The following is a 72,089-nucleotide window of genomic DNA, read 5'->3' as shown; positions in this document are numbered from 1 at the left end:
AGACAAAATATTTAAACCCCCTAGGGTCGATGTCCGCGTCCCCGCTGAAATCAATTTAGCATGATAAAAAGGTCCCCATAAAAATCTGTCAATTTAAGCTTTAGATACACTACCGTTCAAAAGTTTGGGGTCACTTAGAAATGTCCTTGTTTTTTAAAGAAAAGCCCATTTTTATCCATTAAAATAACATCAAATTGATCAGAAATACAGTGTAGACATTGTTAATGTTGTAAATGACTATTGTAGCTGGAAACGTCAGTTTTTTTATGGAATATCTACATAGGTGTACAGAGGCCCATTATCAGCAACCATCACTCCTGTGTCCCAACGGCATGTTGTGTTAGCTAATCCAAGTGTATCATTTTAAAGGGCAATTTTATAATTAGAAAACCCTTTTGCAATTATGTTAGCACAGCTGAAAACCATTGTTCTAATTAAATAATCAATATAACTGGCCTTTTTTTTTGACTAGTTGAGTGTCTGGAGCATCAGCATTTGTGGGTTTGATTACAGGCTCAAAATAGCCAGAAACAAAGACTTTCTTCTGAAACTCGTCAGTCTATTCTTGTTCTGAGAAATGAAGGCTATTCCATGCGAGAAATTGCCAAGAAACTGAAGATCTCGTACAACGCTGTGTACTACTCCCTTCACAGAACAGCGCAAACTGGCTCTAACCAGAATAGAAAGAGGAGTGGGAGGCCCCGGTGCACAACTGAGCAAGAGGACAAGTACATTAGAGTCTCTAGTTTGAGAAACAGATGCCTCACAAGTCCTCAACTGGCAGCTTCATTAAATAGTACCCGCAAAACACCAGTCTCAACATCAACAGTGAAGAGGCGACTCCGGCCTTCTAGGCAGAGTTCCTCTGTCCAGTGTCTGTGTTCTTTAACAAATATTGTGGTTCAACTCAAATATACTAATTGAAGAATATTATTTTTTTCACAAAAAAAGTATAAATTAGGTATAATCTTTGTAAATTATATCATAAATGGGACTGGTAGAGTTATGTCACACATGCAGCTAACACAGATTTATGGAAATGTCTGCTCTACCCAAAATTACAGCCAACTAATTGCAGCATTACCACAAAAATAGAAGAAGCAAGTGGAAAGGGGAAAAAGTAAGGAACTTGTCTGTCGGCCCTGCATTAAAGACCAAAATTGGTTAAAGAAAATTGGGATAATTAAAAATATATACCAGTTTCATTTTAAGAACCAAATAAATGACAGCTGTACCATTTAAATTGCAAAATAGTTGGGAAGAGATTTTCGATGTACCAATTCCATGGCACATGGTTTATAAATTGACACACAAAATGGACCCGGATTCCAAAACTTAGAATTTTTCAGCTTAAATGACTATACAAAATTCTTGCAACCTATAGAATGTTATTTATATGCGGGATACAACCTTCCCAGCTCTGCAGATTTTGCTGTGAGGAGGCAGAGTCATTAGATAATTTATTTTGGTACTGTCCATATGAACTGTAGCTCGTTTTTGATCACAGGTCCAGGAATGGATGAAGAATTGTAATATTTACCTAGATCTAATGCTGCAGTGTCACGTCCTGACCATAATAAGATGTTATTTTCTGTGGTAGAGTAGGTCAGGGTGTAACAGGGGGTGTTTTGTGTTTTTGTTGTCTATGTTTTCTATATCTATGTTTAGTTCTAGTTTTCTATTTCTATGTTGTTGTTTTTTGGGTTGATCTCCAATTGGAGGCAGCTGGTCCTCGTTGTCTCTAATTGGAGATCATATTTAAGTAGGGGTTTTTCTTCCTGGGTTTTGTGGGTTATTATTATTTTGAGCAGTGTTTGTTTCTCGCTGCATCACGGTTTGTTGTTTTGTCATATTCAGTTATTTATGTATTGCAAAGTTTCATGGATTAAATAAAATGTGGAACTACAACCACGCTGCACTTTGGTCCGCTCCTTTCGACAGCCGTGACATGCAGATAGCAATACTGGGTGATTTAAAAAGTCATAGTCAATCAATAACATAAAAATTATTTTAGCAAAAAAATTTATCTTTAATTTACAATCTGTAGAAACAATGAGAATAGAAAGGTTCAGAACTTTTATGAAGCATCACAACACAGTTGAAAAATATATGGCAAATAGAAATCCAATATGGATGGTGTTAAGGGATAGATGGGAGGGGTTGAATGGAGCTGAAGGGTGGGACTAATAAGAACAAGAGAACCAATGTAAAACATACAGGGTCTGTAAAATGTATATAGGTTCAGAGCTTTTTTGTAATAGCACAGTTACAAATATATGGCAAATAGAAATCAAACTGGATGTACATCAGACAAAGAGGGAGGCCAGGACTAAAAACAAACAAAATATAACTGTTGTAAAATAGATTGTGTCCGTAAAATATATATATAGTGTGTACAGTTGAAGTTGGAAATTTACATACACCTTAGCCAAATACATTCAAACTCAGTATTTCACAATTCCTGACATTTAATCCTAGTAAAAAAATCACTGTCTTAAGTCAGTTAGGATGACCACGTTATTGTAAGAATATGAAATGTCAGAATAATAGAGAGAATGATTTAGTTCAGCTTTTATTTATTTCATCACATTCCCAGTGGCAACAGAAGTTTACATACACTCAATTAGTATTTGGTAGCATTGCCTTTAAATTGTTTAACTTGGGTCAAACGTTTCGGGTAGCCTTCCACAAGCTTCCCACAATCAGTTGGGTGAATTTTGGCCCAATCCTCCTGACAGAGCTGGTGTAACTGAGTCAGGTTTGTAGGCCTCCTTGCTCGCACACGCTTTTCAGTTCTGCCCACATATTTTCTATAGGATTGAGGTCAGGGCTTTGTGATGGCCACTGCAACACCTTAACTTTGTTGTCCTTAAGCCATTTTGCCACAACTTTGAAGTATGCTTGGGGTCATTGTCCATTTGGAAGACCCATTTGCGACCAAGCTTTAACTTCCTGACTGATGTCTTGAGATGTTGCTTCAATATATCCAAATCATTTTCCTCCTTCATGATGCCATCTATTTTGTGAAGTGCACCAGTCCCTCCTGCAGCAAAGCACCCCCACAACATGATGCTGCCACCCCCGTGCTTCACGGTTGGGATGGTGTTCTTCGGCTTGCAAGCCCCCCTTTTTCCTCCAAACACAATGATGGTCATTATGGCCAAACAGTTCAATTTTTGTTTCATCAGACCAGAGGACATTTCTCCAAAAAGTACGGTCTTTGTACCCATGTGCAGTTGCAAACTTTTTCATGGTGGCTTTGGAGCAGTGGCTTCTTCCTTGCTGAGCGGCCTTTCAGGTTATGTCGATATAGGACTCGTTTTACTGTGGATATAGATACTTTAGTACCGGTTTCCTCCAGCATCTTCACAAGGTCCTTTGCTGATGTTCTGGGATTAATTTGCACTTTTTGCACCAAATTACGTTCATCTCTAGGAGACAGAACGCGTCTCCTTCCTGAACGGTATGACGGCTGCGATGTCCCATGGTGTTTATACTTGCGTACTATTGTTTGCACAGATGAACGTGGTACCTTCAGGCGTTTGGAAATTGCTCCCAAGGATGATCCAGACTTGTGGAGGTATACAATTGTTTTTCTGAGGTCTTGGCTAATTTCTTTTGATTTTCCCATGATGTCAAGCAAAGAGGCACTGAGTTTGAAGGTCGGCCTTGAAATACATCCACAGGTACACCTCCAATTGACACAAAGTATGTCAATTAGCCTATCAGAAGCTTCTAAAGCCATGACATCATTTTCTGGAATTTTCCAAGCTGTTTAAAGGCACAATCAACTTGATGTATGTAAACTTCTGACCCACTTGAATTGTGATACAGTGAGTTATAAGTGAAATAATCTGTCTGTAAACAATTGTTGGAAAAATGACTTGTGTAACGCACAAAGTAGATGTCCTAACCGACTTGCCAAAATCATAGTTTGTTAACAAGAAATTTGTGGAGTGGTTGAAAAACGAGTTTTAATAACTCCAACCTAAGTGTATGTAAACTTCTGACTTCAACTGTATATAGTTTAATATGATAAGATGGTGCCGAAAAGGATGGCTGATGTTTTACATGCTCCTAACAAACTGTAATATTTTGTTCTTTTTTTACGTTGTTTGTAACATTTTTTTTATTACTTATTTTGTACATAATGTTGCCGCTACCGTCTCTTATGACCAAAAATAACTTCTGGCCATCTGAACAGCGATTACTCACCTCAAACTGGAATAATCTTTTTCCTTTAACGAGTCTGACGAGAAGGATATACTGCTTTCCTGGGAACAGGCCCAAATCCCTGTCATTTGCGTAAAGAAAAGACGGCGAAAAAGGGAACGGAGGTTGGGATGCCTTCTGAGAATTCATAGGCGAGCGAGTAAACTCCCACTGCCATCCGTTCTATTGGCTACGTGCAATCATTGGAAAATAAAATTGATGACCTACGATTAAGATTATCCTACCAACGGGCCATTAAAAACTGTAATATCTTATGTTTCACCGAGTCGTTATGGAACGACGACATGGATAATATAGAGCTGGCGTGATTTTCCATGCACCGGCAGAACAGAGAAGCTACGTCTGGTAGGACGAGGGGTGGGGGTGTGTGTCTATTTATCAATAACAGCTGGTGCGCGATGTCTAATATTAAAGAAGTTTCGAGGTATTACTCGCCTGAGGTAGAGTACCTTATGATAAGCTGTAGACCACACTATCTACCAAGAGAGTTCTCATCTATATTATTCGTAGCCGTCTATTTACCACCACAGACCAATGCTGGCACTAAGACCGCACCCAACCAACTCTATAAGGCCATAAACAAACAAGAAAATGCTCACCCAGAAGCAGATCTCCTAGTGGCCGGGGACTTTAATGCAGGTTTAAATCAGTTTTACCAAATTTTTATGTGCAACCAGAGGAAAAAAAAACTCTAGACCACCTTTACTCCACACACAGAGATGCATACAAAGCTCTCCCCCGCCCTCCATTTGGCAAATCTGACCATAATTCTATCCTCCTGATTCCTGCTTACAAGCAAAAACTTAAGCAGGAAGTACCAGTGACTCGCTCAATACGGAAGTGGTCATATGATGCGAATGCTACGCTACAGGACTGTTTTGCTAGCACAGACTGGAATATGTTCCGGGATTCATCCAATGAGATTGAGGAGTATACCACCTCAGTCATCGGCTTCATCAATAAGTGCATCGACGATGTCGTCCCCACAGTGACCATACGTACATATCCCAACCAGAAGCCATGGATTACAGGCAACATCCGCATCGAGCTAAAGGCAAGAGCTCCTGCTTTCAAGGAGCGGGACAGTAATCCAGACACTTATAAGTAATCCCGCTATGCCCTCAGACGAACCATCAAACAGGCAAAGCGTCAATACAGGATTAAGATTGAATCCTACTACACCGGCTCTGACGCTCGTCGGATGTGGCAGGGCTTGAAAACTATTACAGACAACAAAGGGAAACCCAGACGCAAGCTACCCTGTGACGCGAGCCTGCCAGACAAGCTAAATGCTTTTTATGCTCGCTTCGAGGTAAGCAACACTGAAGCATGCACGAGAGCACTAGCTGTTCTGGATGACTGTGTGATAACGCTCTCGGTAGCCGATGTGAGCAAGACTATTAAACAGGTCAACATTCACAAAGCCGCGGGGCTAGACGGATTACCAGGATGTGTACTCAAAGCATGCGTGGACCAACTGGCAAGTGTCTTCACTGACATTTTCAACCTCTCCCTGACCGACTCTGTAATACCTACATGTTTCAAGCAGACCACTATAGTCCCTGTGCCCAAGGAAGCGAAGGTAACCTGCCTAAATGATTACCGCCCCGTAGCACTCACGTCGGTAGCCAAGAAGTGCTTGAAAGGGTGATCATGGCTAACATCAACAGCATCCTCCCGGATACCCTAGACCCACTCCAATTCGCATACCGTCCCAACAGATCCACAGATGACGCAATCTCAATCGCACTCCACATGGCCCTTTCCCACCTGGACAAAAGGAACACGTATGTGAGAATGCTGTTCATTGACTACAGCTCAGTGTTCAACACCATAGTGCCCACGATGCTCATCACTAAGCTAAGGACCCTGGGACTAAGTAACTCCCTCTGCAACTGGATCCTGGACTTCCTGACGGGCCGCCCCCAGGTGGTAAGGGTAGGCATCAAGGGTAGTAAGGGTAGGCAACAAGGGTAGTAAGGTTAGTCTGCCACGCTGATCCTCAACACTGGGGCCCTTCAGGGAGGTGTACTTAGTACCCTCCTGTACTCCCTGTTCACCCACGACTGCGTGGCCAAACACGACTCTGACACCGTCATTAAGTTTGCTGACGACACACCAGTGGTAGGCCTGATCACCGACAACGATGAGACAGCCTATAGGTAGGAGGTCAGAGTGTGGTGCCAGGACAACAACCTCTCCCTCAATGTGAGCAAGACAAAGGAGCTGATCGTGGACTACAGGAAATATCAGGTCGAACAGGCCCCCATTAACATCGACGGGGCTGTAGTGGAGCAGGTCGAGAATTTCAAGTTCCTTGGTGTCCACATCACCAACAAACTATCATGGTCCAAACTAGAGGTCGACCAAGGTAAGTTGCTAGCTAGCATTAAACTTAACTTATTAAAAACAATCAATCTTCACATAATCACTAGTTAACTACACATGGTTGATGATATTACTATGTTAACTAGCTTGTCCTCCAATGCATATAATCAATGCGGTGCCTGTTAATTTATCATCGAATCACAGCCTACTTCAACTTCGCCAAACCGGTGATGATTTAACAAAAGCGCATTCGCAAAAAAAGCACATTCGTTGCAGAAATGTACCTAACCATAAACATCAATGCCTTTCTTAAAATCAACACACAGAAGTATATATTTTAAACCTGCATATTTAGTTCAAATAAATGCATGTTAGCAGGCAGTATTAACTAGGGAAATTGTGTCCCTTCTCTTGCGTTCAGTGCATGCAGAGTCAGGGTATAGTCAACAGTTTGTTTTTTCCTATCAAAGACAAAGGCCGTAATTATTTTGCCACAATTTTACATAATTATGACATAACATTGAAGGTTGAGCAATGTAACAGCAATATTTAGACTTAGGGTTGCCACCCATTTGACAAAATATGGAATGGTTCCGTATTTCACTGAAAGAATAAACATTTTGTTTTCGAAATGATAGTTCCCGGATTTTACCATATTAATGACCAATATGATATTTGATAGAGCAGTCTGACTGAGCGGTGGTAGGCAGCAGCAGGCTCGTAAGCATTCATTCAAACAGCACTTTACTGCGTTTGTGAGCAGCTCTTAGCAATGCTTGAAGCACAGCGCTGTTTATGAATTCAAGCTTATCAACTCCCGAGAATAGTCTGGAAATACTAAAGTGCCTATAAGAACATCCAATAGTCAAAGATATATGAAATACAAATGGTATAGAAATAAATAGTTGACGCATCATAATTACTATAATAACTACAACCTAAAACTTCTTAACTGGGAATATTGAAGAACTGGGAATATTGAACCACCAGCTTTCATATGTTCTGAGCAAGGAACTTAAACGTTAGCTTTTTTACATGGTACATATTGCTCTTTTACTTTCTTCTCCAACACTGTTTTTGCTTTATTTAAACCAAATTGAACATGTTTCATTAATTATTTGAGACTAAATAGATTTTATTTATGTATTATATTAAGTTAAAATAAAAGGGTTCATTGTTCATTCAGTATTGTTGTAATTGTCATTATTACAAATATACACTGCTCAAAAAAATAAAGGGAACACTTAAACAACACAGTGTAACTCCAAGTCAATCACACTTCTGTGAAATCAAACTGTCCACTTAGGAAGCAACACTGATTGACAATAAATTTCACATGCTGTTGTGCAAATGGAATAGACAACAGGTGTAAATTATAGGCAATTAGCAAGACCCCCCCAATAAAGGAGTGGTTCTGCAGGTGGGGACCACAGACCACTTCTCAGTTCCTATGCTTCCTGGCTGATGTTTTGGTCACTTTTGAATGCTGGCGGTGCTTTCACTCTAGTGGTAGCATGAGACGGAGTCTACAACCCACACAAGTGGCTCAGGTAGTGCAGCTCATCCAGGATGGCACATCAATGCGAGCTATGGCAAGAAGGTTTGCTGTGTCTGTCAGCGTAGTGTCCAGAGCATGGAGGCGCTGCCAGGAGACAGGCCAGTACATCAGGAGACGTGGAGGAGGCCGTAGGAGGGCAACAACCCAGCAGCAGGACCACTACCTCCGCCTTTGTGCAAGGAGGAGCAGGAGAAGCACTGCCAGAGCCCTGCAAAATGACCTCCAGCAGGTCACAAATGTGCATGTGTCTGCTCAAACGGTCAGAAACAGACTCCATGAGGGTGGTATGAGGGCCCGACGTCCACAGGTGGGGGTTGTGCTTACAGCCCAACACCATGCAGGACGTTTGGCATTTGTCAGAGAACACCAAGATTGGCAAATTCGCCACTGGCGCCCTGTGCTCTTCACAGATGAAAGCAGGTTCACACTGAGCACGTGACAGACGTGACAGAGTCTGGAGACGCAGTGGAGAACGTTCTGCTGCCTGCAACATCCTCCAGCATGACCGGTTTGGCGGTGGGTCAGTCATGGTGTGGGGTGGCATTTCTTTGGGGGGCCGCACAGCCCTCCATGTGCTTGCCAGAGGTAGCCTGACTGCCATTAGGTACCGAGATGAGATCCTCAGACCCCTTGTGAGACCATATGCTGGTGCGGTTGGCCCTGGGTTCCTCCTAATGCAAGACAATGCTAGACCTCATGTGGCTGGAGTGTGTCAGCAGTTCCTGCAAGAGGAAGGCATTGATGCTATGGACTGGCCCGCCCGTTCCCCAGACCTGAATCCAATTGAGCACATCTGGGACATCATGTCTCGCTCCATCCACCAACGCCTCGTTGCACCACAGACTGTCCAGGAGTTGGCGGATGCTTTAGTCCAGGTCTGGGAGGAGATCCCTCAGGAGACCATCCGCCACCACATCAGGAGCATGCCCAGGCGTTGTAGGGAGGTCATACAGGCACGTGGAGGCCACACACACTACTGAGCCTCATTTTGACTTGTTTTAAGGACATTACATCAAAGTTGGATCAGCCAGTAGTGTGGTTTTCCACTTTAATTTTGAGTGTGACTCCAAATCCAGACCTCCATGGGTTGATAAATTGGATTTCCATTGATTCTTTTTGTGTGATTTTTTTGTCAGCACATTCAACTATGTAAAGAAAAAAGTATTTAATAAGATTATTTCTTTCATTCAGATCTAGGATGTGTTGTTTAAGTGTTCCCTTTATTTTTTTGAGCAGTATATATAAAATCCACCGATTAATCGGTATCAGCTTTTTTTGGTCCTCCAATAATCGGTATCAGCGTTGAAAAATCATAATCGGTCAACCTCTAGTCCAAACACACCAAAACAGTCGTGAAGAGAGCACGACAAAACCTTACCTCCTCAGGAGACTGAATAGATTTGGCATGGGTCCCCAGATCCTCAAAAAGTTCTATAGGTCCCACGCTTGGTGACGCGCTTGGAGTGGACTATGGTGTTAAACACAGAGCTGTAGTCAATGAACAGCATTCTCACATATGTACTCTTCTTTAGGTGAGTAAGGGCAGTGTGGAGTGTAATTGAGATTGCATCGTCTATGGATCTGTTGGGTGTGAGTGCTACAGGGTGATAGTCATTGTGGCAGGTAGCCATAGAGTTCTTGGGAACAGGAATGATGGTGTTCAGCTTGCGACATGTGGGGGATTACAGACTGGGACAAGGAGTGGTTGAAAATGATCATGAATATAACTGCCAGCTGTTCTACACATGCTCTGAGAAAGTGCCCTGGAATACTGTCCCGCCCCACGCCCTTTTGACCTGATTAACCTGTTGAGGACAGACAATCCGCTAGCGGAACCCCTTTCTGCCTGCGGAACCCCTAGCCAACAGCCAATGGCATCGCACGGCGCGAAGTACAAAAGCAACTAAAATACCACAATTCAATTTTCTCAAACAATCCACTTACAAACTCTGCTGTTGTACTTTGCCCAGAGACAGCAGACACCCCATTCCACTTTCTGGCGGCTTTAGAGAGCCAATGTAAGCCTTAGAAAGTGTCACGTTACAGCACAGATGCTGTAATGTTGATAGAGATGCAACAGAAGGACAACAAATTGTCAGACAGGGCGCTTCCTGTATGGAATCTTCTCAGGTTTAGGCCTGCCATATGAGTTCTGTTATACTCACAGACACCATTCAAACAGTTTTAGAAACTTTAGAGTGTTTTCTATCCAAATCTACTAATTATATGCATATTCTAGTTTCTGGGCAGGAGTAGTAACCAGATTAAATCGGGTACGGTTTTTATCCGGCCGTGAAAATACTGCCCACTATCCCAAAGAAGTTAAAAACCTTATTCACATCGGCCTCGGAGAGCGTGATCACCCAGTCCCCTGGGTCAGCGGGGGCCATTGTGTACTGCTCAGTGTTGTTTTTGTCGAAGCGTGTGTTTGTCTGGTAGAGAGGCATTGTTGGGTAGATCACAGCTCGGTCTTCCTTTGTAATCCAGAATGGACTGTAGCCCTTGCCATGTGTCGGGCGTCAGAGCTTGTGTAATAGGATTCCACCTTGTTCCTATATAGCTCTGCGGAGGTTGTAGTGGGAATTCTTGTACTTGTTCGTGTCCTCAGCCATAGCCTCGGGGTTGGCTGCGATAGCCATGCACAGTAGCCCTATCCTTTAATTTAGCACCAACCTCTGTGTTAATCCAGGGTTTTTGATTGGGGAAGCAGCGAACCTTCACTGTGGGGACAACGTCAGTGATGCATTTCCTAACAAAGCTGGTGACAGAGGTGCTTAGCTCGTCGAGGCTATGGCAGAGTCCCTGCACATCCAGTATTCCAGTCAGGGCTTGTAGCATAGCCTTCGATTTGGATGACCATTTCTCAACAGAGTGCGTCATGGGTACTTTCAATTGGAGCTACTGCTTGTAAACAGGAAGCAGGAGTACAGTGTCATCTGATTTGCCGAAGAGGGGACGAGGGAGGGCCTTGTATGCTTGCTTGTGGGTAGAGTAGCAATGGTCTAGGACTTTAACGCCCCTAGTGGCAAAGGAGACGTGTTGATGGAAGTTGGGCATTATGTGTCTTAATGACGTGGAATTAAAATCACTGGCAACAAGGAAAGCAGCCTCTGGGTGCATGGTTTCCTGCATGTTTATAGTCTTGTTCAGTTCATTAAGTGGCAGCTAGTTGTTTTTCTTGTCCTGAGGCTGAATATATACAGCAGTCACGATAACAGATAAACTCTCTGGAGCTAGAAGGATCGGCATTTGACCATCAGGTATTCCAAGATGGGTGAACAATGGGTTAAGGCTTCCACTGCGCTACAGTCAGCACACCATTTGCTGTTGATGAAGAGGCATACCCATCCCACTCTCGATTTCCCTGAATCCAATGTCCTGTCTACTCAGTGAATAGAGAATCCATCGAGTTGGATAGCAATAGGGGGTATCTTGTCCGAAAGCCATGTTTCAGAAAATCAGAGAATATTGCAGTTACGAGAGTCCGTTTGATAGCTTCCCCCTTTCGCCGCCGTTTACTCTTGGATAGCCTGAAAATTATGTCAGAATTACACAAAGATGCCAGGGAAGATGAGTCAAAGTCAAAGTTGAAGCCGGAAAAGACGTTAGTAACTGCCGATCTGATGTTCAAAAGTTCTTGCCGATCATGAAAAATGATAGCAGATACATTTAGTGCAAAAAAGGTCAAGATAAACACCAAAAGAATCATAAAATAGAAAAGTTGAGTCGGAGCTCACAAAACGACAGCCATACAGTATGGCGCTATCTTCCCAAGTGTCAATAACAATCCGGACATACCACAACCAAAAACATTGGATGAACGGAGACATCATTCAATGCCAGCAGAACAAACCCTCATGACTTGGTAGTGCGTGACGTGTACAAGGCAAGCAGGTAAGAGCACTGCAAATCCATTAGGGGCGCAAAAAGACAATACGGACTCAAACTTGAATTGATGTTCGACAACTCAGACTCGAGACACGTGGCAAAGAATACAGACTATCACAGATTACAAAGGCATATCCAGCTGTGTGGTGCCCACCGAAGCCTCCCAGATGAACTTAACACATTCTTTGCTCGCTTCGAGGCAAACAATACCGAGCCAATCAGGAAGACTCTCGCTGCTCCGGATGACCAGGTACTTTCCCGCTCTGAGGCTGGAGGAGAGAATGTACTTTCACGCTCCTATAGAGAGGAGGTAAGTGAACTGGCATTGTGGTACCAGGACAACAACCTCTCCCTCAACATCAGCAAAACAAAGGAGTTGATTGTTGACTTCAGGAAGCAGAGGGAAAAAGCCCTGATCCACGTCAATGGGACTGCAGTAGAAAGATGCAGTTTTAAGTTCCTCGGCGTCTACATGACTGAGTACTTGACATGGACCATGAACACTACCACTCTTGTCAAGAGGGCGCAACATTGTCTCTACTTCCTATGGCGGCTGAAGAAATTCTTCACGCCACCCCGGGTCCACTCCAAATACTATCGCTGCACCATCGAGAATGTCTGACCACGACTGCAAGGTCCTCCAGCGGGTACATCACTGAGGCTATGCTCCCAGTCATCCAGGACATACTGTATTTTCTGGATGTTGAGGAAGTCCAAAAGTATCATCAAGGACCCCACACACCCCAGCTACGAGATGTTTACTCCCTTACCATCGGGAAGATGTACCGGAACATGAGGTCTGATACCAAAAGGCTTAGAGACCGTTTCTATCTACAAGCCATCAAACTGCTTAACACTTGAACTGGACTGAACACCTGCACTGACTCTCCATACCTTAGCGCACCATATCTGTATTCCCAGTCATGTGAAATCCATAGATTAAGGCCTAATGAATTTGTTTCAATTGACTGATTTCCTTATATGAACTGTTACTCAGTAAAATCTTAGAAATTGTTGCATGTTGCGTTTATATTTTTGTTCAGTATAGTTAACTAAATAGCTACCCGGAATATCTGCATTGACCACTTTTGCACTAACTCGTTCTGACTATGCATACATACTGGACTCACATACTCACACATACTTACATTGACACTCCAACACACACACACACACACACACACACACACACACACACACACACACACGTACATTTTTGGGGGTATTTGTGGCCAACAGATCCATATCTGTATTCCCAGTCATGTGAAATCCATAGATTAAGGTCTAATGAATTTTTTTCAATTGACAGATTTCCTTATGTGAACTGTAACTCATTAAAATCTTAGAAACACACACACACACACACACATATTCACACATTTGCCACACGCACGCACACTGGGAACTCGGGGGGGGGACGGGACGACGACGACGACGTCAAATCATGAACGCGGCATTACTCTCGTTGACTTTGTGCCGGATGTCGTCATCTTGTCAGGGACATACAGGAAATGAAAAAGGCCCCAATTCGATACAAGCAGAAATGTACAGCTCTGATAACAACACCAGTGATATTGTTCACTTTCAAATGGAGGACTAATGTTGACCCTCGGAATCCATGGAGGCCCATGAAGAAAAGCCAATAATCTACACCATGGAAAACAAGCCGATTGTGACATGTTAGTTAACCTGAGTTGTCTCGTTAACGTTAGCAATGTTAGTTTGCTTGGCTAGCTAGCTATAGTATACCTCTGGTTGCTGTGCTGTGTCAATCTGATTGACACCTCAACCAATGCAGTGGCCGCTGCAGATAATCTATTTTGTCTAACCGGCATGCTAGCCAGCTACTGTTTATCGTTGTTAAAGATTGTTTCAGAAGTCCTACATTGGCAATTTTTAAAAGGACATCGCTTGCTAGGCTAGTTAGTAGCTAACTAGCCAACAAAATAGCCTATTCCTCATGCAGCATTTCGACATCCCCTCGCTGTCTTCTTTTACATAGTCGGCTCGTGCTGTTTTAGCTAGCTAGTTAACAAGCTACTAATCAAACGAGGCCTGGATGATAATACCTACAAGTAGTACACTGCGCAAACTGTTCAAGTTTGAGGACTGTCAATGTATCAACGACAAGAGCTAGACAAGACCCTGACAGGGCGTTATTTCAAGAACATATTCTCTAGCTAGCTAGTGTAGTTCGCTATGATCTCAAAACACAAATAGTGCTGTTATGTTGCCTCTGTTGCAAACTCAACTGTTGCTCTGGGTGACGTAGCCTAAGGTGTGCAGTGAGACATAGCTAGATGGCTTGCTAATAAAATGGAACGAAACAAATGACCCCTAAAAATGGAATAAGATGCTGGTTGGAAGCACAGTGGTTGAACTATTTTGCCTGTCTGCTCTCTCTCCCTTGCGCTCTTCTTCACTACTCTGTCTCAACCCCGACACACAGGTGCTGGCGACCAGAGCCTGTTCACTTCTCTCTACACCTCTCTGGCACAGCAGTTACCCAGGGAGCCCATGGAGTGGAGGAGGTGAGCTATTGGGATGTTTGCACTTCGCTATCAGATGTGTGTGTGTGCACGCTTGCGCAACTGTGTGGTTTGTGCAAAGTTGTGGATGTGTGTACGTGTTTGAGCGTGTGTGCCCGACTGTGTTTTAAGTTGCTTTGTTTTCAATGCCATCGTCTCCTCGTCTGAAGGTCCTACGGACGCGCACCAAAGATGATTCACCTCGAGGCCAACTTTGTTCAGTTCAAAGAGGAGCTGCTTCCTAAGGATGGAAACAGAGCCCTGCTCACCTTCCCCTTCCTGCACATATACTGGACAGACTGTTGTGTGAGTAGTCACTATTTGATGTAGTAGGAACATATTGGACAGACCGGCATTGTTGTTGGTATCATAACATTCAACACTGTATTATGATTCACAAGAAAAACTTCAATAACCGTGTGTGTGTTTGTCTCATATGGGTGTGTTAATGCTATTTTTATTTCTAAATCTCAACATGTAAAGCGCGCCTCCTATTCGCCATTCTGCTGCATAGGCTATAGCCTGCCTACCATTGGCTATCAGCGCATCACCCATCACTATGCAATGGGAGCTTCAGGCAGTATAATTGTTTTAAACCTGAACGTTTTACTTTACTTCAAATAATGAGGCATGTCTTACCTTGCTTCAAAGTGGTCTTGCGAACTTCCTTCCATAGAAACGTGGAGGCAATTAAGTACAAGTAAGTACAATATAGCAAGTAAAACACTGGAATGGTAGATTTGCAGTGGAAGATAGTGCAAAGGAGCTAAATAAATACAGTAGGGGAAGAGGTAGTTGTTTGGGCTAAATTATAGATGGGCTATGTACAGGTGCAGTAATCTGTGAGCTGCTCTGACAGCTGGTGCTTAAAGCTAGTGAGGGAGATAAGTGTTTCCAGTTTCAGAGATTTTTGTAGTTCGTTCCAGTCATTGGCAGCAGAGAACTGGAAGGAGAGGCGGCCGAAGGAGGAATTGGCTTTGGGGGTGACCAGAGAGATATACCTGCTGGAGCGCGTGCTACAGGTGGGTGCTGCTATGGTGACCAGCGAGCTGAGATAAGGGGGAACTTTACCTAGCAGGGTCTTGTAGATGACCTGGAGCCAGTGGGTTTGGCGACGAGTATGAAGCGAAGGCCAGCCAACGAGAGCGTACAGGTCGCAAGTGGTGGGTAGTATATGGGACTTTGGTGACAAAACCGATGGCACTGTGATAGACTGCATCCAATTTATTGAGTAGGGTATTGGAGGCTATTTTGTAAATGACATCGCCGAAGTCAAGGATCGGTAGGATGGTCAGTTTTACGAGGGTATGTTTGGCAGCATGAGTGAAGGATGCTTTGTTGCGAAATAGGAAGCCAATTCTAGATTTAACTTTGGATTGGAGATGTTTGATGTGAGTCTGGAAGGAGAGTTTACAGTCTAACCAGACACCAAGGTATTTGTAGTTGTCCATATATTCTAAGTCAGAACCGTCCAGAGTAGTGATGCTGGACGGGCGGGCAGGTGCAGGCAGCGATCGGTTGAAGAGCATGCATTTAGTTTTACTTGTATTTAGGAGCAGTTGGAGGCCACGGAAGGAGAGTTGTATGGCATTGAAGCTCGTCTGGAGGGTAGTTAACAGTGTCCAAGGAAGGGCCAGTGTGGTCCCGTGTGGCTCAGTTGGTAGTGCATGGTGTTTGCAATGCCAGGGTTGTGGGTTCAATTCCCACGGGGGACCAGTACAGAGAAAAAAATGTATGAAATGTATGCATTCACTACTGTAAGTCGCTCTGGATAAGAGCGTCTGCTAAATGACTAAAATGTAAATGTAAAATGTATACAGAATGGTGTCGTCTGCGTAGAGGTGGATCAGAGACTCACCAGCAGCAAGAGCGACATCCATTGATGTATACAGAGAAAAGAGTCGGCCCAAGAATTGAACCCTGTGGCACCCCCATAGAGACTGCCAGAGGTCCGGACAACAGGCCCTCCGATTTGACACACTGAACTCTATCAGAGAAGTAGTTGGTGAACCAGGCGAGGCAATCATTTGAGAAACCGAAGCTGTTGAGTCAGCCGATGAGGATGTGGTGACAGTCGAAACCCTTGGCCAGGTCAATGAATACAACTGCACAGTATTGTTTCTTATCGATGGCGATTAAGATATCGTTTAGGACCTTGAGCGTGGCTGAGGTGCACCCGTGACCAGATCTGAAACCAGATTGCATAGCGGAGAAGGTGCGGTGGGATTCGAAATGGTCGGTAATCTGTTTGTTGACTTGGCTTTCGAAGACTTTAGAGAGGCAGGGTAGGATAGATATAGGTCTATAGCAGTTTGGGTCTAGAGTGTCCCCCCCTTTAAAGAGGGGGATGACCGCAGCTGCTTTCCAATCTTTGGGAATCTCAGATGACACGAGAGGTTGAACAGGCTAGTAATAGGGGTTGCAACAATTTCGGCAGATCATTTTTGAAAGAGAGGGTCCAGATTGTCTAGCCCGGCTGATTTGTAGGGGTCCAGATTTTGCAGCTCTTTCAGAACATCAGCTGACTGGATTTGGGAGAAGCAGAAATGGGGAAGGCTTGGGCGAGTTGCTGTGGGGGGGTGCAGTGCTGTTGACCGGGGTAGGGGTAGCCAGGTGGAAAGCATGGCCAGCTGTAGAAAAATGCTTATTGAAATTCTCAATTATAGTGGATTTATCGGTGGCGACAGAGTTTCCTATCCTCAGTGCAGTGGGCAGCTGGGAGGAGGTGCTTTTATGTCCCAGAACTTTTTTGAGTTTGTGTTGCAGGAAGCAAATTTCTGCTTGAAAAAGCTAGCCTTGGCTTTTCTAACTGCCTGTGTATATTGGTTTCTAACTTCCCTGAAAAGTTGCATATCACGGGGGCTGTTCGACGCTAATGCAGAACGCCACAGGATGTTTTTGTGTTGGTTAAGGGCAGTCAGGTCTGGAGAGAACCAAGGGCTATATCTGTTCCTGGTTCTAAATTTATTGAATGGGGCATGCTTATTTAAGATGGTGAGGAAAGCATTTAAAAAAAATAACCAGGCATCCTCTACTGAAGGGATGAGGTCAATATCCTTCCAGGATACCCGGGCAGGTCGATAAGAAAGGCCTGCTCGCTGAAGTGTTTCAGGGAGCGTTTGACAGTGATGAGTGGAGGTCGTTTGACCGCTGACCCATTACGGATGCAGGCAATGAGGCAATGATCGCTGAGATCTTGGTTGAAAACAGCAGAGGTGTATTTAGAGGGCAAGTTGGTTAGGATGATATCTATGAGGGTGCCCATGTTTACGGCTTTGGGGTGGTACCTGGTAGGTTCATTGATCATTTGTGTGAGATTGAGGGCATCAAGCTTATATTGTAGGATGGCTGGGGTGTTAAGTATGTCCCAGTTTTTAGGTCACCTAGCAGCACGAGCTCTGAAGATAGATGGGGGGAAATCAGTTCACATATGGTGTCCAGAGCACAGCTGGGGGCAGAGGGTGGTCTATAAAACAAACTTAGGGAGGAGGCTTCTAATGTTAACATGCATGAAACCAAGGCTATTACACTTTTGAGTGTAAGACGAAGGACTTGCTTTTGTTGCATGTTTCCATTAAGCTCTTAATGAAAAATGGCCAGTCCTTGTATGCATTAGAGGTTGACTGATTAATCGGACACCGATTTGGCAGAATTTTTTTTTTTTACACCTTTATTTAACTTCAAGTCAGTTAAGAACACATTCTTATTTTCAATGACGGCCTAGGAATGGTGGGTTAACTGCCTTGTTCAGGGGCAGAACGACAGATTTGTACCTTGTCAGCTTGGGGATTCAATCTTGCAACCTTACGGTTAACTCTCCTCTTCCCTGTCCCCACAACATACAATGTTCATGTCATTGTTCATTGACCCTGATGTTGAGAACTTCTGCAGGTCATGTTCATGTCATTGTTCATTGACCCTGATGTTGAGAACTTCTGCAGGTCATGTTCATGTCATTGTTCATTGACCCTGATGTTGAGAACTTCTGCAGGTCATGTTCATGTCATTGTTCATTGACCCTGATGTTGAGAACTTCTGCAGGTCATGTTCATGTCATTGTTCATTGACCCTGATGTTGAGAACTTCTGCAGGTCATGTTCATGTCATTGTTCATTGACCCTGATGTTGAGAACTTCTGCAGGTCATGTTCATGTCATTGTTCACTGAGCCTGATGTTTAACCTGGTGAGGTAAACGTGTAACATTTGTCTCTGTACAAGGAGTCAACATGGCCTGTTCTGGATCCAGTAGGACTCACTCTGACCTCGGTAGTGGGTTCAATCCCCGGGACCACCCATACCCAAAAATGTATGCACGCATGACTGTAAGTCGCTTTGGATAAAAGCGTCTGCTAAATGGCTTATTATTATTATTAACTAGGCCAACGCTCTAACCACCTGCCTTACATTGCACTCCACAAGGAGCCTGCCTGTTATGCGAATGCAGTAAGAAGCCACGGTAAGTTGCTAGCTAGAATTAAACTTATCTTATGCGAATGCAGTAAGAAGCCACGGTAAGTTGCTAGCTAGAATTAAACTTATCTTATAAAAAACAATCAATCAATCATAATCACTAGTTAACTACACATGGTTGATGATATTACTAGTTTATCTAGCGTGTCCTGCATTGCATATAATTGATGCAGTGCGCATTTGCGAAAAAGGACTGTCGTTGCTCCAACGTGTACCTAACCATAAACATCAATGCCTTTCTTAAAATCAATACACAAATATATATTTTTAAACCTGCATATTTAGTTAATGTTGCCTGCTAACATGAATTTCTTTTAACTAGGAAAATTGTGTCACTTCTCTTGCAACAGAGTCAGGGTATATGCAGCAGTTTGGGCCTCCTGGCTCGTTGCAAACTGTGAAGACTATTTCTTCCTAACAAAGACAGCCAACTTCGCCAAATGGGGGATGATTTAACAAAAGCGCAATCGTTGCACGACTGTACCTAACCATAAACATCAATGCCTTTCTTAAAATCAATACACAGAAGTATATATTTTTAAACCTGCATATTTAGCTAAAAGAAATCCAGGTTAGCAGGCAATATTAACCATAGTTTCCGGATTCTACCATATTAATGACCTCGTATTTCTGTGTGTTATTATGTTATAATTAAGTCTATGATTTGATAGAGCAGTCTGACTGAGCGGTGGTAGGCACCAGCAGGCTCGTAAGCATTCATTCAAACAGCACTTTCGTGCGTTTTGCCAGCAGCTCTTCGCAATGCTTCAACCATTGCACTGTTTATGACTTCAAGCCTATCAACTCCTGAGATTAGGCTGGTGTAACCGATGTGAAATGGTTAGCGGGGTGCGCGCTAATAGCGTTTCAAACGTCACTCGCTCTGAGACTTGGAGTAGTTGTTCCCCTTGCTCAGCATGGATAACGCTACTTCGAGGGTGGCTGTTGTCGATGTTTTCCTGGTTCAAGCCCAGGTAGGATCGAGGAGATGGACGGAAGCTATACTGTTACACTGGCAATACTAAAGTGCCTATAAGAACATCCAATAGTCAAAGGTATATGAAATACAAATCGTATAGAGAGAAATAGTCCTATAATTCCTATAATAAAACTTCTTACCTGGGAATATTGAAGACTCATGTTAAAAGGAACCACCAGCTTTCATATGTTCTCAAGGAACTTTAACATTAGCTTTCTTACATGGCACATATTGCACTTTTACTTTCTTCTCCAACACTTTGTTTTTGCATTATTTAAACCAAATTGAACATGTTTCATTATTTGAGGCTAAATTGATTTGATTGATGTATTATATTAAGTTAAAATAAGTGTTCGTTCAGTATTGTTGTAATTGTCATTATTACAAAGACATTTTAAAAATTGTCCGATTTTAATCGGTATCGGCTTTTTTTTGGTCCTCCAATAATCGGTATCGGCGTTGAAAAATCATAATCGGTTGACCTCTAGTAAGCATGCATCGTATCAGAGAGGAAGGGGCAAAGCTTATTTTGGGCCTAAGCTTGTCGCCTGCCTTCCCGCTTTGGGATGACTCCCATTGTTAGGGCTGAAACATAAGGATCTTGTCATTATATACAGGTCTCTGATAGTATTTTCTGTTGGGCACGTAATTTTACTGTTTGGAAAATGTTTTACCGTTTGTTGACCGGTTAATGAGGTTTGCATCCCTAGCATGGATCTATAAGGTGTCGAAGCGTTCCACAGGGATGCTGGCCCATGTTGACTCCAATGCTTCCCACTGTTGTGTCAAGTTAGCTGGATATCCTTTGGGTGGTGGACCATTCTTGATACACACGGGATATTGTTGAGCGTGAAAATCCCAGCAGTGTTGCAGTTCTTGACACAAACCGGTGCGCCTGGCACCTACTACCATACCCCGTTCAAAGGAACTTAAATCTTTTGTCTTGCCCATTCACCCTCTGAATGGCACACATACACAATCCATGTTTCAATTGTTTCAAGGCTTAAACATCCTTCTCTGACCTGTCTCCTCCCCTTCATCTAAACTGATTGCAGTGGATATAACAAGTGACATCAATAAGGGATCATAGCTTTCACCTGGTCAGGCTGTCATGGAAAGAGCAGGTGTTTTTAATGTTTTGTATACTGTATGTGTGTCAGGACACCGAGATGTACAAGGCGTCGGTGAAGGATGACATGCTGCGGTGGCAGAGCACCCTGCGGCTGCACGGCTCGGTGGACTGGCTCATCGTGGTGGTGGAGAGCGAAGCCAAGAAGAAGAACAAGACTAACATCCTGCCGCGCACCTCCATCGTGGACAAGATCCGCAACGACTTCTGCAACAAGCAGAGCGACAGGTCAGCAACATCACCCCTCTCATCTCTTGTTATAACAGAATCTGAGCTCTTTTGTCTACCAGTCTTTTGATCCAACCCTGTTGTGTAACCCACCAGATTCATCTTAACAAGGACCTGAGCAACTCATTTAGTAGAATCAGATGTGCTAGATGAGGGATGGCCCTAAAGCCTGCAGGAGTGTGGCTCTCCAGGAGGAGACTTGGGGACTTTTCCCTCTAATAGTCCCCCCCCCCACTCTTTCTCTCTCCCCTCCCCGTGGTTCAGGTGTGTGGTTCTGTCGGACCCTCTGAAGGAGTCGTCTCGGTCCCAGGATTCGTGGAGCTCCTTCCTGACCAAGTTGCGCACCTTGCTGCTCATGTCCTTCACCAAGAACCTGGGCCGCTTCGAGGATGACATGCGCACGCTCCGCGAGAAACGCACCGAGCCCGGCTGGAGCTTCTGCGACTACTTCATGGTGCAGGTGGGTCACTCCCACCACCTGTCAATCATCCATGCTCTACTACAGGGGAAGCAGTTGTAACCTATTTAACCAACGGGGGTGTGTGTTGTGCAGGAGGAGTTGGCCTTTGTGTTTGAGATGCTGCAGCAGTTTGAGGATGCTCTGGTCCAGTACGACGAGCTGGACGCTCTCTTCACTCAGTATGTCCTCAACTTTGGGGCTGGAGGTACAGTGGCATTGTTTACTACCCCTACCGTGGCTCTACAGTGCGACCATTTTAATTGCATATGCGCCTAAATATTTAGCTGTGTGACCTGGAATTTTTATTTAGCAGCACCAGTGTGCTTAGAAAAATGAAGGATTCCACCTTTATTACCCCCAAAATGTTTCATTGTCCTTCAAAATGTATTTGTGTACGCCTACATTTTTCAACTTAGGTGCACACGTGCTCCTTGTAAAAAAGGTCAGCGTAGAGCCCTGCCTATCTTTACTATAGGCCAATTTGTGTTTGTTTACTGTACTACTCAGGGAAGAATCTTATTCTTGTGTCCATGTCTATTGTGTCTTTTTCTATGTTGTCTACGTTTTTCAGACGGGGCCAACTGGCTGGGCTCGTTCTGTGCCCCGGTGAAGCGCTGGAGCGGGCTGCTCCTGCGGCGGCCCATCGACATGGAGAAGCGCGAGCTGATCCAGCACGGCGAAGCCAGCCTGCTGGACCTGCGCAGCTACTTGTTCTCCCGCCAGTGCACCCTGCTCATCTTCCTCCAGAGGCCCTGGGAGGTCACCCAGCGAGCCCTGGAGCTGCTGCACAATTGTGTCCAGGAGCTGCGCCTGCTCGAGGTACAGTGTGTTTTTGAGTACTGTATTGCAGTCAGACTGGGCCGAACCGCTGACATACAAATCACCTTCGATCCCAAATTACTACTCATTATGTGATGAAGATGAACTATTCTCCAGTGCATCGCATCTTGCTCAAACTGATCCCCTCAAACACTCTGATTCTGGACACGGACTCTCCAGTGTTTCCCCTACCATTGTATAACTCTCTGTTGCCTCCCGCCAAAAGGAGTTTGGCTTCCTCTATTGGTGTGATATATTGGCTTTGGTTTGTGCATGAGCTGTGTGTTTGTGTGTGTGGCACGGGTGGAGAAGGTGCTTCTGATGTCCATGGTGTGACATTTTTGTATGTTTTGAAGAATTTTTCAAATTTGATTTGTGGATTCAAAAAAAAGTATATTAAATGTAAATCTAGAGATCCTCATTCTGTGTAGGTGTATGTGGTCCAGGGGGCGTTGGACTGCTGGGTGTTCCTCAGCTGTCTGGAAGTGCTCCACAGGATAGAGGGCTGCTGCGACCGCGCCCAGCTAGAGGCCAACTGCTCCCACACTGTCGGCCTGTGGACCTACGCCACAGAGAAGGTGGCCTACCTACCTACCTGCATATACAGTGCATTTGGAAAGTATTCAGACCCTTTGACTTTTTCCACATTTTGTTACAGTACAGTCTTATTCAAAAATGTATTAATTTTTTCATCATTCTACACAATACCCCATAATGACAAAGCAAAACAGGTTTTAGAAATTTTTGCAAAATGTATAAAAAATGGAAATATCATATTTACATACACTATCAGTCAAATGTTTGGACACATCTACTCAGGGGTTTTTCTTTCATTTTACTTTTCTACATTGTAGAATGTTAGTGAAGACATCAAAGCTATGAAATAACACATATAGAATCATGTAGTAACCAAAAAAGTGTTAAACAAATCAAAATATATTTTATATTTCAGATTCTTCAAAGCAGCCACCCTTTGCCTTGATGACAACTTTGCACACTCTTGGCATTCGCTCAACCAGCTTCACCTGGAATGCTGTTCCAACAGTCTTGAAGGAGTTCCCACATATGCTGAGCACTTGTTGACTGCTTTTCCTTCACTCTGCGGTCCAACTCATCCAAAACCATCTCAATTGGGTTGAGGTCGGGTGATTGTGGAGGCCAGGTCATCTGATGCAGCACTCCATCACTCTCCTTGCTGAAATAGCATTTACACAGCCTGGAGGTGTGTTTTGGGTCATTGTCCTGTTGAAAAACAAATTATAGTCCCACTAAGAGCAAACCAGATGGAATTGTGTATCGCTGCAGAATGCTGTGGTAGCCGTGCTGGTTAAGTGTGCCTTGAATTCAAAATAAATCACAGACAGTGTCACCAGCAAATCACCCCAACACCATCACACCTCCTCCATGCTTCACGGTGGGAACCACACATGTGGAGATCATCAGTTCACCTACTCTGCGTCTCACAAAGACACTGCGATTGGAACCAAAAATCTCAAATTTGGATTCATCAGAACAAAGGACGTATTTCCACCGGTCTAAGGTCCATTGCACGTGTTTTGTGGCCCAAGCAAGTCTTCATATCTTAAAGTAATGATGGACTATCATTTCTCTTTGCTTATTTGAGCAGAACGACAGATTTTTACCTTGTCAGCTTGGGGATTCAATCCAGCAACCTTTCGGTTACTGGCCCAACGCTCTAACCACTAGGCTACCTGCCGTCTCATGAAGCTGGTTGAGAGAATGCCAAGAGTGTGCAAAGCTGTCATCAAGGCAAAGGGTGGCTGCTTTGAAGAACTCAAATATAAAATATGTTTTGATTTGTTTAACACTCTCTTTCGGTTACTAGCATCCATATGTGTTATGTAATGGTTTTGATGTCTTCACTATTCTACAATGTAGAACATATTTAAAATAAAGAACAACCTTGAATGAGTTGTTGTGTCCAAACTTTTGACTGGTACTGTAAGTATTCAGACCCTTTACTCATTACTTTGTTGAACACCTTTGGCAAAGATGACAGCATCAAGTCTTCTTGGGTAGGACACTACAAGCTTGGCACACCTATATTTGGGAAGTTTCTCACATTGTTCTCTGCAGATCTTCTAAAGCTCTGTCAGGTTGGATGGGGAGCGTCGCTGCACAGCTATTTTCAGGTCTCCGGAGATGTTAGATATCGGATTTTGGCTGGGCCACTCAAGGACATTCAGAGACTTTTCCCGAAGCCACTCATGCGTTGTCTTGGCTGTGTGCTGAGGGACATTGTCCTGTTGGAAGATTAACCATTGACCAAGTCTGAGTTCCTGAGCGCTTTGGAACAGGTTTTCATCAGTGATCTCGCTATACTTTGCTCCGTTCATCTTTCCCTCGATCCTGACGAGTCTCCCAGCCTGCTGCTGAAAAACATCCCGACAGCATTCAGGCGAAAGAGTCCAATCTTGGTTTCATCAGACCAGAGAATCTGGGTTCTCATGGTCAGAGTCTTTAGGTGCCTTTTGCCAAACTCCAAGCAGGCTTTCATGTGCCTTTTACTGACGAGTGGCTTCCGTTTGGCCATTCTACCATGAAGGTCGGATTGGTGGAGTGCTGCAGAGATGGTTGTCCTTCTGGAAGGTTCTCCCATCACCACAGAAGAACTCTGGAGCTCTGTCAGAGTGACCATTGGGTTCTTGGTAACCTCCCTGACCAAAGCCCTTCTCCCCTGATTGCTCAGTTTGGCTGGGCGGCCAGCTCTAGAAAGAGTCTTGGTGGTTCCAAACTTCTTCCATTTAAGAATGATGGAGGCCACTGTGTTCTTGGGGACCTTCAATGCTGCAGAAATGTTTTGGTACCCTTCCCCAGATCTGTGACTCGACACAATCCTGTCTCTGAGCTCTATGGACAGTTCCTTCGTCCTCATGGCTTGGTTTTTGTTCTGACATGCACTGTCTGTCAACTGTGGGACCTTATATAGACCAGTTTGTGCCTTTCCAAATCATGTCCAGTCAATTGAATTTGCCATAGATGGACTCCAAGTTGTAGAAACATCTCCAAGGATGATCAATGGAAACTGAATGCACCTGGACTCCCGAGTGGCGCAGCGGTTTAAGGCACTGCATCTCAGTGCTAGAGGTGTCACTACAAACCCTGGTTCGATTCCAGGCTGTATCACAACCGTCCGTGATAGGGCGGCGCACAATTGGCCCAGCGTCGTCCGGGTTTGGCCGGGGTAGGCCGTGATTGTAATTAAGAATTTGTTCTTAACTGACTTGCCTAGTTAAAATAAATACATTTCGAGTCTCATAGCAAAGGGTCTGAATACTTATGCAAATAAGGTATTTCCGTTTTTTTGTAATATGGGGTTTTCATTATGGGGTATATTGTGTGTAGATTGATGGGAATTTTTTTTTTAAATCAATTTTAGAGTAAAGCTGTAATATAACAAAATGTGGAAAAAGTCAACAGGTCTGAATACTTTCTGAATGCACTGTACCTACAGCACCTCTGACCTAACACACCATCACTGCTGGTACTCTGTGTTAGCCCTTGCCCTGGGGACCTACACCATTCTGAAGTCACAAGGTGCCTGCTTTCCGAAAGTATGCTCGATGGAGAATCACTGTTAAGTGCTTCTTAGTCCAAGACTAGGCTTTCTGTGTCTGCGAAAGCAAGGAGTTTTACCGGGTCAAGAAACTCTGACACACTTTCTGGTGATTGTCATTAGACTCCATTTCCAGCTTGTCACTGTGGCCCTATGTATGTTGTGATGCGTGTGTTGTTGTGTTCCCAGCTGAAGTCTCTGGGCTACCTGTGTGGTCTGGTGGCCGAGAAGGTCCCCACCTCCGAGGACCTAAACCGCACTGTGGACCTTCTGGCTGGCCTGGGGGAAGAGAGACCAGAGACGGGTATTACACACACACACACACACACACACACACACACTAATGCCCTAGGCTTTAGCTCAGCTGACCCAGTTCGCTCACAATATGCCCTTGGTTATAAAGTAGTAAGACCTGAGCATCACATTAGAATGCTTAATGTTGGTGTTATTTGATAATGGTTGTGCTGTCTTGTATGCCACGTCAAAATCGCTTCGCCCTCTGTCGTGCAGATGACTCTCTATTTGAGGTTGAAGTGGGGTACTTTTACTGTCAACACAAAGAGGCTCACATTGTGAGGTCGTGGAAGTTCATTGCGCTAAGGAAAAAGCTGAAATGGTCTTTAGAGAAAGTCTAAGTGTCTCTCCTGTGTTCTCTCTTACAGTTAACAGCCTGCAGAGCCCTTACAAAAAACTCAATGAGGCCTTATCGTCTGTGGAGGCGTTTGAAAAACACTATCTGGTAAGTGCCATGTTGATTTAGTGGATAATGGTGTAGCCAGTAACAGTAGTCCTTGATAACAGCCTTGATTCTGCTTCATAATGTTGTGTGTGTGCGGGGGACACTCCCTAGACAGAGTGCCTCTGTTTATAGTCTTGGTATCTAGTTCATTGGGCCCCATTGCCCTCCAGGCCCACTCTCTTTAGGCACTGGGGCAGAAAGCCATCACAGAGCTAAACATTCTTATTTCGTGAATGCTGTCTTTGTCCTCTGATCTTTCTCTCTCTTTTCAGGAGCTGTCTCATGCTGCTATGGAGATGTACAGAGCCATAGGCAGGATGCGCTCTGCCCGGCTCATTGGGAAGAGTCTAGCTGAGTTTTACATGTAAGCCTTTCTTTCTCTCCTTCTATCTATCCTTTCTCTCCTTCTATCCCTCTGCCTCTCACCCTCCATCTCTGAATGGTGTTTCCAAAGATGAAGGTTGCTTGGAAAAATGATTAGCCCCAGTCAGCTAAATGTGCTAATGACTAATGAATGAAAGAGTGTAGGGTTGCTCTAATTGATTGATGCTAAATGAATAAAAACGGTGTTAACTCTGTGTGTGGTTTGTGTGCGTAGGAAGAAAGGTGACCCGGAGAGAGCAGAGGGCTTCCTTGATGACTCTCTGAGGTCATACGTGGCAGAGGGGTGGAGCCTGCAGGTGACTCATACCAGGAAGCAGATGGCCGAGTGTCAGAAGCTCCTGCAGCAGACTGAAGAGTATCCTCCAAAAATGCAGCGTTCAAAACAACTGGGAACTCAGAAATCTCCGAGTTCAGTGCGTTCAAGACAACTGGGAACTCTGGGTGGGGGAACAAGCTCCGACTGGGGAAAAATTGTTTTGAATGGTCATCCAACTCGGGAACTCGAGCCTCTTTCTAGAGCTCTGACTTTCTGACTTGAAGATCACTGACCTCATGATTTGACCTCGTATTTTTCAGAGTTCCCAGTTGTCTTGAACACACCTGACAGAGGAGAGGAAACACTACTGCCAAGGGATCCTTCCCTTTGCAACGGGAAACAAAAACAAGTGTTTGTCATTGGACAAGTTCAGGTAGTCCCTCCCTGTTTCATTCTGTTTTCTTCCGTTTGGTGCCTAGTGTATACGACCCAATGTCAATCAGTCTCAATGGGCGCATTTGGCATTGCAACTGATTTTAAAGGCGAGTTGAGACTGACTACAAATCACCTTGCATCACAAATAGCTACTCAATGTTATTTGTAGGTCAGTCAGCCACAATTTACCCATAATACATCACGGTTTAGATGCTCTCGACACGGACAATGTCTTCATTGGTGTACATTCTATATGAGCCAGGGTCATGTTCAATAGGGCCAACCGTAACAACTATTTTTCAATGGAAAACGTGGGACTCCTATTGGACAGATAGTACCTCCCTGGTTCATACCGGTTCAAAGCATTATTTCCCCCCCATTTCGTGTCTACTGAACACAACCCAGTCTTCTGTGCTCTCACTTGTTTGAGAGGTCATCTGTTAAATGAGTGTGTGGACTAAAGATTTCCATCATGGGTAGCTAGGCGAATAATGACCTCAAAGGGAGGTTGGCTACTATTTCACCCCCATCCAATCCGCACGCTAGGTAGGGAATCCTTTCTGAAGGCTCTCTCTTCTTTCACTCTCCCATTGCATTGAAATAGGCAGGTGTCAGTCAAGATACAATCTTCTAGTTCAGGTTTCCTTGACTCACTGTGCCAGCTACCTGCAGACCAGTGCCTTGCTAGCGGGCGATGCCAACCTGACAGAGGAGGAGAGGAAGCACTTCTGCCAGGAGATCCTTACCTTCGCCAGCCAGCCCCCGGCACCCTCGGGTGAGCACACACACACACACACACACACACACTGCGTACACTCGAGACATGGCAGGAACAGTCAAAGCTGTTTGTTCTTGTCTACCTGCATCAATGAGTTGAAAGCTTCTAATTGCACAATGAAAAAGCCAAGGGTCCTTGTCTGGTTGTCTCAACTTCTGAGAGACTTGCCAACTAAACTGGTCAAACATGTAAATAGTGGCTATTTCTTTCTCCCAAGACTGATGAACATTCGCCTGGTCCCCAGATCTTTGTGCTTTTGTCTGCTCCATTGTCAAGCCTGACAATTGCATAAGGAGTTGGCAAGAGAACAGAAAGACTGGCACCCAGGCTAGACCAACATATCTCTGACTTCACAATGTGTAATGCCCTCTGTCACCTCCCTCTTTCATCCCCCTCTTCCTCCTCTCGTCTCTCCAGACCAGACTGTGGCTCTGAGCATGGCGGCGTTCGCCCAGCTGCGTCAGATGCAGTTCAGCCCGCCTGGCGCCGTGGTGCACGTGGGTGCCGCCTTGCAGCTGGAGCTGCGCGTACGCTGCCTGATGCCTGTGGCCGTGCAGGTGGAGCAGCTGGCTGCCACTCTCCACTTCAGCCTGGAGCAGGGCGGGGCGAGGGGCCGGGCGGGCAGTGCCCAGAGGAGGACGGGCCAGGGACCACAAGGCCATGGGGACGGGGTGGTCCTGTTCCCCCAGGGAAGCCCCCTAGCTGGGGTCGGGATGGGCGCTTTGCTACCCCCCGCCCTGGAGCTTTACGAAATGCAGGACCGCAGCCTGTCGGACAGCTCGCTCAACTCCACGGGGGTGGTGTGTAAGAACATGCACCTGCTGCTACGGCGCCACGACAGCTCAGCCTCCCTGGACACGCCCACCGCCGGGGCCCTCCCGGCAGCGGTCGCTGTGGACGACGGGGCCCAGATGTTAAGGGCACGTGACATAACACTGCAGCCCGGCGACAACAGCATCTTGTTCACGGCCCCGGTACGTTTTCTTTCAGCCTCCTATAACGTCAACAGTCATGTCTCGAGTCCAAGTCCACCCCATGGCTCATTTTCAATTTGTCTAAAGAAATCTGTTCTCTTCTTGCCTCCTCTCCATTAAAACAGAATGGGGAATGCTGTTAAGTAGAGGTCAAGTGTCACTTTATCACTCCTTGTCGCTCTCTTTTTCTCTTCCCCCTCTCTCCACTCTCGCTCTTTTCTCTCAAGACTGGAGAACCGGGCTCGTACACGTTACGTCAGCTGTGCGGGAGCGTGGGGAGAGTCCAGTTTGTCCAGTCTCACATCTACCCTGTGGTGCAGTACGAGGTCTACTCCCAGGAGCCTCAGCTCACCATCGAGCCCCTCTCAGGTCCGTCTCTCTGGCCCTCTGTCCCCCTCTTTAGCCACAAACAATGAATGCTAATCGCTGCCTGTTTATATGTGGTTGGACCAGGTCATCCTTGTATTTTTACGTGTATCTGTGTTTTCCCTCCAGACAACCTGTTGGCAGGCATTCCCCAGAAGGTGAAGTTCACCATAGCAACAGGCCACTACAGTGTGAAGAAGGGTGATGCGCTGCAGCTTAGCAATACAGACTCCATGCCCATCCTCCACTCTAGCTGCTGCTCTGCTACCGTCCTGTCCAGCACGGGAGGTCAGCCTTCCTTCCATCCACTCTGGGTCAGAGGTCAAGGGTCAGAGAGGTTAAAGGGATAGTTCATCCAAATTGTTTCATTGCAAGTAGTCTATAGACGAGGAGAGACTGCAATCCAGCTGCTGCCTCCAATCACTAATATTAGCCCAGGCAGGTCTGGGGGTTACCATGGAGATCAATGACCCCCGGTCCATAGGGGGAGACACCTTTAACGTTCCATGCTGACTGCTTTTCCCTACTTCTGCTGTTGCTAACTTTTTTTCTGTTCTCGCTCTCTCGCACCCATCTGTTTGCAGAGCGCATGGGGGAGAGTGCTCTATCCATCCAGTCATCGGAGAAGGTGACCAGCATCTCCCTGCCCCCCACCCCTCCCTACCACACCCTGGAGTTCCAGCTGGAGGTGCTGTGCCACATCCCCCCCACGCCTTTCAAGCCCGACATCGAGCGTCTCACCAACGGCGAGGTCTGCCACCGGCCCAAGAGCCACAGCCACGCAGACAGTGGCATGATCAACATCGACCAGAAGGTTTGAAGACCGTTTGTTCTCCTAGCCTATAGGGTTAACCCCAGGACCACCTTTATATCATTTACTAGGGTCATGTTCATTGGGCACCCAATGGAAGACAACAGACTGAAACGGAGGGACTACCTGGATTTGTCCAATGAGTATTCCGCCTCAATGTTTGAAAGTGTTTTGTTACACTGTGCCTTAATGAACATGACCATGCCTATCCTATGTTTACAGCCCTGTGTGTTCTCTTTCTGTCGCCATAGGTCTCCATCGACTGTCCTTGGTCCATCTACTCCACTCTCATAGCCCTAACCTTCTATGTCCCTTTCAAAGCCAAGCACTCAATACTCTCTGCTGGGAAAAGGTAGGTCACACACACACACACTCCATCTGCTTTTACTATATGGGGGACATTTTTTGTCACGCAGTCACAGATGTGTGCAAAAAATACAGCATGATTTAATTTGAAACTTTTTTATTTACTGAGTGACGCGCCCAATGCAAATTCCAATTGCAGTATTTGGAACCCGCATTGGGTAATATACCTTCTCGTCTACAGGACTTTAAATGCATATAAAGTGTCTATTCAATGACATGTCTGCTCAGTCGTTCAGTAAGGAATCTATGGTGACGTTGAGAATGTAAATATTGATCTGACTCCTCTGACTGGTCACACAGGAAGTACATACAGGTGTGTCTCCAGAACGTGTCCGACACAAACTTCCACCTGGCAGACCCGGTCCTCACAGAGCGCCAGCCCGCGGTCTCGATGGAGCTGCTCTCACTCAATGTTAAAACACAACAGGTGAGTAACTGAAAATACACACACACACTTCATCTCTCTCTCTCTTTCACTCTCTCTCACACATTTCTCTCTACACACACACACACATACACACATCTGTTCTGATCCTCTTTGCCTCAGCCGGTGTGCAGTCAGCAGTCGGTGTTCTGCCTGTGGGAGATGCGTTGGGCCAAACCCCTCCCGCTGTGTCTGCAGTGTGCGTTCTCCGCGAGCTTCGCGCCCGTCTCCGCCTCGGACGCACACACAGCCTTCAGACCCTACCGCTACGAGTTCCAGCTGGACCGGGTCTCTGTGAGTATACGCAAGACCCACCTCTGGGTCCCATCATAAGACACCACATGGAGGAAAACACATTTTTTTGTTTTCCGTTGCAAAACGAATGAACACAACCCTGTTCTCGTCACAAACAAACGTCGTTCTGGGCTCGAACATCGCACAATGTTGCTAACCCTCCTCCCCAGACCCTTTACAGCTTGAAGGCCGAGATCTTGCCGCCGTCCGGCGACCAGCACTGTCGCACCGGCACCCTCTGTGGCCTCGAGGTGTCCATCACACGGCAGGCGGAGCCCAGCGAGACTGAAGGGGAGGAGGAGGAGTCTACAGAAATAGAGGGCCTGAGGACCACCAAGCTCATGTATGAAGGTAGGACACGGGAAGGTGTGTGTGTGTGTGTGTGTGTGTGTGTCCATGTCTGTTATTTACCTGTCTACCCTGGTGTGTGTTGTCTGCAGTGGTGGACAACAGCAGTAACTGGGCGGTGTGTGGCAAGAGCTCGGGGGTGGTGTCCATGCCCGTGGCTGCCAGCGCCACACACAGGGTTCAGATGGAGGTCATGCCCCTGTTCGCCGGTCACCTGCCCTTCCCCAACATCAAAGTGTTCAAGTACCTGCCCCACAGTGCCGTCCCAGCCATTCAGCCAGACACAGGTATGTAACCCACAGCTGCAGAACGGTCCTTAAGCTCAGTCCGTAGACATGTCTCCCATTACTGAACACAACGGTAGTCGATATTTTGTGCCATCTTTGTCAACCTCTTACATGCTGTTTAGATTATTTGCTTATAGGCATTATTACAGCACGTGTTGTACTCTCTCTCTCACACACACTCAGTCACATGCACTCACCTCTCTCTCTCTCTCTCTCTGGCCGCTCACAGACAGCTGCTTAGAGAACGACACCATATCCCTGCTGGACAAAGGGCTGGACGACCCGGGCGACACGGCCAGCATCCGCAGCCGAGGCAGCGTCCACTCGGTGGGCAGCGGGGAGCAGCAGCGGGAGCAGCAGAGGGGTCTCCCCATGCCCCGCCTGGAGCCCTTCAGTCCGGGACAGGTGTTCTATTGGAGCCAGGGGCGGCAGGTGCTGGTGCTGCCCGTTACTGACGACCACGTGATGGAGGTTAACGTCACATGACCCCTGTGGGCCGCTGCCGCACCCCCCCCATCACGCCTGGACCTCTGTGGTTTGGTTCCTGGCTGTGGTTCTGGAACCGGGAGGTGGCCCGGCAGCAGGGAACTGACACTGGCTCTCCTCTCAGGACTCATTGCTGGCCAGCCACTAGCCCTGCTCCCGTTCTGACCTGAGTTCCATCGGCTGTATTTTTATCTTGTCAATCTTTTTCATATGAAAAATAGCCCTCTCTCCCCCCACTGTCAGAGAAGAGGGTTTTGTGTACCTGTAAAACTAGATCTCTTATTGGTCCTTGCTCCGTGGACACAGTAAACCTCTTAACTGTTCTGCGTAGAACCCCCCACGCACCTGTGATCGGGCTTTCTGGTTCCACTGATCGTCAACACAACCTTCTGTATGAGGCACGCATGGACACACTAATGTGTGTTTGGACAGGGGTGCTTCGGTTTGTGGTTGTTTGTATCGGTTCGTGTGTGTCTATGCATGACACGGCAAGTTGTGATGGATGAAGGGAAAGAGCGGGGCCAGTTAATCGTGTGTGTGTGAGCAATATCTACTCCACTTTTCCTCTTGACTCACTTCCAGCCCCAAAACCTGCTGAATCCTCTTTCCTTTGCTGTAGTCATAGCGCCACCTTCTGGCCACTGTACAAACTGTTCAATAAGTACATATTATTCCAGAGGAATCACTGTACTGACTGTGCAAAGGCTGCACCAAAAACAGTGTCTCAAAGGAATATGTTAGAGAGAAATATACGTTTTGTTTTCGAGCAGGTGTGAGACGTACTAACGAACACTTGCTTTTGGCTTTGTTCAGGTTTTAGAGTTCACTGAAATTCACTTATTTAAGTATCGGTGAAATCTGAGAACAATGGGAGGAAATTGTACTTGGTTGTTTTCAGTGACTTTTTGGCTGAAAGTGACCTTCTGTTTGAAGTGTTACCATCATGTGTTCTGTCTGACTTTGTGGTTTACTTGAATGCTGAGCAGGTAAATTCTATGTTTAGTAAATGTGGTGTCTGATTTTTTTTTAAATCATTTTTTTCAGACATTCGCTGTTGCTAACGGTAACTGTCAGGAAGAGCACTTTCTTATCATAGCACAATTCTTTAACAAAAACAACTTGGAAGGAGGGGAAATTCGCTTGTGTAAATGCGGTGTTCATTCGTTTATTGACCTCTATTTTTGTACTGTGTCGCCGGACAAGTTCTGGTTGTTGCTCTGTTGGTGTGGTTGGTTGGTATCTACTGGAGGCCTATGAGGGCTTTGGGCCTGAGGCCTAAGCACAACCTGTAGCACACCCCTTCAGCTATACTGTCCTGTATTCCTCCACCTCTGGGCTTGTATCTAGCATAATCCCACAAACAAACTAGTGCTCACCGCCAGGACGAAAGGCGGAAGACTCGTTCCCTCGATCTGGCCAGCTTAATGAAAAAGAACCCCTTCCACTCAGACTCCACCTACAAAACGTACAATGGCAAGAAAAAGTATGTGAACCCTTTTGGAATTACCTGGATTTCTGCTTAAATTGGTCATCAAATTTGATCTGATCTTCATCTAAGTCACAACAATAGACAAACACAGTCTGCTTAAACTAATAACACACAATTATACGTTTTCATGTCTTTATTGAACACGTTGTGTAAACATTCACAGTGCAGGGTGGGGAAAGTATGTGAACCCTTTGGATTTAATAACTGGTTGACCCTCCTTTGGCAGCAATAACCTCAACCAAAAGTTTTCTGTAGTTGCGGAACAGACCTGCACAACGGTCAGGAGGAATTTTGCTAGCAAGCTGTCCAGGCCCTGAGGCAGCAAAGCAGCCCCAAACCGTGATGCTCCCTCCACCATACTTTACAGTTGGGATGAGATGTTGGTGTGCTGTGCATTTTTTTTTCTCCACACATAGTGTTGTGTGTTCCTTCCAAACAACTCAACTGTAGCTTTCCCTGTGGCTCAGTTGGTAGAGCATGGTGTGTGCAACGCCAGGGTTGTGGATTTGATTCCCACGGGGGGCCAGTACACAAAAAAAAAAAGTATGAAATGTATGCATTCACTACTGTAAGTTGCTCTGGATAAGAGCGTCTGCTAGATGACTAAAATGTCAAATGTAAAAATGTTTCATCTGTCCACAGAATATTTTGCCAGTAGTCCTGTGGAACATCCATGTGCTCTTTTGCGAACTTCAGACGTGCAGCAATGTTCTTTTGTTGTTGACAGCGGTGGCTTCTTCCGTGGTGTCCTCCCATGAACACCATTCTTGTTTAATGTTTTACATGTCAGACTCGTCAACAGAGACGTTAGCATGTTCCAGAGATTTCTGTCAGTCTTTAGCTGAGACTCTAGGATTCTTCTTAAACCTCATTGAGCATTCTGAGCTGTGCTTTTGCAGGCATCTTTGCAGGAAGGCCACTCCTAGGGAGAGTAGCAACCGTGCGGAACTTTCTCCATGTATAGACAATTTGTCTTACCGTGGACTGATGAACATCAAGGCTTTTAGAGATACTTTTGTAACCCTTTCCAGCTTTATGCAAGTCAACAATTCTTAATCTGAGATCTCTTTTGTTCGAGGCATGGTTCACATCAGGCAATGCTTCTTGTGAATAGCAAACTCACATTTTGTGAGTTTATTTTTTTTTTTGTAGGGCAAAGCAGCTCTAATCAACATCTCCAATCTTGTCTCATTGATTGGACTCCAGGTTAGCTGACTCCTAACTCCAATTAGCTTTTGGAGAAGTCATTAGACTAGGGGTTCACATACTTTTTCCATCCTACACTGTGAATGTTTAAATGTATTCAATATAGACAAGAAAAATACCATAATTTGTGTATTATTAGTTTACACACTGTCTATTGTTGTGACTTAGATGACCAATTTATGCAGAAATCCAGGTAATTCCAAAGGGTTTACATACTTTTTCTTGCCACTGTACATACCCGATCCTACAGCAACATGGGCCTGTGTTTGCAACGTCCATGTGTCCTCGTGTGTGTGTGTGAGAGAGGTTGTCTAACTGGTCAGAAACTATAATATTTGAAGACTAGAGTATCAGTGCTCGTCTATGTACACATCTCATTTTATGTCCAGCTGTATTTATTGTCTTATTTTTTTTAATATATGATTTAACGGCAAATAGCTGGAAGGGACGGAATCATCAATCACTCTTACAGAAATAAAGACATTGGGAATTGTCTGGTGATTTGTTTTTGTCTTTCATTGGTCACTGAAATCAAATAAATGTGTATGTAAATGATTCCATGGGAGTTCAGTACCATTGATTGTATTCAGATGAATTATTTAAACTAATCATATGTATGCATTATACAGTTGAAATTAAATATAGCTATGTTTTAATGTGTCTGTGTACTCCGTTCTGGTGCTCAGTGAAGTATTTGTGTGAAGAGAAACTTGACGGTTTTTGGGCTGGCTCAAATGAAACAAGGCCTGTATGGTATCAACTAACTTGATCCTCAATGTGTTTCCTCACTTCTACAAAGTCACATGCAATTTTGTCAAACTCATCGCTTTTGTATTTGAAAGGTGAGAAGTCCAAGTCTGAGGAACAGAGACAGAAGGAGGGGGCAAGCCATGGAGGAACTTGTAGGTGAGCATGAGGCTCTTAGGTGGTAGGGATCCAATGTAAGGTTGGGACACGTCTTACATTTTCAGTAGCCTTATATATAGAAGAAATCCTCAGATACAGGGCTATTGGGGCAAGTTATGTAAAGCAGTTCCATAAAAAAAAGTATTGGTGTAGGCCTAACACTTCAATACAATACTTTTTTTTTTTACTGAACTGCTTTACAATACCTGCCACAGTAGCCCTGTAAAACAGTGTGCTATATTAGCCCTTGTGTGCTGCGCCTCGGGCTGTTGTGGTGACTGTATTACCGTCCCACCTGAAGGCAGTCAAATAGTCACGGTAATTAGGCTTATCCCATCAGCTTTCTATAGGCTAGAAATACATTTATTTCTCAACATTTCTAATGTTAAGCACATTGCTTATCATTACAACAGGAGTATAGCCTACCTGGCTGGCATGAAAATAAACCACGGGAAAAGCATCCTCCATTCACTATTTAAGTGCACAGAAGATGTTTTTTTCCCCTGCTGCCCCTGTTTCGAAACAAGTGCATGATGGTCCATTCTAAATCAAAACTAATTTCACACTTACATTATTTAGTATATGTGAAGACAAGATTAAATCAAGAAGAGCAACAATCTATCCACAATATTAAAGCTGATCCACCCCATAATTTTTTTTTACGAATACCAAAATAAAGAGCAATCTGATGGGTGACAATATTAGCCTATACTTGTGAATGATGCCCAGCATAATGGAACATTCGCGCTTATAGCCTACTGCTGTGTGCGCATCGATGCGTTATAATGTGAAGAAATAGCCTAATAGTTGATCAACATTTTAACGCTAAACATTCTGATCTGTTGCGTCAGCCACATTGCGTAAAAAAAATGTTTTTGATGCTAGTGGTTGTATTAAATTCGGGATCTATGTATCCCCAACTGTCCCAGGCTATGTTTGGAATATTCATTTATTGCACAGAATAGAATAGGTCAACTATTGTACTATAGGGGATAGTAGATTGACATAGGCTAGTGCTTTTGCTGTTCGTTAGGCCTACTCATCTTGTTGGCTGACGAAAAGTAAATGTGTAGTTCTTCCAATATCTTCAATGTGCACCTCGGAATTGTATAAGGACATTGTGTCCACGATGTGTCTGTCTTCACTTGTAGCCTGTGGAACTCATTTTCGGAGCAAGCTTAAATTGGCTTTTACTCTTTGTTGATGTCAGTATTGCAGCTTTGTTCATGTATACATGAGCTTTCTGATACCGCATAAGTAACGCTGTCTCTGGGTGTTGCAGATGGAAAGTGTATGCGCAGTGAGAAAAAAAACGAGCATTGTGCTTTCTCGTGGGCGCCGATTGACGAGAACGGTTTCTCATCGGTCTTGTATGTGTAGTCTATTACGTGGACGTATATGCCTAGTACAATTATTTATCTATGATGACTGAATGGCAAAATGATCATGAAATTCTATTTATTTATGGAAGACCTATTTGAAACTGAAGGGGTTTCAGCCACTATAGGCTACTGACTATGCTAAACCTACTAGCCTACAGTTAATAGGCTACTATAGCCCAGTAGGCCTAGTTGTCTATTGTTATATTTATTTGAAGATTAACTGGTGTTTTCTCTGGGGCTGCCTCCACCCTGGAATGTGTTTTTGTGTAGGTGTGTGTGTTTCTAGGTTGCCACACTGCCCGAGGAATGGACACCAGCCACCAATCGTACCCAATCACTCCCGAACCATGTATTTCTCACGACTCCTACATCTCTGTGTGTGGAGTAGGCCTACCTGTTTTCCCCACGTTAATGGTTTTTCCCATACCTTCATGTCCTGGAAGAAGCCCTGCTCCACACCCGGATTGCAGCATCCATGCCCAGGTCTACAGGTTGAGCATTGCTGTCAATGCTGTCTGTCGACGACCTCCAGGAAGCTCAGGCCCTGCAGATAAGAACTAATCACAGCGCTCAGTGGGAATTTATTAACGTTTTTTTGCATAATTGGCCATGTGCATGTAATTGTGATGGAAGTTGTAGGAGAGAGGAATAACGTCGTGGGAGAGACAAAAAGTGAATAAAAAACACCCTAAATATGTTTAGAACTACAAATGAACTTTCTTCTGTCGATTCTTGTTTTTTTTATGTCACAATTCCAACCCTCCTTTATCTGGGCTTGGGACCGGCAAAAGTGACCCAAAAGAGACACTCTGGCGGAGTTACTTAGTTTTTTATTTTTTTAGTTTGGTTTTCTTAATTTGGTTTGGTTTTTAACCTTATGGTCCACTTAGCAGCCTACAACAAGTCACAGTAAAACATTAAAATGTTTAACCATAAAATGTTTTACATTTTTTTGTATACAATCTACATTAACAATGTAAATGGAACAAAAAGACACAATAGAAAAAACTGTCAATTTTCTCACATTGCCATTATGGTAACTAGACTGGCCCTAATTCAGGTAATTTTGAAAATATTTTTATGTAAACCGGGGCGGGATCAGCCAGTGGCGGCTTCCTGCGTGCACGTTTCATTTGCAGTCTGGATGCAGAGGGATGAACATCTCCTGCTCTGACTGCAGCTGGGAGGGACTGCTGCGTGAGGACTGGGCGTGCTTTGGGACGGGGCCCACGGCAGCACCCGCTGCTCGTTGAGAAGAGTAAGAACTATACGTGCTTTCACGTCAGAGTCTCCAATAACACCAGAAAACGTCGCTAGATTTGTCGCTAGTCGCTTTTTTGAAAATGTGTCGCTAGAGGAGTCTGAATACTCGCTAAATTGGCAACACTGAGTGTGATGTTGTTCCCCTAGATTATGCACAAAGTTGCACACAAGGACCAATTCAAATAGGCCAGGTCAAGAGGGGATGTTAATAATTTGATTATAATAATAAGAATTCAGTGTGTTTAAATGTTTTTTTAATTACAGCCGCATAGCTAATGTTATTTTTTGGTGTACAAACACTTTTTCATATCTATATTGCACATACACGTGATTGTAAAAGTTTTGTATGTTTTGGTTTGGTCCATCGAGGGTTATCTGTATTTCTGTACCCCTTTATTGTTCTCTTTTGCCTGACCTTCAGCTAGCGAGGTATGTTGTCCTTGGCTCCGCAATTGTTCAATATAAAACCGTGGTAATGTTACACAATGTGCTGTTATGCAACCAAAAGTTTTGTTACAATGTGGACAATATAAAGATTTATGTTAACAAGTTTCACCGAGCTTGCTAACTAGGGTATCTATTGTAACTTGTGGGTACTTGGGACAGTGTTTGAGTGAGTTTCCATGTGCTCGCGCAGGTGCTAAAATATTGTGTGTTGTCTCTTCGTGTGCAGGTATGTCTTTTATTTGGTCCGAATTATGTTGTATGTCATTTTACTTGTATTGTATGGTGTGCTGTTGTGCACTGAATGTGTGCACGCATCACCTGTTATTTCTTTTTGGCGCGCTCTTTTGCCTGACTTTCGGCTAGCGAGGTGCCTGAGAGCTGTGACTGCGCCAAGGGCTAAAATATTTTCTGTTGTCTCTCTGTGTGCAGGGCAAATAAAAATAATCCAACCAGCAGACTCCAGTTGTGGCAGTGTCCTAATTAAATCACACAACGAACCACGCTACGCTAGCAGTAAGTCTTCTTAACTTATAATCATAGTCACAGTGCTTTCTTTGTGACTGATAGTTGTTGTTTTTGTTTACTATTCATTTTGCTCAGCACTAGTGCAAATCATCTTTTAAATGTTTTATTATCTTTGTCATTTTGTCTCAGGTCAAATTCAAGAACCACCTTTGTGAGTTTTCACTGACAGGCAACTTCAGTAACATCCGTATGTTAATACACCTTCTTTGTGACCTTTAATCAAGAGTAAAAGAGAGCTAATGTCAAATCTATCTTACTGTATCATTATAGTGAAAGGAGAAAAGCTGGAACAGTGTTACAGCAAAGTTCTTAAAGAGAAGAACGAGGCACTTCTCCAGATAGCGGACCTCAAATACATGGTGATTTTCACAAGCGATTGTCATTTATACTGATGACTTCAATGTCATACGGGTAGCATATGAATCCAATCGTGTAGACGCTACCATTTGATGTGTCATCATACTGAATGTATTTTTTTCTGTCTCTATCTACCATGAGACTTTTCATCTATATTATTCGTAGCCATCTATTTACCACAAACCGATGCTGGCACTAAGACCACACTCAAGGAGCTGTATAAGGCCATAAGCAAACAAGAAAATGCTCATCTAGAAGCGGCGCTCCTAGTGGCTGGGGACTTTAAATCAGGCAAACTTGAATCAGTTTGACCTAATTTCTACCAGCATGTCGCATGTGCAACAAGAGGGAAAAAATTCTAGATCACCTTTACTCCACACACAGAGACGCATACAAAGCTCTCCATTTGGCAAATCTGACCATAATTCTATCCTCCTGATTCCTGCTTACAAGCAAAAACTAAAGCAGGAAGTACCAGTGACTTGCTCAATACGGAAGTGGTCAGATGATGCGAATGCTACGACCGACAGGACTGTTTTGCTAGCACAGACTGGAATATGTTCCGGGATTCATCCAATGGCACTGAGGAGTATAACACCTCAGTCAGCGGCTTCATCAATAAGTGCATCGACGATGTCGTCCCCACAGTGACTGTAGGTACATATCCCAACCAGAAGCCATGGATTACAGGCAACATCCTCACCGAGCTAAAGGCTAGAGCTGCCACTTTCAAGGAGTGGGACACTAATCCGGACACTTATAAGAAATCCTGCTATGCCCTCAGACAAACCATCAAACAGGCAAAGCGTCAATACAGGATTAAGATTGAATCGTACTAAACCGTCTCTGACGCTCATCTGATGTGGCAGGGCTTGCAAACTTTTATAGACTACAAAAGGAAACCCACTCATGAGCTGCCCAGTGACGCGAGCCTACCAAACGAGCTAAATGCCTTTTATGCTCGCTTCGAGGTGAGCAGCACTGAAGCATGAATGAGAGCACCAGCTGTTACGGACGACTATGTCATCACGCTCTCCATGGCCGATGTGAGCAAGACCTTTAACAAGGTCAACATTCACAAGGCTGCGGGGCCAGACGGATTACCAGGACGTGTACTCAGAGCATGCACAGACAAACTGGCAAGTGTCTTCACTGACATTTTCAACCTCTCCCTGACCGAGTCTGTTATACCTTTCAAGCAGACCACCATAGTCCCTGTGCCCAAGAAAGCAAAGATAACCTTCCTAAATGACTATCGTGCCCCGCAGCACTCACGTTGGTTGCCATAAAGTGCTTTGAAAGACGGGTCATGACTCACATCAACACCACCATCCCGGAAACGCAGACATATTCCAATTTGCATACCGCCCCAACAGATCCACAGATGGTGCAATCTTAATTGCACTCCACACTGCCCTTTCCCACCTGGATAAAAGGAACACCTATGTGAGAATGCTGTTCATTGATTACAGCTCAGCGTTCAACACCATCGTGCCCACAAAGCTCATCACTAAGCTAAGGACCCTAAGGACCCTAAGCTAAACACCTCACTCTGCAACTGGATCCTGGACTTCCTGAAGGGCCGCCCCCAGGTGGTAAGAGTAGGTAACAACACATCTGCTATGCTGATCCTCAACACTGGGGCCCCCCCAGGGTGCGTGCTTAGTCCCCTCCTGTACACGACTGCGTGGCCAAGCACGACTTCAACACCATCATTATGTTTGCTGACTACACAACAGTGGTTGGCCTGATCACTGACAATGATGAGACATCCTATAGGGAGGAGGTCAGAGACCTGGCAGTGTGGTGCAAGGACAACAACCTCTCCCTCAATGTGAGCAAGACAAAGGAGCTGATTGTGGACTACAGGAAAAGGAGGGCCAAACCGGCCCCCCTTAACATCGATGGGGCTGTAGTGGAGCAGGTCGAGAGTTTCAAGTTCCTTGGTGTCCACATCACCAACGAACTATCATGGTCCAAACATACCAAGACAGTCGTGAAGAGGGCACGACAAAACTTTTTTCCCCTCAGGAGACTGAAAAGATTTGGCATGGGTCCCCAGATCCTCAAAAAGTTCTACAGCTGCACCATCGAGAGCATCCCTACCGGTTGCATCACCGCCTGGTATGGCAACTGCTCTGCCTCCGACAGCAAGGCACTATAGAGGGTAGTGTGTACGGCCCAGTAGTGTGTACGGCCCAAGCTTCCTGCCATCCAGGACCTCTATACCAAGCGGTGTCAGAGGAGGACCCTAAAATTGTCAAAGACTCCAGCCACCCTAGTCATAGGGTCTAGGTCCAAGAGGCTAGATCCAAGAGGCTTCTAGGTCCAAGAGGCTTCTAAACAGCTTCTACCCCCAAGCCATAAGACTCCTGAACATCTAATCAAATGACTACACAGACTATTTGCATTGCACCCCCACCCCTCTTTAATAACTGTATCTGCATGTACATATTAATCAAAATCAAAATCAAATCAAATTTATTTTTATATAGCCCTTCGTACATCAGCTGATATTCTCAAAGTGCTGTACAGAAACCCAGCCTAAAACCCCAAACAGCAAGCAAAGCATGTGAAAGAAGCACGGTGGCTAGGAAAAACTCCCTAGGAAAAACTCCCTAGAAAGGCCAAAAACCTAGGAAGAAACCTAGAGAGGAACCAGGCTATGAGGGGTGGCCAGTCCTCTTCTGGCTGTGCAGGGTGGATATTATAACAGAACATGGTCAAGATGTTAAAATGTTCATAAATGACCAGCATGGTCAAATAATAATAATCATAGTAGTTGTCGAGGGTGCAACAAGCACGTCCGGTGAACAGGTCAGGGTTCCATAGCCGCAGGCAGAACAGTTGAAACTGGAGCAGCAGCACGGCCAGGTGGACTGGGGACAGCAAGGAGTCATCATACCAGGTAGTCCTGAGGCATGGTCCTAGGGCTCAGGTCCTCCGAGAGAAAGACAGAAAGAGAGAAAGAGAGAATTAGAGAGAGCATATTTAAATACACACAGGACACCGGATAAGACAAGAGAAATACTCCAGATGTAACAGACTGACCCTAGCCCCCGACACAAACTACTGCAGCATAAATACTGGAGGCTGAGACAGGAGGGATCAGAAGACACTGTGGCCCCATCCGATGATACCCCGGACAGGGCCAAACAGGCAGGATATAACCCCACCCACTTTGCCAAAGCACAGCCCCCACACCACTAGAGGGATGTCTCCAACCACCAACTTACCGTCCTAAGACAAGGCCGAGTATAGCCCACAACGATCTCCGCCATGGCACAACCCAAGGGGGGGCGCCAACCCAGACAGGAAGACCACGTCAGTGACTCAACCCACTCAAGTGACGCACCCCTCCCATGGACGGCATGGAAGAACACCAGTAGTCCAGTGACTCAGCCCCTGTAAAAGGGTTAGAGGCAGAGAATCCCAGTGGAAAGAGGGGAACCGGCAAGGCAGAGACAGCAAGGGCGGTTCGTTGCTCCAGCCTTTCCGTTCACCTTCACACTCCTGGGCCAGACTATACTTAATCATAGGACCTACTGAAGAGATAAGTCTTCAGTAAAGACTTAAAGGTTGAGACTGAGTCTGCGTCTCTCACATTGGTAGGTAGACCATTCCATAAAAATGGAGCTCTATAGGAGAAAGCCCTACCTCCAGCCGTTTGCTTAGAAATTCTAGGGACAATTAGGAGGCCTGCGTCTTGTGACCGTAGCGTACGTGTAGGTATGTACGGCAGGACCAAATCGGAAAGATAGGTAGGAGCAAGCCCATGTAATGCTTTGTAGGTTAGCAGTAAAACCTTGAAATCAGCCCTTGCCTTAACAGCAAGCCAGTGTAGGGAGGCTAGCACTGGAGTAATATGATCAAATTTTTTGGTTCTAGTCAGGATTCTAGCAGCCGTATTTAGCACTAACTGAAGTTTATTTAGTGCTTTATCCGGGTAGCCGGAAAGTAGAGCATTGCAGTAGTCCAGCCTAGAAGTAACAAAAGCATGGATTAATTTTTCTGCGTCATTTTTGGCCAGAAAATTTCTGATTTTTGCAATGTTACGTAGATGGAAAAAAGCTGTCCTTGAAACAGTCTTGATATGTTCTTCAAAAGAGAGATCAGGGTCCAGAGTAACGCCAAGGTCCTTCACAGTTTTATTTGAGACGACTGTACAACCATCCAGATTAATTGTCAGATTCAACAGAAGATCTCTTTGTTTCTTGGGACCTAGAACAAGCATCTCTGTTTTGTCCGAGTTTAAAAGTAGAAAGTTTGCAGCCATCCACTTCTTTATGTCTGAAACACAGGCTTCTAGCGAGGGCAATTTTGGGGCTTCACCATGTTTCATTGAAATGTACAGCTGTGTGTCGTCCGCATAGCAGTGAAATTTAACATTATGTTTTCAAATGACATCCCCAAGAGGTAAAATATATAGTGAAAACAATAGTGGTCCTAAAACGGAACCTTGAGGAACACCGAAATTTACAATTGATTTGTCAGAGGACAAACCATTCACAGAGACAAACTGATATCTTTCCGACAGATAAGATCTAAACCAGGCCAGAACTTGTCCATGTAGACCAATTTGGGTTTCCAATCTCTCCAAAAGAATGTGGTGATCGATGGTATCAAAAGCGGCACTAAGATCTAGGAGCACGAGGACAGATGCAGAGTCTCGGTCTGACGTCATTAAAAGGTCATTTACCACCTTCACAAGTGCAGTCTCAGTGCTATGATGGGGTCTAAAACCAGACTGAAGCGTTTCGTATACATTGTTTGTCTTCAGGAAGGCAGTGAGTTGCTGTGCAACAGCTTTTTATCAAATTTTTGAGAGGAATGGAAGATTCGATATAGGCCGATAGTTTTTTATAATTTCTGGATCAAGATTCGGCTTTTTCAAGAGAGGCTTTATTACTGCCACTTTTAGTGAGCTTGGTACACATCCGGTGGATAGAGAGCCGTTTATTATGTTCAACATAGGAGGGCCAAGCACAGGAAGCAGCTCTTTCAGTAGTTTAGTTGGAATAGGGTCCAGTATGCAGCTTGAGGGTTTGGAGGCCATGATTATTTTCATCATTGCGTCAAGAGATATAGTACTAAAACACTTTAGTATCTCCCTTGATCCTAGGTCCTGGCAGAGTTGTGTAGACTCAGGACAATGGAGCTTTGGAGGAATACCCAGATTTAAAGAGGAGTCTGTAATTTGCTTTCTAATGATCATGATCTTTTCCTCAAAGAAGTTCATAAATTTATTACTGCTGAAGTGAAAGCCATCCTCCATTTGCGAAGGCTGCTTTTTAGTTAGCTTTGCGACAGTATCAAAAAGAAATTTCGGATTGTTCTTATTTTCCTCAATTAAGTTGGAAAAATAGGATGATCGAGCAGCAGTGAGGGCTCTTCGATACTGCACGGTACTGTCTTTCCAAGCTAGTCGGAAGACTTCCAGTTTGGTGTGGCGCCATTTCCGTTCCAATTTTCTGGAAGCTTGCTTCAGAGCTCGTGTATTTTCTGTATACCAGGGAGCTAGTTTCTTATGACAGATGTTTTTAGTTTTTAGGGGTGCAACTGCATCTAGGGTATTGCGCATGGTTAAATTGAGTTCCTCGGTTAGGTGGTTAACTGATTTTTGTCCTCTGACGTCCTTGGGTAGGCAGAGGCAGTCTGGAAGGGCATCAAGGAATCTTTGGGTTGTCTGAGAATTTATAGCACGACTTTTATTACCTCAATTACCACGACTAACCGGTTCCCCCGCACATTGACTCTGTACCGGTACCCCCTGTATAAAGCCTTGCTATTGTTATTTTACTGCTGCTCTTTAATTATCTGTTACTTTTCTATATATCTATTTTTTTAAACAGTATTGTTTTTTAAGGGCTTGTAAGTAAGCATTTCACTGTAAGGTCTACACCTGTTGTATTCGGCGCATGTGACAAATGCGATTTGATTTGATCACTGGGCCCAAGCTTCCTGCCATCCATGACCTGGTGACAGAGGAAGGGCCAAAAAATAGTCAAAGACTCCAGTTTCCCAAGTCATAGACTGTTCTCTCTGCTACCGCATGGCAAGCAGTACTGGAGCGCAGTGTTTTTACACTGCTGCTACTCGCTGTTTACCCCTACCTACATGTACAAATTACTTCGACTAACCTGTACCTCCGCACATTGACTCTGTACTGGTACCCCGTGTATATAGCCTCGTTATTGTTATTTTATTGTTACTTTTTATTACATTTTTTACTTTTGTTTATTTAGTCAATCTTTTCTTAACTCTTTCTTGAACTGCATTGTTGGTTAAGGGCTTGTCAGTAAGCATTTCATGGTAAGGTTGTATCCTGTTGTATTCGGCGCAAGTGATAAATAACATTTGATTTGATTTTGATTTGAAAAAGCTCTGGGCTCTTCTGAAGGAGGCCAGACTCCTCAGCTCTGAGAGAAAAGCCACAGAGCCGGATGTGAGCAGGTTATACAATGTGTATACATGAACATGTCAAGTGTTCTGCTAGCTATGAAGTAGAGCTTTAACGTGTAGACATCGGTGAGGTTACTCAGACCTGTAATGCTCCAAAGCTGTAATGCTGTCATAATCAGCTTGGTATGAATTTCTCTTTTGACTGACTAGGTGATTCATTAAAATAAAGAACTGGCCAAGGTTGGCAGTCATTACATCATGAGCCCCTAATATTAATTCTCCAATATCATACTTTTCCAGAAAGCCAAATAGACATATTTTCAATTTTGGCCTAAAATGACATACCCAGATCTAAGTGCCTGTAGCTCAGGACCTGAAGCAAGGATATGCATATTCTTGATACCATTTGAAAGGGACACTTTGAAGTTTGTGGAAATATGACATTAATGTAGGAGAATATAACACAATTGATCTGGTAAAAAATAATACAAACCAAAAAATATTTTTTTCATCATCTTTGAAACGCAAGTAAAAGACCGTACACTCAATATAATTTTAGATGTAATTTAGATGTTGTCCACAAGATGCCAGCAGTGTGTGTGGAAAGTTTCAGTCTGATCCTGTGAAGAATTACATCATTACACAACATTTTGTATCAAGTCTGCCAGGAGTTTGCCCAAATGTGCCGAATTGGTCAATTTATACATTTTCAAGTACATACCTATAGAGAACATACATTATTTATTACTGTGTCGTTTTTGTAAGTTTACACACTCCTAGGATTGTCATACATGATGGATCATTAGCTTCCCTACAGAAAATACACTAACCTAGACACATCCAGATGGCCAGGCTGGGGGGTGTGGAGCCAGAGACAACAGTGTGGTTAAACTCTGGAACCCATTTCCTACATTTTAAAAATAGATTTTTTCAAACAAAACTACATTACATTTTATCTCTGGGACCCCTAGGATGACAAATCAGAGCAAGATTACTGAATGTAAGTACATTATTTACCTTCAGAGAGGAATGTATCAAACCAGTTGCTATGATAAGTGTTTTGTTGTTGTGCACTATCCTCAAACAATGGCATGTTATTTTTGTTGTTGTAATAGACTGTAAATTGGTCACTGCGGTTAAATGAACAAGAATGTAAGCTTTCTGCCCATATAAGACATGTCTATGTCCCAGAGTTGGCTGTTGTTTACAACATCATTCTAGTCACATTATCGCATATTGAGCAACAACCGTCCCGGTTTAGGGATACCGATTTAACAGCTGACTTAATACATTTTTTTTTCATAGCATCAGCCAATCGAGAAAAGGTTTGTTGATGCCTCAACCGAGCCCACCACTCTTTTAACTAGAGACACCTTTGGTGAGTCACCTGAGGCTGTGACATTGTCACGTTGACCGTTAGATGCTTTGCAGGTGTGAAGCTCACAAACAGTTCATACATTATACACCAAATGTTAACTTGATACTGTAAGTATAAGGAAGGATCTTTAGAGTTACACATTAAGTTATTCACTACAAATATCTGTGATAACATTGTTTGTGTTTGCTTCAGATTTATAGTTCAAGGCAAGTCATTTAAAGTAACTTCTGGATTTCACCCTCATAGGTGTTAGGTTGTTAGTAAGAGGTATTCAGAAGTTATTCTTGGAAGTTTTGAGCTTAAGTGAGATTGGTGCACAGGACATGCTTCTAAGTTTCATTGACTGAAAATACTATTGTGATATCATTAAATTACTTGCATAACTGATTTCGCAAAGGTTTTTAAACGTGTAATTTTTGCACAAGTGCAAGTTGTCTCACAGCCAAGCGCAGCGAGAGAATTAGGCCGACTTCTCCAAAGAACTAGATGTGGTCAAGGTCTGGAAACAAAGGATGGAGGAAATGGACAAAAAAATATATATAAGCAAGGCTGGCAGTCTCGCTCAAACATATTCAAGCTTTTTGCTAGACCTTCAAGAGAACACCTATGGGTAAATCCTAAATTCAGTTTAAGTCAAATTGACATATCCCATTGACATCAATGCAGTACTAAGTGAAAATCGGTTAGTTAGGATTCAACCCTTAATGAATACTGGCACATTAAACCCTGGTTCAATCACGTCTGGGTCAAATTAAGCAGAAATGTTTTATTTACGTTTGTTACTTGTTTTTCTGGCAGATTAAGAACCTCGAGGACCAATTGGAGAAGCGTTGTCAGTCAAGACATTTAGCAAAATAAAATGTTATGTGGACTTTAAAGGCACAGTGCAGTCAAATACGTGATTTCCTGTGTTCTACATATATTCCACACTATGAGCTTGGAATAATACTGTGAAATTGTGAAAATGATTATAATACCCTTTTAGTGTAAGAGCTGTTTGAAAAGAGCCTGTTTTTGGCCTTCCATGGTGACATCACCATGCGGTAAATTAATTAACAGACCAATAACAAATAGTGTTCCAAACTTCTCTGCCAATACCATCTAATTAAAAATGTTCCCTTCCCCACTTGAGAAATTGCCCTTTGCTAAGAAGCTATTTTAGTAAAAATGTTTGGATTCTTATTACCCCTTTTTTTCTCCCCAATTGGTAGTTACAGTCTTGTCCCATCGCTGCAACTCCCGTACGGACTCGGGAGAGGCGAAGGTCGTTAGCCATGTGTCCTCAGAAACACGACCCAGCCAAGCCGCACTGCTTCTTGACACAATGCCCACTTAACCCGGAAGCCAGCCACACCAATGTGTTGGAGGAAACACCATACAACTGGCGACCAAGGTCAGTGTGCAGGCGCCCGGCCCGCCACAGCGCAATGGGACAAGGACATCGCTGGGCCAATTGTGCACTCCCTCATGGGTCTCCCGGTCATGGCCGGCTACAACACAGCCCGGGATCGAACCTGGTTCTGTAGTGACACCTCTAGCACTGCAATGCAGTGCCTTAGACCGCTTCACCACTCGCGAGGCCCTTTTATTTTTGTTTCTTTTGACCTTTTTCATTGAAAACAATCACAGTAATTGTTACCCAGAAGTGATTTGATATTCAGATAAAAATGGCTGCATTGGACCTTTAAAGTTGTAACCTAATTTATAGAATGAAGCATGTGCTGCTATGGATGTGTTGAGGGAGAGGGAAATGGCAAAAACCCTACTGAGCTTTGAAAGGCATCCTTCCACACATCTAGACCCCAGAGAGAGGATACATTCCTGCTCTATTTGATATCAGAAGTTCATACTCGGGTCAATAGAGCCTTCGCTTCCTTCAGACCAGAGGCCAGGGTCTTGGAAAATCGATAATACCCACACCAAGGTGGTAGTATGCAATGCTGTTTGTCTCTCCAGCCTGCTTTATGGCCCAGAGACCTGGACCCAATATAGGTAGCACAACAACATCCTGGAATCGTTCCACATCAGATGCCTCCAACCCATCTTAAGGCTAACCTGGGACAGAGTGAGTACCCTATAATGAGATCATCGCCAACACCAAGGGCTCAATTCAATCTGTAGTGCTGAAGAGCTGCGCTACAGCGCAATAATAATGTAAAGGCAGTGTTCCCACGTTAGCGGAGACTGCGTTAGTGGAGACTGCATTCACGGTAAACGCTGCATATGTCGGCTCATTTGGAAATGACCTTCACATTTCAATCGGTCAATAGCGCTGAACCATTGTATTTGAAAACCAAGGTCTTGTTTTGGCTTCAAATAGATCAAACAGCTCACCCACATAAACTAATGTATTGATCTTTTTGTTTCCTTCAAATGTAGTCTATTTGGAGAAGAGACTGTGAGACCCTGTTTGAATGATTGCTTTTTATTGACAGAAATCTGTCATGCAAATAAGTAAAAATTATAATCAAATGGATTGCTGAACATGCGTGCATTTGTCACAGATAAGAAAATCCATACTGTAAACCTGCTATTTCATACTAGGCGCTCTGTAGTCACCAAATCACCTTACTAGTTAAGGCTTGTACTGTGTATAACCCTCCCATGCAAAGTGAATGACAGTTAAATACTTTAGCTCTTAACTGTTTAAGAAATTATTTCTGACAACCAATCATCACAGTAACATACAAGTGCTCAATATAAAATCTTAAGTATGAACAGACGTACTTTCTTCGGAAGTAGCATTCGTTTTCATGATACAATATGCTGTTATGTCCATCAAACACATCCTGAGTGTACATACAGAGCGTGTTTCTAACTGTTCTGAGTCTCAGTGGTGGAGGGAGGTGGAGAGGTGGCATAGATGACCTGGAAGCTCTTGCCCTCGTCCATCAGGTCATCCATGCTGACCCCCAGGAAGCCCACAGCCTTCAGGGCCTGCATGTAAGGCTCAGGCTCCACCGTCACGCCTTTGAAGAAGCCCTGCTCCACCCCATGACGCAGGAAGCCCAGGTCACACGTTGCCAACATCCTCGCTCCTACCGGGAAGGAAGAAAAGGAGGGGGTTGTATTCATTAGAATGATCCTTCTACTTCTATGGTTGTATTAACCATCATACAGAGAGATACAACAACAACAGGTTCTGTGCACTGCAATACTGTCTTCTGTATAGGCTACTGTGATAACTCTATAGATATGCAGTGCCGTAGAGATGCAGTAAAGGTTTAGTGCATGTTGTAATACGACTTGTATAGTATGGCTCTGACCGCACTCAAATTGCCCTGTACTGTTTGCAATAAGTAATTGCATCTTGTGTGTGCCTGTGGCATACGCATGTGCGTGCCGTGCTTCCACTAACCTGGCCTCATGACACGGAGCAGTTCGGCGGTGGCAGTGGCCATGTCCGGCCAGTAGAGATGGCAGTTGGAGTGGAAGACCCCGTCAATGCAGTGGTCCGGGAGGGGAATACACTCCACACTGCCCTGGAGCAGGTGGACCCTCCCCGAGGCCAGCTGAGGGCCCAGACGCTTCTGGGCCACCCTTTGCATGTACTCTGAGACGTCCAGGCCGAACAGCCTGCCCCTGGGCTCCGTCAGGTACTTGAAAGCCTCCTGGAGCCCCAGGCCTGGACCAAAGCCAACCTAGAGGACAGAGTAGATTTGATGGCACTAGATCAATTGTGTGTGTGTGTGTGTGTGTGTGTGTGTGTGTGTGTGTGGTGTGTGTGTGTGTGTGTGGGGTGTGTGTGTGCTATAAAGTAATACCTCTTCATATACAGAACGAAATCCCACCTCTTTACTATCCCACCTTCTTTCTAGGGGAATGTTGTAAAAAAACAAGGTATATTATATCCCACCCCGAGACCGTGCCATGAAACCTACATTTTCACAGACCCTGTAACCAAAATACACGAATCGGGTCTGTGTGAATAGTTCTCAGCTTTTTTGCAGGTAAATTCATTAACACTTCCAAAGTTTAACACGTCCCTAATTTGAATTGCAAACGACCCCATGGTTTAACAACAGACCCCCTCGCCCCACCCCTCCCAATTGGCCAGTTACCAACTGATAGGTATGAGCTTCCCCAGCTAATGGCACACTTCCGCGTTGTGTGATGTTTGTTGCTACTTGGCTTAAAAAACATGAGCTGGCGCACACCCAGAACAATTTGTTCGTGTGGAGGTGCTGACTAACGGTGAATAAACTATCAAAATAAATTAAGTCGCACACTCCATATATAAACTCCATAAATTTACCAACGTTTCGGCATCACTGTGCCTCCTCAGGGTGCTACTTGGCTACCTGCCAAATCTTTCGTTTTTATTAACCGTTTATTCAAAACTCTGCATTTAATACATTTACCAACGTCTTAGTTTTTTTCTAGCTCAACTTTTTTTCATTCAACTTTTTCACCTTTGACATGGTTCTACAGAACTTCCACCAGCTGAAAAAGCTAACATTAACGCTATGCCATCTAATTGCAGTCGCTGTACAGGAGAACTATCGCCTTATGGTGAGGATAGCTGAGTTGCAAGCCCAGCTTCAGATGCAATCGTTAGGCAAGGGCAATTTAAGTGTAGGAAAGGATGAAGCAGCGTCTGTGCCACCAGTATGTACAGAAAGTAGTATAAATCCCCCCCCGCCCGCCCGCACAGTCTCCGCAGCCGGGACAAATTTCTCAAGGCTTCTGGAAAGAAATGCTGTCGGCACGCTCAACCGGTGTCGCTCATTCAACTGACAGAAACTTTGAACCGGTCCTCCCCATTAAGCGGGGAGTCGGAGTCAGAGGCCGAGCCTTCTCAGGTCTCTCCTCCACCTGTTACGGGGTCTGAGCCTTCCACCATTAGCTCTGACAAATGGAAAACCCTAGTCACTGGCAACTCCATTAACCACAGTATTAGACTTAAAAAGAATCATCCAGTGATCCTACACTGTTTACCAGGGGGCAGGGCTAACCGACGTAAAGGTTCATCTGAAGAAGGTGCTGGTTAAGGCTAAAGCTGGCGGGTGTAGAGAGTATAGGGATATTGTTATCCACGTTGGCACCAACAATGTTAGGATAAAACAGTCAGAGGTCACCAAGCACCAGTGGCGACCCGTCATTCAGGGCAAGTCATTTTTTGGGGGGTGGGGGCTTGCATGTTATTTTGTCATTAATACATGTCACATATCAGTTTGCAAACAATGTAAAAAAAAATATATATATATATATATATATATAATTGAGTTAATAAAGCCACATACAACCATGGACTCTTTAGTTTTCTTGAGTAAAGCAGCTCCAAAATTGGGGTGGCAGGTAGCCTAGTGGTTAGAGCGTTGGGAGTGTATCGAAAGGTTGCTAGATCGAATCCCTGAGCTGACAAGGTAAAAATCTGTCTCCCTGAACAAGGCAGTTAACCCACTATTCCAAGGCTGTCATTTTAAATATGAATTTGTTCTTAATTGACTTGCCAAGTAAAATAAAAATGCAGGTGTTTCAGCCTAGCTCAGCACTTTCTGGGGTGGTGGGGCAGGCCAGCAGAAAATAGGAGCATTGCTCAGTATTCTGTCACTCATGGGGACTTTGTGCAATCGCCTGGCTTCAGTCCTTTAGTAAGAGTAGACATCCAAAATTTCAGTCCTTTGGGTCCTACCATAGTGTTATATTACAAGTGCCCTTCCAAGAAGGCTCAAGGTCATTGGCCACAGAAAATACGTCAATTCACGTTATATGCACAGTAGCTTTAGTTGGACTGATAATGTCAACAGCTTCATTTCACAATCTTAGCTAGCAGTCATCATCGTGAATCAAGTCTACTGGCAAACCCTTTTTAATCCATGTCATATGAAGAGATATAATAGTAGTGAGTGCTACGGGTAGGTAGTCATTTAGGCAGGTTACCTTAGTGTTCTTGGGCACAGGGACTATGGTGGTCTACTTGAAACATGTTGGTATTACAGACTCAGACAGGGAGAGGTCTTTCATCGGCTGCGGAAAGCGTGATCACAAAGTCATACGGAACAGCTGATGCTCTCATGCATGTTTCAGTGTTACTTGCCTCGAAGCGAGCATAGAAGTAATTTTGCTCATCTGGTAGGCTTGTGTCACTGGGCAGCTGTCGGCTGTGCTTCCCTTTGTAGTCTGTAATAGTTTGAAAGCCCCACTCCTTGAAAGCGGCAGCTCTACTCTTTAGCTCAGTGCGGATCTTGCCTGTAATCCATGGCTTCTGGTTGGGGTATGTACATACAGTACAGTCACTGTGGCGATGACGTCATCGATGTACAGTTGAAGTCGGAAGTTAACATACACTTAGGTTGGAGTCATTAAACTCGTTTTTCAACCATTCCACAAATTTCTTTTAACAAACTATAGTTTTGGCATGTCGGTTAGGACATCTACTTTGTGCATGAAACGTAATTTTTCCAACAATTCAAATGTTTACAGACAGATTATTTCATTTATAATTCACTTTATCACAATGCCAGTCTGTCAGAAGTTTACATACACTAAGTTGACTGTGTCTTTAAACAGCTTGGAAAATTCCAGAAAATGATGTCATGGCTTTAGAAGGTTCGGATAGGCTAATTGACATAATTTGAGTCAATTGGAGGTGTACCTGTGGATGTATTTCAAGGCCTACCTTCAAGCTCAGTGCAACTTTGCATTGACATCATGGGAAAATCAAAAGAAAATCAGCCAAGACCTCATAAAAAAATGGTAGACCGCCACAAGTCTGGTACATCCTTGGGAGAAATTTCCAAACGCCTGAAGGTACTGCGTTCATCTGTACAAACAACAGTACGCAAGTATAAACACCATGGGACCACGCAGCCGTCATACCGTTCAGGAAGGAGACACGTTCTCTCTCCTAGAGATGAACATACTCTGGTGCGAAAAGTGAAAATCAATCCCAGAACAACAGCAAAGGACCTTGTGAAGATGCTGGAGGAAACAGGTACAAAAGTATCTAAACTCAGCAAAAAAAGAAACGTTCTCTCACTGTCAACCGCGTTTATTTTCAGCAAACTTAACGTGTAAATATTTGTATGAACATAATATTCAACAACTGAGACATGAACTGAACAAGTTCCACAGACATGTGACTAACAGAAATGGAATAATGCATTAAGTACTGCAGTGCATCTCCTCCTCATGGACTGCACCAGATTTTCTAGTTCTTGCTGTGAGATTGTTACGGGAATTAAGTTATCAATGTTCTTAAACCGAACTTCAATTAAACTACTCAGTCTGCCCCCCAGATGGTGTAAGATTCTGGTTGAATGAAGCAGACGGCGAGCCAGTTTACAATTGGTCAGAATGTTGATTTACGAGAGCTCTGAAATCCTTACAATGTACAAAGCCTTTTATACTAAAACACACACACACACACACACACACACAAACTTACATCAGTAGAGAACTCCACCCTGCTCTAAGCGGCTGTATTTTTCCACAGTACACATATAATCCTTATCAAACCTTGCCACCTGTCTTCTAATCTCCTGCCAACTAAGCAGTTCCCAGGCCGTTGTTTCTCTCCCTAACTTAGGGAGGTATCTTCTCCTGTTCCTTTCCCAAGGTCGTTTTATCAACTCTGCCCTGCTCATTTTGAAGTGGTAATAGTGTCTTAGTTTTAAACAGTCTACTCACCCACAGCCATAGCCTTTATCATTTCTAATACATTTCAACAGGTTATATGGTTTCTGAGTGAAATCATTTAGTCAAACCTTTAATCATATAATTTCCATTACAGAGATGCTAGCCCACTCTTCCACCAAGGCACCTGCAAGTTCCCGGACATTTCTGGGGGAAATGGCCCTAGGCCTCACGTTCTGATCCAACAGGTCTCAGGCATGCTCAATGGGATTGAGATCCGAGCTCTTCACTGGCCATGGCAGAACACTGACATTCCTGTCTTGCAGGAAATCACGCACAGAACGAGCAGTATGGTTGGTGGCATTGTCATGCTGGAGGGTCATGTCAGGATGAGCCTGCAGGAAGGGTACCACATGAGGGAGGAGGATGTCTTCCATGTAACGCACAGTGTTGAGATTGCCTGCAATGACAACATGCTCAGTCCGATGATGCTGTGACACACCGCCCCAGACCATGAAGGACCCTCCACCTCCAAATCGATCCCGCTCCAGAGTACAGGCCTCGGTGTAACGCTCATTCCTTCAATGATAAACGCGAATCTGACCATCACCCCTGGTGAGACAAAACCGCGACTCATCAGTTGTTGCCGGTGATGTCTGGTGAGGACCTGCCTTGCAACAGGCCTACAAGCCCTCAGTCCAGCCTCTCCCAGCCTATTGCGGGCAGTCTGAGTGCTGATGGAGGGATTGTGCGTTCCTGGTGTAACTCAGGCAGTTGTTGTTGCCATCCTGTACCAGTCCCGGCAGGTGTGATGTTCGGATGTACCGGTCCTGTGCAGGTGTTGCTACACGTGGGCTGCCACTGCGAGGATGATCAGCTGCCCGTCCTGTCTCCCTGTAGCGCTGTCTTAGGCGTCTCACAGTACGGACATTGCAATTTATTGCCCTGGCCACATCTGCAGTCCTCATGCCTCCTAAGGCACGTTCACGCAGATGAGCAGGGACCCTGGGCATCTTTCTTTTGGTGTTTTTCAGAGTCAGAAATAAGGCCTCCTGAGTGCCCTAAGTTTTCATAACTGTGACCTTAATTGCCTACCGTCTGTAAGCTGTTAGTGTCTTAACGACTGTTCCACAGGTGCATGTTCATTATTTTTTTATGGTTCATTGAACAAGCATGGGAAACAGTGTTTAAACCCTTTACAATGAAGATCTTTAATGTTATTTGGATTTTTACGAATTATCTTTGAAAGACAGGGTCCTGATAAAGGCACCTTTCTTTTTTTGCTGAGTTTATATCCACAGTACAACGAGTCCTATATCGAAATAACCTGAAAGGTCTCTCAGCAAGGAAGAAGCCACTGCTATAAAACCGCCATAAAAAAGCCAGACTACAGTTTGCAACTGCACATGGGGACAAAGATCGTACCTTTTGGAGAAATGTCCTCTGGTCTGATGAAACAAAAATACAACTGTTTGGCCATAATGACCATCGTTATGTTGAGGAAAAAGAGGGATGCTTGCAAGCCGAAGAACACCCTCCCAACCGTGAAGCACGTGGGTGGCAGCATCATCTTGTGGGGGTGCTTTGCTGCAGGAGGGACTGGTGCACTTCACAAAATAGATGGCATCATGAGGCAGGAAAATTATTTGGATATATTGAAGCAACATCTCAAGACATCAGTCAGGAAGTTAATGCTTGGTCGCAAATGGGTCTTCCAAATGGACAATGACCCCAAGCATACTTCCAAAGTTGTGGCAAAATGGCTTAAGGACAACAAAGTCAAGGTATTGGAGTGGCCATCACAAAGCCCTGACCTCACTCCTATGGAACATTTGTGGGCAGAACTGAAAAGCGTGTGCGAGCAAGGAGGCCTTCAAACCTGACTCAGTTACACCAGCTCTGTCAGGAGGAATGGGCCAAAATTCACCCAACTTATTGTGGAAGGCTTCCAGAAATGTTTGACCCAAGTTAAACAATTTAAAGGCAATGCTACCAAATACGAATTGAGTGTATGTAAACTTCTGGCCCACGGGGAATGTGATGAAAGAAATAAAAGCTGAAATAAATCATTCTCTCTACTATTATTCTGACATTTCACATTTTTAAAATAAAGTGGTGATCCTAACTGACCTAAGACAGGGAATCTTTACTAGGATGAAATGTCAGGAATTGTGAAAAACGGAGTTTACATGCTAAGGTGTATGTAAAGTTCCGACTTCAACTGTACTTACTGATGAAGCCTGTGACTGATGTGGTGTACTCCTCAATGCCATCGGAAGAATCGCGGAACATATTCCGGTCTATGCTAGCAAAACAGTCCTGTAGCTTAGCATCTGCATCATCTGACCACTTTTTTTATTGACCGAGTCATTCGTGTTTCCTACTTTAAATTTTGCTTGTTAGCAGGAATCAGGAGGATAGAATTATGGTCAGATTTGCCAAATGGAGAGTGAGGGAGAGCTTTGTACGTGTCTCTGTGTGTGGAGTAAAGGTGGTCTAGAGTTTTTTTTCCCTCTGGTTGCACATTTAACATGATGGTAAAAATTCGGTCAAACGGATTTAAGTTTCCCTGCATTAAAGTCTCCGGCCACTAGGAACGCCGACTCTGGATGAGCCTTTTCCTGTTTGCTTGTGACCGTATACAGCTCATTGAGTGCGGTCTTAGTGCCAGCATTGGTTTGTGGTGGTAAATAGACAACTACGAAGAATATAGATGAAAACTCTCTAGGTAGATAGAGTGGTCTACAGCTTATCATAAGATACTCTACCTCAGGCGAGCAAAACCTTGAGACTTCCTTAGATATCGTGCACCAGATGTTTACAAATATACATAGACCGTCACCCCTTGTCTTACCATTGGCTGCTGTTCTATCCTGCCGATACAGTGTACAACCAGCCAGCTGTATGTTATTCATGTCGTCGTTCAGGCACATCTCGGTGAAACAAAATATATTACAGCTTTTAATGTCCTGTTGGTAGGATATATGTGCTTTTAGTTTGTCCACTTTATTATCCAGCGATTGTACGTTGGCCAATCCAATAGTACCGATGGCAAATGCAGATTAGCCACTTGTCGCCGGACCCTCACAATGCATCCCGATCTCCTTCCGCAAAACCTCCGTCTCTTTCCCCTGTAAATTACGGGGATGAGGGCCTGTTCGGGTGTCTGGTTTAAATCCCTCTCGTCCGACTCATTAAAGACAAATGATTCGTCCAATTCAAGGTGAGTAATCGCTGATCTGATGTCCAGAAGCTCTTTTCGGTCATAAGAGACGGTAGCAGCTGTAACGTCTGCTTCCAACTCACACTCTCAAACACGTAGATTTCCTGTACGCATCTCACTTTCCAGCAAACACTCTAAAACACATAGATCCCCTGAATGCAGCTCACTCTCCAGATCCCGATCACCTGTTCACACACCTGCATGTCATTATAACACACTATTTAGTTCAGTTCTTTGCATCCTATCATTGTGAGGTATTGTTTGTTTTGTGACACACTTCTATTCGGTGCTCTGTTTTTCCCCGTAATTTACTCCTCCCATGTATGATAGTTTTGCCTGCCTCACTAATGACGCCTTTTGCCAATTCCCTGCCTGTACTTTAGCCTATGGGATTTCCTGTTATCAACCCATTGCCTGATCTCCCAGACGATGTTACTAGCCTTTTCCCTGCCTGTACTGTTGCCTTTTTGGATCCCCTGTGCATGACCTTCTGCCGGGACCCAGCTACCTGCCTCCTCCTGTGGTCCTTTACAATAAACACCTGCTGCGCCCTGCGCTAGAAACCAACTCTCGGTCTCCCATCGTGTTCATTACAGTAGCAACATTATGTACAAAATAAGTTACAAACAATGCGAAGAAACAAACAAAATAGCACAGTTGGTTAAGAGCCCATAAAACGGCAGCCAATCCCTCCGGCGCCATTATCTAGAACCAAGAAAATGTATCATATTACTCCAGTGTTAGCCTCTGGCTTCCTTTTAAGGCTAGGGCTGACTTCAAGGTTTTACTGCCGGTCCTGCCGTACATACCTACACGTACAAATATGGTTACAAGACTCGGGCCTCCTTACTGTTCCTAGAATTTCTAAGCAAACAGCTGGAGGCAGGGCTTTCTCCTATAGAGCTCCATTTTTATGGAATGGTCTGCCTATCCATGTGAGAGATGCAGACTCAGTCGCAACCTTTAAATCTTTACTGAAGACTCATCTCTTGATATTGACCCATATCATATCAGGTCATACATTTGGCATTAGGTGAGGAAGTGCAGCTCAGTTTGCACCTCATTTTCTGGGCAGTGTGCACATAACCTGTCTTCTCTTGAGAGCCAGGTCTGCCTACGGCGGCCTCTCTCAATGGCAAGGCTATGCTCACTGAGTCTGTACATAGTCAAAGCTTTCCTTAAGTTTGGGTCAGTCAGAGTAGTCAGGTATTCTGCCACTGTGTACTCTCTGTTTAGGTCCAGAGGGCATTCTGGTTTGCTCAGTTTTTTTGTTCATTCTTTCCAATGTGTCGAGTAATTTTTGTTTTCTCATGATTTGGTTGGGTCTAATTGTGTTGCTGTCTTGGGGCTCTGTGGGGTCTATTTGTGTTTGTGAACAGAGCTCCAGCACCAGCTTGCTCAGGGGACTCTTCTCCAGGTTCATCTTTCTGTAGATGATAGCTTTGTTATGGAAGGTTTGGGAATCGCTTCCTTTTAGGTAGTTGTAGAATTTAACAGCTCTTTTCTGGATTTGTGATAATTAGCGGGTATCGGCCTAATTCTGCTCACCCTCTCCTTCCTAGGGATAAACTGTAAGGGAAAATGATGTATTTACCTGCTTTGTTCACTACATCTGTATGAATATTGATAGGTGACAATTAATAGTAAGAGATTTTCTACTAATGATGTGCTTCTGTAAAGGGATGCTTCTCCTCTACCTCCCTGCAACCCAATTTCCACCACAAAACCTAGAGAGGAACCAGGCTCTGAGGAGTGGCCAGTCCTCTTCTGGCTGTGGCGGTTGGGTTGGAGATTATATGAGTACATGGCCATTTAAGGCCAGATTGTTCTTCAAGATGTTCAAATGTTCATAGATGACCAGCAGGGTTAAATAATAATCACAGTGGTTGTATAGGGTGCAGCAGGTTTGCGCCTTGGGGGTAAATGTTAGTTGGCTTTTCATAGCCGTGCATTCAGAGGTCGAGACCGCACCTGCTGTCTCAACCTCTGAATACTCGGCTATGAAAAGCCAACGGACATTTACTCCTTATGTACTGACTTGTTGCACCCTATACAACCACTTTTCCTGCTTCTATATCTGCATTGCTTGCTGTTTGGGGTTTTAGGCTGGGTTTCTGTATAAGCACTTTGTGACATCTGCTGATGTAAAAAGAGGTTTATAAATACAATTGATTTGATGTATAAAAGGGGTATATCTGCAAAAAAAAGTGGTAAATAAGATGCTGTTTGAAAGGTCATATAAACATTGCCTTGTATTTTTTACAGGTAACCACATCTTCTGTCTGAAATAGGTATGAGTGTATTGCATAAGCTGTTACCTCCAGGACAGCATGATGGGCCTGGATCTGGCACAGTTTGACAATGTTCTTGATCATCACATTGTTGTACTTCTCCAAGTTCCGCTTAGTGTAGAGGCCCATCAAGCTTTTCTTTGGGTGCGCCAGATTGCGCATTATTCCATTAGTGAAAACGTCTGAATTACAATGTGCCAAAATGAATGACAGTTGAAGGACACACATGACACATTCACATTAACGGGCACTCATGGTTGAACTATTTTTAAAATTCAAACATCTACGCTGATCAAATAGAACATGAGTTGGAAGTGGTTGTTATAAATTATTCTGAAATGTGTTAAAAATTAGACTGGAATGTAACATCGACTGCTCCTGGAAGCTACAGCATATCCTTTCCAATGAATCATCAGGAGGCTGTAGCAGGGGCTGAATGCTACCATAAATCAGCCTGGGCATATCTGTCTGGCACACTGGCCCACCAGGGGCAAATGGGCCGGTCCACTAAACTATTTTGAGCTAGTGTCTTGAAAGGGACAGGTGCCCAGTAGCCAAATGATGATCATTCTGCTCAAACATTCATAACATTTATTAAGAATACTTTTTTTCCCCAAACTACCCCATGGCCAATCTGTTTTCTGGGCTGCAGTTTAGAAAACACTGGATTTTTTAAAAAAACCTTTAAATTGTTTATTCAGTAATGATTATTTATTACATCTCTATATAACTGACAGGAATAAAATATCATATAACAGAAATAGAATACAAATAAAACACATTACCTGGAAAGAGAGGAATATCTCTCAGTAGATCTTTATACTTTCTATATTTACTCATAATGCTGTCGAAGTCTTTATCCTACAGGGATAAAACACCAGAGGGTAAGTAAGTAATTAAAGTCAATAACTACACATAAAGAAAACATTTGAAGCAAAAACTTTGACGACATTTCTTCATAACGTTTTTTTCACAGACCTAGTGAGTAATTCTAATGTTGTCTACAAATGTTGATTTGGATGAGAACAATGAAAGATTCACTTTCTCAGACATTGATTGAAAAAAGACACTTACCAGGTAATATCTCACATCTACACTGCTATTCTACACAGAGTTCCTGGTTTTGGGAATAAAAGGAAACTGACCTGATTGGTTTGTGGGGATCTGGGTTCAGTTCAATGGGAATCCTTCGTTGTAACTGAGCAGAGAAGACTGAACGACACCTGTAGTTCTTAAAAAAATTAATGATTCAAAAACATTTATGTAAATTGTTCAGGCGGATATGTAAATACTGCAGAAAGGTAGAGGAATTTAAGGGAACAAGGTAATGTATTTGTCAAATCTGAAAATGAAATGTATTTTGTTAACTTGAAATGTATTTCATGTTAATCCCCATCTTAAAATGGGAAATGTAGACCTGAGTCCAACTATCTATATTATAATACCATAAGCCACAACCTGGGGTAGATTTGCATCTTAATCGTGGGCTCAAAAGAAACCCGTCACCAGGACCATGGGATAGGCTACTTTCTACTGGAACGCATCCAACCTTGGAGGTAACGGTTGTGCTCAGTAGGGAACGTACTGTAGCACAAATGTTTTTCAACGGAATAACAAATACGTGCTTTCTCATACAAGTAACTCAGTTTCAATGTTTTCTCTGTTCTAAACACAACCCAATTAGCATATGAGAACAAAACCAGACACACAAAAACATGACACAACAGTGTGTTCATTTCCAGGCTAATCTACTGTTTATTTAATGCAAATTACAGTACCAGGTAACTATTTCTCTGAACCAAGTCACAGACAGAAATATTTACAGGGAGAGGGGACATTAAGCATACCTTCACAGAACAAAAGGTTTATATTCAAAATGAAATCAAAATTTCAGTCACAGAGGCATTCAAGTAGTAGTAATGTTATAGTTTTTTCTGTTGTAAATTGAATATAACCCAGACCTTCTTTTATACATATAATTTTTTTAAACATTGTTTTGTACATATGTTATCCTTAAAGTCACAAGAAGTGGTCACATTGTTTGTTTTACAGGCCAGATGATTGGATGGCAACACATTTACGGATGGAAATATTACAAGCAAGCATACAAATATATGCTTTAAAAAAATGTAATAAAAAACATGAAGGATCGGTGCTACATAACATCTCTCCCAGAGTGCTGTTGAGAATGTGGACACAAATCCTACAGACAAATTGTTTATTGCCATAGCTGAGAAAGTAATACTGAATACGACAAGACTTCCCCCAGAACCGTGTGGGGTTGTATGCGCATCTCTCATAAAACCATATAAACACATTTTAAAACCCACCCCAAACCTTCCTGGAAAGAGAATGATTTTCTCAGACACTTTAAAAAGACAATAAGACAACTCCCCCAACCCACCACCACCAAAAGGGGTCCCAAAGTCAAAGACACACAGCCAATCGTACAAAAAGAAACGTGACGTGATGAGTGTGGTCTGTGTGACACCTGGCTATTGCAGTGAATTGTGGTACATGTAAGATCAGAGAGGTGGAAAGGGGAAGTCAACAGCACTCCAGGAAGGAATAGGGTGAAGTTGCCCTGTACGCTGGTCTCGAGTCAGTTTAGCGTTTTCCCCACTATGGTTAGGATTTCGGGAGGCCAAGCTGAAACTAGATCTGTGCGTAAGGGCAATTTCACACCAGAACCTCCAGGTAGGACCATGGAGGGAGGGGACCTGGGGAAGAGCAGAGAGAATGAGTGGAAGCAAAGGCACTCCAACCTATAGATATACTATACATTACTGGTTATTCTTACAATGATACAGCTGGCACCTACTGTACAGTTTAGATTGAACTATATGGCTGGAGGAAAAAAACAAAGCTGATCTACAGTTTGACTATACAATAACTTTTAACCTGAATGTTTTTTTATTTTGTATTCTTCTTTATATCATTCATTTTTGTTGTTTTTTCTCATTAACAGTTCTTGGGTCTGCCTATTTACATACATACCACAGGAAGACACGCACACGTAAGCCAGTTTGGTGAAGAGCATCTACAAACATAAATACAAACACATTTGTGTGTACTTTTTGTATAGGTCTTCAAAGTGTTGAGGGATGGGATGGCAGGACTTTCAGTTGCAAAAGAAGAGCAGGAAAGGGTTAAGTCCATCGTGCCCACAAAGCTCATCACTAAGCTAAGGACCCTAAGGTAAACACCTCACTCTGCAACTGGATCCTGGACTTCCTGAAGGGCCGCCCCAGGTGGTAAGAGTAGGTAACAACACATCTGCTATGCTGATCCTCAACACTGGGGCCCCCCCAGGGTGCGTGCTTAGTCCCCTCCTGTACACGACTGCGTGGCCAAGCACGACTTCAACACCATCATTATGTTTGCTGACTACACAACAGTGGTTGGCCTGATCACTGACAATGATGAGACATCCTATAGGGGGGAGGTCAGAGACCTGGCAGTGTGGTGCCAGGACAACAACCTCTCCCTCAATGTGAGCAAGACAAAGGAGCTGATCGTGGACTACAGGAAAAGGAGGGCCAAACCGGCCCCCATTAACATCGATGGGGAGTGGAGCAGGTCGAGAGTTTCAAGTTCCTTGGTGTCCACATCACCAACGAATTATCATGGTCCAAACATACCAAGACAGTCGTGAAGAGGGCACGACAAAACTTTTGTTCCCCTCAGGAGACTGAAAAGATTTGGCATGGGTCCCCAGATCCTCAAAAAGTTCTACAGCTGCACCATCGAGAGCATCCCTACCGGTTGCATCACCGCCTGGTATGGAAACTGCTCTGCCTCCGACAGCAAGGCACTATAGAGGGTAGTGTGTACGGCCCAGTAGTGTGTACGGCCCAGTGTACGGCCCAAGCTTCCTGCCATCCAGGACCTCTATACCAAGCGGTGTCAGAGGAGGACCCTAAAATTGTCAAAGACTCCAGCCACCCTAGTCATAGGGTCTAGGTCCAAGAGGCTAGATCCAAGAGGCTTCTAGGTCCAAGAGGCTTCTAAACAGCTTCTACCCCCAAGCCATAAGACTCCTGAACATCTAATCAAATGACTACACAGACTATTTGCATTGCACCCCCACCCCTCTTTAATAACTGTATGTGCATGTACATATTACCTCAATTACCACGACTAACCGGTTCCCCCGCACATTGACTCTGTACCGGTACCCCCTGTATAAAGCCTTGCTATTGTTATTTTACTGCTGCTCTTTAATTATCTGTTACTTTTCTATATATCTATTTTTTTAAACAGTATTGTTTTTTAAGGGCTTGTAAGTAAGCATTTCACTGTAAGGTCTACACCTGTTGTATTCGGCGCATGTGACAAATGCGATTTGATTTGATCACTGGGCCCAAGCTTCCTGCCATCCATGACCTGGTGACAGAGGAAGGGCCAAAAAATAGTCAAAGACTCCAGTTTCCCAAGTCATAGACTGTTCTCTCTGCTACCGCATGGCAAGCAGTACTGGAGCGCAGTGTTTTTACACTGCTGCTACTCGCTGTTTACCCCTACCTACATGTACAAATTACTTCGACTAACCTGTACCTCCGCACATTGACTCTGTACTGGTACCCCGTGTATATAGCCTCGTTATTGTTATTTTATTGTTACTTTTTATTACATTTTTTACTTTTGTTTATTTAGTCAATCTTTTCTTAACTCTTTCTTGAACTGCATTGTTGGTTAAGGGCTTGTCAGTAAGCATTTCATGGTAAGGTTGTATCCTGTTGTATTCGGCGCAAGTGATAAATAACATTTGATTTGATTTTGATTTGAAAAAGCTCTGGGCTCTTCTGAAGGAGGCCAGACTCCTCAGCTCTGAGAGAAAAGCCACAGAGCCGGATGTGAGCAGGTTATACAATGTGTATACATGAACATGTCAAGTGTTCTGCTAGCTATGAAGTAGAGCTTTAACGTGTAGACATCGGTGAGGTTACTCAGACCTGTAATGCTCCAAAGCTGTAATGCTGTCATAATCAGCTTGGTATGAATTTCTCTTTTGACTGACTAGGTGATTCATTAAAATAAAGAACTGGCCAAGGTTGGCAGTCATTACATCATGAGCCCCTAATATTAATTCTCCAATATCATACTTTTCCAGAAAGCCAAATAGACATATTTTCAATTTTGGCCTAAAATGACATACCCAGATCTAAGTGCCTGTAGCTCAGGACCTGAAGCAAGGATATGCATATTCTTGATACCATTTGAAAGGGACACTTTGAAGTTTGTGGAAATATGACATTAATGTAGGAGAATATAACACAATTGATCTGGTAAAACATAATACAAACCAAAAAATATTTTTTTCATCATCTTTGAAACGCAAGTAAAAGACCGTACACTCAATATAATTTTAGATGTAATTTAGATGTTGTCCACAAGATGCCAGCAGTGTGTGTGGAAAGTTTCAGTCTGATCCTGTGAAGAATTACATCATTACACAACATTTTGTATCAAGTCTGCCAGGAGTTTGCCCAAATGTGCCGAATTGGTCAATTTATACATTTTCAAGTACATACCTATAGAGAACATACATTATTTATTACTGTGTCGTTTTTGTAAGTTTACACACTCCTAGGATTGTCATACATGATGGATCATTAGCTTCCCTACAGAAAATACACTAACCTAGACACATCCAGATGGCCAGGCTGGGGGTGTGGAGCCAGAGACAACAGTGTGGTTAAACTCTGGAACCCATTTCCTACATTTTAAAAATAGATTTTTTCAAACAAAACTACATTACATTTTATCTCTGGGACCCCTAGGATGACAAATCAGAGCAAGATTACTGAATGTAAGTACATTATTTACCTTCAGAGAGGAATGTATCAAACCAGTTGCTATGATAAGTGTTTTGTTGTTGTGCACTATCCTCAAACAATGGCATGTTATTTTTGTTGTTGTAATAGACTGTAAATTGGTCACTGCGGTTAAATGAACAAGAATGTAAGCTTTCTGCCCATATAAGACATGTCTATGTCCCAGAGTTGGCTGTTGTTTACAACATCATTCTAGTCACATTATCGCATATTGAGCAACAACCGTCCCGGTTTAGGGATACCGATTTAACAGCTGACTTAATACATTTTTTTTTCATAGCATCAGCCAATCGAGAAAAGGTTTGTTGATGCCTCAACCGAGCCCACCACTCTTTTAACTAGAGACACCTTTGGTGAGTCACCTGAGGCTGTGACATTGTCACGTTGACCGTTAGATGCTTTGCAGGTGTGAAGCTCACAAACAGTTCATACATTATACACCAAATGTTAACTTGATACTGTAAGTATAAGGAAGGATCTTTACAGTTACACATTAAGTTATTCACTACAAATATCTGTGATAACATTGTTTGTGTTTGCTTCAGATTTATAGTTCAAGGCAAGTCATTTAAAGTAACTTCTGGATTTCACCCTCATAGGTGTTAGGTTGTTAGTAAGAGGTATTCAGAAGTTATTCTTGGAAGTTTTGAGCTTAAGTGAGATTGGTGCACAGGACATGCTTCTAAGTTTCATTGACTGAAAATACTATTGTGATATCATTAAATTACTTGCATAACTGATTTCGCAAAGGTTTTTAAACGTGTAATTTTTGCACAAGTGCAAGTTGTCTCACAGCCAAGCGCAGCGAGAGAATTAGGCCGACTTCTCCAAAGAACTAGATGTGGTCAAGGTCTGGAAACAAAGGATGGAGGAAATGGACAAAAAAATATATATAAGCAAGGCTGGCAGTCTCGCTCAAACATATTCAAGCTTTTGCTAGACCTTCAAGAGAACACCTATGGGTAAATCCTAAATTCAGTTTAAGTCAAATTGACATATCCCATTGACATCAATGCAGTACTAAGTGAAAATCGGTTAGTTAGGATTCAACCCTTAATGAATACTGGCACATTAAACCCTGGTTCAATCAGGTCTGGGTCAAATTAAGCAGAAATGTTTTATTTACGTTTGTTACTTGTTTTTCTGGCAGATTAAGAACCTCGAGGACCAATTGGAGAAGCGTCAGGACATTTAGCAAAATAAAATGTTATGTGGACTTTAAAGGCACAGTGCAGTCAAATACGTGATTTCCTGTGTTCTACATATATTCCACACTATGAGCTTGGAATAATACTGATAAAATGTTTTATACCCTTTTAGTGTAAGAGTGAAAGGGCCTTTTTTGGCCTTCCATGGTGACATCACCATGCGGTAAATTAATTAACAGACCAATAACAAATAGTGTTCCAAACTTCTCTGCCAATACCATCTAATTAAAAATGTTCCCTTCCCCACTTGAGAAATTGCCCTTTGCTAAGAAGCTATTTTAGTAAAAAATGTTTGGATACTTATTACCCCTTTTTTTCTCCCCAATTGGTAGTTACAGTCTTGTCCCATCGCTGCAACTCCTGTACGGACTCGGGAGAGGCGAAGGTCGTTAGCCATGTGTCCTCAGAAACACGACCCAGCCAAGCCGCACTGCTTCTTGACACAATGCCCACTTAACCCGGAAGCCAGCCACACCAATGTGTTGGAGGAAACACCATACAACTGGCGACCAAGGTCAGTGTGCAGGCGCCCGGCCCGCCACAGCGCAATGGGACAAGGACATCGCTGGGCCAATTGTGCACTCCCTCATGGGTCTCCCGGTCATGGCCGGCTACAACACAGCCCGGGATCGAACCTGGTTCTGTAGTGACACCTCTAGCACTGCAATGCAGTGCCTTAGACCGCTTCACCACTCGCGAGGCCCTTTTATTTTTGTTTCTTTTGACCTTTTTCATTGAAAACAATCACAGTAATTGTTACCCAGAAGTGATTTGATATTCAGATAAAAATGGCTGCATTGGACCTTTAAAGTTGTAACCTAATTTATAGAATGAAGCCTGTGCTGCTATGGATGTGTTGAGGGAGAGGGAAATGGCAAAAACCCTACTGAGCTTTGAAAGGCATCCTTCCACACATCTAGACCCCAGAGAGAGGATACATTCCTGCTCTATTTGATATCAGAAGTTCATACTCGGGTCAATAGAGCCTTCGCTTCCTTCAGACCAGAGGCCAGGGTCTTGGAAAATCGATAATACCCACACCAAGGTGGTAGTATGCAATGCTGTTTGTCTCTCCAGCCTGCTTTATGGCCCAGAGACCTGGACCCAATATAGGTAGCACAACAACATCCTGGAATCGTTCCACATCAGATGCCTCCAACCCATCTTAAGGCTAACCTGGGACAGAGTGAGTACCCTATAATGAGATCATCGCCAACACCAAGGGCTCAATTCAATCTGTAGTGCTGAAGAGCTGCGCTACAGCGCAATAAAAATGTAAAGGCAGTGTTCCCACGTTAGTGGAGACTGCATTCACGGTAAACGCTGCATATGTCGGCTCATTTGGAAATTACCTTCACATTTCAATCGGTCAATAGCGCTGAACCATTGTATTTGAAAACCAAGGTCTTGTTTTGGCTTCAAATAGATCAAACAGCTCACCCACATAAACTAATGTATTGATCTTTTTGTTTCCTTCAAATGTAGTCTATTTGGAGAAGAGACTGTGAGACCCTGTTTGAATGATTGATTGATTGCTTTTTATTGACAGAAATCTGTCATGCAAATAAGTAAAAATTATAATCAAATGGATTGCTGAACATGCGTGCATTTGTCACAGATAAGAAAATCCATACTGTAAACCTGCTATTTCATACTAGGCGCTCTGTAGTCACCAAATCACCTTACTAGTTAAGGCTTGTACTGTGTATAACCCTCCCATGCAAAGTGAATGACAGTTAAATACTTTAGCTCTTAACTGTTTAAGAAATTATTTCTGACAACCAATCATCACAGTAACATACAAGTGCTCAATATAAAATCTTAAGTATGAACAGACGTACTTTCTTCGGAAGTAGCATTCGTTTTCATGATACAATATGCTGTTATGTCCATCAAACACATCCTGAGTGTACATACAGAGCGTGTTTCTAACTGTTCTGAGTCTCAGTGGTGGAGGGAGGTGGAGAGGTGGCATAGATGACCTGGAAGCTCTTGCCCTCGTCCATCAGGTCATCCATGCTGACCCCCAGGAAGCCCACAGCCTTCAGGGCCTGCATGTAAGGCTCAGGCTCCACCGTCACGCCTTTGAAGAAGCCCTGCTCCACCCCATGACGCAGGAAGCCCAGGTCACACGTTGCCAACATCCTCGCTCCTACCGGGAAGGAAGAAAAGGAGGGGGTTGTATTCATTAGAATGATCCTTCTACTTCTATGGTTGTATTAACCATCATACAGAGAGATACAACAACAACAGGTTCTGTGCACTGCAATACTGTCTTCTGTATAGGCTACTGTGATAACTCTATAGATATGCAGTGCCGTAGAGATGCAGTAAAGGTTTAGTGCATGTTGTAATACGACTTGTATAGTATGGCTCTGACCGCACTCAAATTGCCCTGTACTGTTTGCAATAAGTAATTGCATCTTGTGTGTGCCTGTGGCATACGCATGTGCGTGCCGTGCTTCCACTAACCTGGCCTCATGACACGGAGCAGTTCGGCGGTGGCAGTGGCCATGTCCGGCCAGTAGAGATGGCAGTTGGAGTGGAAGACCCCGTCAATGCAGTGGTCCGGGAGGGGAATACACTCCACACTGCCCTGGAGCAGGTGGACCCTCCCCGAGGCCAGCTGAGGGCCCAGACGCTTCTGGGCCACCCTTTGCATGTACTCTGAGACGTCCAGGCCGAACAGCCTGCCCCTGGGCTCCGTCAGGTACTTGAAAGCCTCCTGGAGCCCCAGGCCTGGACCAAAGCCAACCTAGAGGACAGAGTAGATTTGATGGCACTAGATCAATTGTGTGTGTGTGTGTGTGTGTGTGTGTGTGTGTGTGTGTGTGTCTATAAAGTAATACCTCTTCATATACAGAACGAAATCCCACCTCTTTACTATCCCACCTTCTTTCTAGGGGAATGTTGTAAAAAAACAAGGTATATTATATCCCACCCCGAGACCGTGCCATGAAACCTACATTTTCACAGACCCTGTAACCAAAATACACGAATCGGGTCTGTGTGAATAGTTCTCAGCTTTTTTGCAGGTAAATTCATTAACACTTCCAAAGTTTAACACGTCCCTAATTTGAATTGCAAACGACCCCATGGTTTAACAACAGACCCCCTCGCCCCACCCCTCCCAATTGGCCAGTTACCAACTGATAGGTATGAGCTTCCCCAGCTAATGGCACACTTCCGCGTTGTGTGATGTTTGTTGCTACTTGGCTTAAAAAACATGAGCTGGCGCACACCCAGAACAATTTGTTCGTGTGGAGGTGCTGACTAACGGTGAATAAACTATCAAAATAAATTAAGTCGCACACTCCATATATAAACTCCATAAATTTACCAACGTTTCGGCATCACTGTGCCTCCTCAGGGTGCTACTTGGCTACCTGCCAAATCTTTCGTTTTTATTAACCGTTTATTCAAAACTCTGCATTTAATACATTTACCAACG

General features: G+C 44.1%; 1 protein-coding gene across 1 annotated transcript; it reads left to right on the top strand.

The window, feature by feature from the left end:
- The first annotated feature begins 13,434 nt into the window (after nt 1–13,434).
- LOC106575235 (trafficking protein particle complex subunit 10) lies at nt 13,435–34,828 on the top strand. Its single transcript, XM_014151620.2, has 23 exons — nt 13,435–13,686; nt 14,457–14,538; nt 14,706–14,841; nt 21,146–21,342; nt 21,607–21,802; nt 21,896–22,007; nt 22,374–22,621; nt 23,053–23,199; nt 26,388–26,502; nt 26,861–26,937; nt 27,210–27,301; nt 27,536–27,676; nt 28,675–28,787; nt 29,208–29,764; nt 29,992–30,133; nt 30,260–30,418; nt 30,715–30,944; nt 31,193–31,293; nt 31,608–31,734; nt 31,855–32,025; nt 32,196–32,376; nt 32,466–32,660; nt 32,890–34,828. The coding sequence occupies exons 1-23, from the start codon at nt 13,626–13,628 to the stop codon at nt 33,144–33,146; spliced, it is 3,837 nt and encodes a 1,278-aa protein (XP_014007095.2). The 5' UTR covers nt 13,435–13,625; the 3' UTR covers nt 33,147–34,828.
- The last annotated feature ends 37,261 nt before the right edge of the window (nt 34,829–72,089 follow it).

Source organism: Salmo salar, chromosome ssa17, assembly GCF_905237065.1.
Source record: "Salmo salar chromosome ssa17, Ssal_v3.1, whole genome shotgun sequence".
Classification (NCBI taxonomy): Eukaryota; Metazoa; Chordata; class Actinopteri; order Salmoniformes; family Salmonidae; genus Salmo; species Salmo salar.
Note: the sequence above shows the minus strand (reverse complement) of the source record. Positions and strands in the feature narration are given on the sequence as shown.

What these genes read in the sequence shown, in the direction of transcription:
- LOC106575235 (XM_014151620.2), top strand. Translation starts at nt 13,626, where the DNA reads ATGGAGGCCCATGAAGAAAAGCCAATAATCTACACCATGGAAAACAAG. An exon ending in TATACTGGACAGACTGTTGT is followed by an intron (nt 14,842 to 21,145) that starts GTGAGTAGTCAC and finishes TATGTGTGTCAG; the next exon opens with GACACCGAGATGTACAAGGC. An exon ending in CTCCTGCAGCAGACTGAAGA is followed by an intron (nt 27,677 to 28,674) that starts GTATCCTCCAAA and finishes TCACTGTGCCAG; the next exon opens with CTACCTGCAGACCAGTGCCT.